The sequence below is a fragment of the Quercus lobata genome, chromosome 2 (genome assembly GCF_001633185.2).
Source record: "Quercus lobata isolate SW786 chromosome 2, ValleyOak3.0 Primary Assembly, whole genome shotgun sequence".
Taxonomy (NCBI): Eukaryota; Viridiplantae; Streptophyta; class Magnoliopsida; order Fagales; family Fagaceae; genus Quercus; species Quercus lobata.
Genome location: NC_044905.1, coordinates 90,391,796 through 90,463,884, shown reverse-complemented (window position 1 = coordinate 90,463,884; position 72,089 = coordinate 90,391,796). Strand labels below are relative to the sequence as shown.

General features: G+C 34.9%; 5 protein-coding genes across 5 annotated transcripts; 4 read left to right on the top strand and 1 right to left on the bottom strand.

The window, feature by feature from the left end:
• The first annotated feature begins 613 nt into the window (after nucleotides 1-613).
• Nucleotides 614-5,095, top strand: LOC115957226 (protein SRG1-like). The gene is made up of 4 exons (XM_031075427.1): nucleotides 614-1,004; nucleotides 2,940-3,184; nucleotides 4,033-4,360; nucleotides 4,666-5,095. The coding sequence occupies exons 1-4, from the start codon at nucleotides 765-767 to the stop codon at nucleotides 4,900-4,902; spliced, it is 1,050 nt and encodes a 349-aa protein (XP_030931287.1). The 5' UTR covers nucleotides 614-764; the 3' UTR covers nucleotides 4,903-5,095.
• Nucleotides 5,096-8,705: 3,610 nt separating this feature from the next.
• LOC115977134 (protein SRG1-like) lies at nucleotides 8,706-12,461 on the top strand. The gene is made up of 4 exons (XM_031098812.1): nucleotides 8,706-9,058; nucleotides 9,694-9,941; nucleotides 11,630-11,957; nucleotides 12,173-12,461. Exons 1-4 carry the CDS (start codon nucleotides 8,768-8,770, stop codon nucleotides 12,407-12,409), a joined length of 1,104 nt encoding a protein of 367 aa, XP_030954672.1. The 5' UTR covers nucleotides 8,706-8,767; the 3' UTR covers nucleotides 12,410-12,461.
• Nucleotides 12,462-23,483: 11,022 nt separating this feature from the next.
• Nucleotides 23,484-26,352, top strand: LOC115957216 (protein SRG1-like). The gene is made up of 4 exons (XM_031075418.1): nucleotides 23,484-23,808; nucleotides 24,443-24,690; nucleotides 25,531-25,858; nucleotides 26,102-26,352. Exons 1-4 carry the CDS (start codon nucleotides 23,518-23,520, stop codon nucleotides 26,336-26,338), a joined length of 1,104 nt encoding a protein of 367 aa, XP_030931278.1. The 5' UTR covers nucleotides 23,484-23,517; the 3' UTR covers nucleotides 26,339-26,352.
• Nucleotides 26,353-35,503: 9,151 nt separating this feature from the next.
• Nucleotides 35,504-38,535, top strand: LOC115957208 (protein SRG1-like). Its single transcript, XM_031075411.1, has 4 exons — nucleotides 35,504-35,798; nucleotides 36,355-36,599; nucleotides 37,467-37,794; nucleotides 38,100-38,535. Exons 1-4 carry the CDS (start codon nucleotides 35,559-35,561, stop codon nucleotides 38,334-38,336), a joined length of 1,050 nt encoding a protein of 349 aa, XP_030931271.1. The 5' UTR covers nucleotides 35,504-35,558; the 3' UTR covers nucleotides 38,337-38,535.
• A 1,080-nt stretch (nucleotides 38,536-39,615) lies between these two features.
• LOC115973796 (pyrophosphate-energized vacuolar membrane proton pump-like) lies at nucleotides 39,616-53,833 on the bottom strand. The gene is made up of 11 exons (XM_031094035.1): nucleotides 53,455-53,833; nucleotides 51,142-51,716; nucleotides 50,670-51,049; nucleotides 49,646-49,732; nucleotides 49,220-49,550; nucleotides 48,256-48,666; nucleotides 47,920-47,979; nucleotides 47,612-47,815; nucleotides 46,649-46,707; nucleotides 41,576-42,772; nucleotides 39,616-40,964 (listed from the first exon to the last, which is right to left on the bottom strand). Exons 1-11 carry the CDS (start codon nucleotides 53,708-53,710, stop codon nucleotides 39,992-39,994), a joined length of 4,533 nt encoding a protein of 1,510 aa, XP_030949895.1. The 5' UTR covers nucleotides 53,711-53,833; the 3' UTR covers nucleotides 39,616-39,991.
• Between the last annotated feature and the right edge of the window lie 18,256 nt (nucleotides 53,834-72,089).

Here is a 72,089-nt window from a genome sequence, read left to right as displayed (position 1 = left end):
GTCAACAATTGTGACTGTGGGTTTCTCTTTTTTCTTTCTTTTGTTAGGGTCACGTGGGAAAAGGTAGTGAAAAAGGTAGCGAAAGAGTTTGAAACACAGGCAATAAGTTATATATCACAAGAAACTCAAGTTCCATAAACTCGAGTTCCAAGTGAACTTTTTTAAGGAACTTGATTTTCGTAAAGTCGAGTTCCATGTCAAACTTAAGTTTTAAAAACTCGAATTTCAAACAAGTGATACATTCCTAAATATTTCTCAACAAAATGATAAAACACTAAGGGTCTGTTTTAATAGAACTTATTTTGCTGAAACTGAAAACTGAAAATACTGTAGCAAAATAATTTTTAAATATGTAAATAGTACCGTGGAACTCATTTTTAATGAAAAAGTTGATAAAAAGTGAAGTTTGTGGGATCCATGAACAGTGCATTTATGCACTGTTCACAAAAGACCGGTCAACAGTTGCGGCTGAAAAAAAAAAAAAAAAAAAAATGCAGAAGCAACGCTTAAATGTGCTATCCAAACATACACTAACAATGGTAAAACACTAATAATTTTGAAAAATAGTGGTATTTGGCCATTTTTGCCCCATTTGATGAGTACAAGAACCTCATCCATTTATAAGATCGACCCAAGTTACCCAACTACCAAAAATAAAGCCTTTAGCGCTTTGGAGTTTGAAATACATACAGTAGTCTATACTCCAACCCACACTGAACATAACCTCAATATTGAATAGACAGCATCTGCTTTACTCTTTTAACATGGCCGAATCTGCTCCTGCTTTCAAGACACAGATGGTATGGAAAAGTGTCCAAGAACTGGTCCTCAATGGCGATGAACTTCCAGAAAACTATATTCATAAGGATAGGGATGGTGGAGACTTGGATGTTCCATTGGTGGAGATTCCAGTTGTCAATCTTGGTCAGCTTAAATCTTTGTCAACCAGCAAAGAAGAGCTGCAGAAACTTCGATCAGCTCTAAGCACATGGGGCTGCTTTCAGGTCTTAATCCCAACACTCAATATTACTTCTATACTATCCAATTCAAGCCATCATATTGACATCCACTAAATTTTACTATCTGGGTCTATCATAGTTCACAAAAGCAGAGTTCTAAAGCTGGTTAAGTCAACTCCAAACAAATCAATAAATGAATATAAACAAAACTCAGTTCTATAGCTAGCTCAAGAAACTTCTAGTAATTTGCAAATACCTGTACTATTTTGATATACTTATAGACAATGATTAAAAGCTACATTGCAATTAGTTTGTTTGTTTAAATCTGTTGAAAATCAAAACCCAGTTTCTTTTTTTTTTCTTTTCTTTTTTTAAGATGTTTTTCAACAAACACAAAATTCCTTTCACCGTAAATCACAACAATAAATTAAAGAAAATCTGCTTTAAGATTTTGTAGGTTTGTCGTGCAATATCTTCTTGTTTTTTCTATAAAGTTAATGGTCGTTGTCTTTTTCTACTATTTGGTATCGGTTTGATCGACTTTTGATATTGTTTCGTGGATTTTTTGTGTTCCATGGGTTGAATTTAGATATTTGTAAAGAATCATGTAATACTAACTTATAACTCGTGCATATGCATGATACACTTAAAAATATACAATAAGATAACCCAATGTATATGCATAATACACTTAAAGATATACAATAAGATGCATGATATAATTCCTATATATATAATTTAAATACTATTGATAGCCATTTTTATATTTTATTAACTCTTTAAAAATTTTGTAAGGATATTATTAGGTATAAAATGTATATATTAAGAGGATTCAGAAAGTTAATTATTGTTTTTTTTCTTATCAAAAATACTCCTAAATTAATTAACCAACAACTTAAAAATGGGGTTAAAATAGTAAATTAGAAAAAGAAAGTTAGTTATTACATTTTTTACTGTAAAAAATACCCCTACCTAAAACTTAAAAATGAGGTTAAAATAGTAAATTGACAAAAATAATAAATTTCTACTTTTACGTTGAAATATCTTTTTACTTCTAATAAACTCCTACTTTTATGTTGATTTAAATTCCTACTTCTACATACTAACTTCCTACAAAATATGATTACTCTTTTGTTAGTTTTAAAACTCCTTCAATCTACAAAACTCATCCCATGTATTCATTTTTTTTTTTTTAACTTTATCACGATGTATTTGTTTCTTCTGTCCTCCTTTTTTTTCAATTTTTTTAAAAAACATTTCATTACACCCTTAGGTTTTTTTTTTTTTTTTGTGATTGAAAAAAGTAGAAATCTCAAATTATAATAAATGCAAATTATTAATTTTTATTCTAGACCCTTTGGTTTTTGTACTTAATAACTCACTTGGATAAATATTTATGATGTAGTCCTACATTTGATTCTAAAATTAAGAAACAAAACTCTTTAAAAATAAATAATTTAGGACACATGGTGCAAAATTGAAACTCTAATTTGAAATTCTAATTTGAGTTTCTCTTCGCTTCACTTATTATTATTATTATTATATATATATATATATATATATATATAGATTAGGCTATTTTTGTCTCTTTCAGATTTTTGCTTGGCTAGGCATTATTTAGTTTCATTTGTTTAGTGTGTTCGATTTGCCTGTTCTAACATTTGATTTACAAATAGTTGTTTTGACTTTCCTTTTGCTTTATCACAAAAGTAAATTGTTGAAATATATCCAACAAAATCTATCCATGATATTATTGAGTTCTTAACGTTTCCTCCATTTTGCATCAATACTTGATTCAAAAACAGTATCTTGAACTAAATGGGTATTGATTTTGAATTGCCAAAATAATTGGAAATGAATCCTTATTTTCCTATGATTTACCAATAGGTTATATCTTAGATTATGCTTATTTTGTATGCCATTTATTTTTTGTTCCAATCATGTCCATACATGCTCAAATGGTTGTTTAATGTACTTCAGGTAATAAACCATGGTATGACACCATCATTTCTAGATGAAGTTCGTGAAGTTACGAAGCAATTTTTTGCACTTCCAATGGAAGAGAAGCGAAAATACTCCAGAGAAGCCGATGGCATAGAAGGTTATGGAAATGACAAGATCCTTTCAGAGAAACAAATACTCAATTGGTCCGACCGATTGTATATTACTTTAAATCCAGAACAGCGAAAGCTCAAGTTTTGGCCTGAAAATCCCAAAGTTTTTAGGTAACCATATTAAGTATTTGCAAGCAAAGTACATTTAGGAAATTGTCAGTTTTACCAACTGAATTATTTTTTTCCTTGGTGATCATTCATCTATTCACAATATAAACAGTGAATGCTTGTTTCTAACAGAATACTTATGAGAAAAAGTATAAAATGCCTTCAGACATTCAAGTTCTGCATAAACTCTAATGAAAAGTACATTTAAAAGCATAAAGTGATTAAAAATGTTAAAATCACTGAAGGTACTTACCCTATGTTGTAAATTTCATCTACTTGGTCTCTCAATTAGACCTCTCAACCTTCAAAGAGCAAGTTCTTTTCCTATTCCTGTTGTTGCTCTCAGTCCTACCTACTGCTATTACAGCTAATGCTCCTCTGCCTGCTTTGCCTTCAATCCTAAAGATTTGGAAATGATAATCTCTTGCAATAACAAAAGAAAAAAACTCAAATGAAATTTTGTAACCACAATGACGTAGTGCATCATTTACATCCTTGGTAGGTTTTATTTTGTATTGTAATTTTCAGAATTTTCTAGAATAGGTTATAATCATTGTTTTGGAGAGTTATGGTGAGTATTTTAGTTAATTTGAGTCCATATATGATGGGATGTTAATTAGGATGTTTTTAAGAATATTTTTGTTTAAAGATAAGTTTCTTGGAGCCTTTAGATATGCCTTAAGTTGTAAAATGAAAATTGAAGATTCAGTATCAATAAATCTTTTGTTGTCTATCTTTTCTAGTGGATTTCAAATCTTATATGCATTAACCCTTCTCTCGCTATCAAGCTGCTTCACACACCTAGAAAGGATATTTGAGTACTCTAATGAAATTGCTCATGAACGCTGCAGGGATATTCTAAATGATTATACTATCAAGTTGAGCATTGTGACTGCAGTCATCCTTACGGCCATGGCAAGGTCACTGGACTTGGAGGATAACTGCTTTTTGGACCAATATGGAAAAGAAGCAACAATGAGAGCAGGATTCAACTACTATCCAAAATGTCCAAGGCCGGATCTTGTAATTGGGCTCGAAGAGCATGCAGATGCATCAGCAATCACTTTTCTCTTGCAAGACAACGAAGTGGAAGGTCTTCAATTCCAGAAAGACAATCAGTGGTTTAAAGTTCCAATCATTCCCGAGGCTCTTCTCATTATTGTTGGTGATCAAACAGAGGTAACCATGACTGAGATTGCATCATAATTACCATGTTCCAGAGTCGTTTCATGCACTCACATTTTAGGTATGCCATTAAGCCTAATGCAAATTAGATAGCTTCCAGGTTTGTGATGTGCACCCTTGACATCAAATGCAACAGTAACACAATATTCACTTTAATGACTTATTGTTCAAATTACAATTTTAACTAGAGGTTCTGCCTCAAAGAATAAGTTTTTGTTATAAAAACTAACGATATAGACCTATAAAAGCAGATTAATAAAATGAATTACTCATATTAATTGGTTCCGTATGGTACGCAGATAATGAGCAACGGAATTTTCAAGAGCCCAGTACACAAAGTGGTGACAAACTCAGAAAGGGAGAGGATTTCTTTGTCTGTGTTCTGCCTTCCTGGATTAAATGAAGAGATTGGACCAATTGATAGGTTGGTTGATGAATCAAGGCCAAGATTATACAAAAAGGTGAAAAACTACGTGGGTATTTATTTCGAGTACTACCAGCAAGGAAAGAGAGCAATTGAAGCAGTGAAAATTTAATTTTTGGTATCATTCTTTCTTGTGGTGTGCATCAGTGCATTTGAAAATGATTGCATCAGATTCAATAGACACAATGTTACCAGGTTGAAAGCAGTTTTTCTGAAGCAATGTAATAAATCCTTGAGCATCTGTGCAAGAAGTCAAGGAAGATTCATATAATCATTCTGATTTCATAAGTGGATAGCATTGGACAGTTTTCCGTTGTCTTTTTTGTTTCTTTTTTCCTTGGATACATGTTACTTCTTGTATTTCCAAAATTTGAGTACCACATATTTTTAAGGAGACATGAGAACGGGTTTGACCTGTGCAGCTAAAGTTCCAACCTGATAGCAGAGATGAATACAGTTGCATCTTATGCTGGTTAATTTGATGCTTCTCAAAGAAAGAAAACCTTCATTTTAAGTGAGATCCTTTTGCCGCAGTCTCGGTGATCCACAGTATCATAAGTCCTTCCCCAATAGCTAAGACCCAACCCCTCAACCTCACAATGTTTTACAGCCATAAGCTAACACTAGCCGTGAACCAGCGTGATAATTTTTTAAGAGTGGTCTCATTAAATTTGTTTTTTACAAATTGGACTAATTTAATAAAAACTAATGTATTTTATTATCGTATTTTTATTTATTTTAGGAATAATCATAAATATAATAGAGAAACAACCATAAATCATAAATATAAATTTGAACAATCATATTTTTATTTATTGTAGGAACAATCATAAATCATAAATTTAAATTTTGTAGTATTAAAATGAAAACAATACAATTGTTCTTAGAAATTCAAAAGGGAAATTAATGAAAATATTCATTTTTTAATAAAAGTTATTTATAACATTTTGTAAATCATTAAAAGGAATATAAAATTTGAAAATTATTCTTTTAGTTTTAAACAAACTTTCTCAAACCCTATTTTTTTTCCTAAACGTAACTAAAAAATTAATAAAACTTAACAATGATTAATTGGATCAATTAGGAAAACAATTTGTTGTTAATATTCTATTAAGGTATTTTCTTTGTGGAAATTACAATTTCATCCTCCCAAAACATATTATCAAAAAAAAAAATTATTAGCAAAAACTAAGAACTAAATTTCTATATATGCAATATTATAAAATAATAGTAATTATTAAAATACAATTGCAAAAGCTAAAATATGTTCCCCATCTGATTATTTTCATTTGACTAACCTTTACTTTTCTCTAAATAAATGGCATTATGGAGTACTTCTAATACAACTATTAAGAATACTTTGTTCACCCCCTAAGGATTAAAAAATAAACAAAAATTAATAAAGTCTCATAGTTTAACATTTAAATGATCATTGTAAAAAATCAAATTCTAACTTGCAAAGCAACTAATTAATAACCCAAATCAAATCAAACTGATGGGATAAAGAAAAAGAACTTGTGATCGAAAATTGGAATACCAAACTACCTAAATATACATAAAAGTCAATAAAAATTTACCAAATAGATAAACAAATGTGATGTGACAAGTAAATCAACAATAACAAAAAGAATCAGCAACCCTCCTTACAGAACATAGTTGCGTTGATTCCATATCAGCCAACATTGCACCCAAAAAACTCCAGTTCTTCAGTTGAAAGCCTGTCCACCAAATGCTCCATCAGTTGCATGACATCTATGAAACCTAAGACTCCATTCTGCAATTTTGGAATGCTCCTTGCCTAGACATCTTGCACCGTAGCATAGCCCTATAAAACATGGACTGCTAATTCCACCTCCCTGGTACAAATTTGGCATTTGTCTTCATTAATAATTCTTCTCTTTACTAGATTGCACTTTGTAGGTAAAATGTCATTGCATGCCCTCCACCCAAAAATTTTAATTTTGTTTGGTATACAAAGCTTCCACAAAACCGACCAGATGAGTTTCCCAACACAGCCCCCTGAAGATTTAGCCTGATTCCCATTACCTCGCAATCTTCTTGCTACCTTATATGCAGACTTGACAGAAAACTTCCCATGTTTGTTGTGCAGCCAAATGATTGAGTCTGAAACAACCCTTCTTGGTAATTACATCAACATCTTCTCTATGGAACAATGTCACGATCATATCACCTCTCCAAACATGCAACTCCGAATCAATTAATTATGAAATAGCCATCTCATCAACCAGCTCATGAATTGGATGAAGAACCTTGTTTGTGGGATAATTGGGGATTCATTTATCCCCTAACACACTTATTGAAGACCCATTACCAACCCTCCAACAATAACCCGATCTAAGAATAGGAAGTGCAACCATCAAACTTCTCCACACATAAGAACATCCAGGAGATTCTTTAGCCTAATTAAGAAAAGAGGACCTAGGAAAATACCTTGCTTTGAAACAATTGGATAACAATGAATCATTGCCTTGGATCATTCTCCAACCTTGTTTAGTCAACATTGCTAAATTAAATCTCTCAAATCCCGAAATCCCATACCACCCTCCATCTTTGAAGTTGAAAGCTTATCCCAATTCTTTCAATGAATTTTTCTTTCAATGAATTTTCCTTTCATTGCCTACTTGACCCCACCAAAATTTTGCACATAAATTATCCAGTTCATCACATAATTTCATAGGAAGTTGGAAAACACTCGTGGTATATGTCGTTATGGATTGAGCAACTGCCTTAATGAGAATTTCTTTCCCAGCTCTACATAATAGCATTTCTTTCCATCCTTGCAACTTCTTCCATATTTTGTCTTTTAAATAAGAAAAGGTGTGGTACCTAGCCCTTCCAATCAAGGTTGGCAGCCCTAGGTAAGAGTCAAATTTCATCACTTCCTTGACACCCAAAATGTGCAACATCTGCTGCCTCTAAGCTCCTGTTGTGTTAATGCTAAAAATAAACAGAAGACTTCTTCAAATTTATATTTTGACTTGAAGCCTTTGCATATGTTTGGAGAATCTCCATAATGGCCTCCCCTTCATTCTGTATAGCCTGACAAAACAACAGAGAATTATCTGCAAACAATAAGTTAGTAACTCTGGGTGCTCCTCTACAAATAGAAACTCCTTTTATCCTCCCTTCCAGTTCTACTTTTGCCAACAAAGTCGTAAAGTCTTCTGCACATAACAGGAAAAGATACAATGACAATGGATCTCCCTAGCGTATTCCTCGTGAAGGATGTACCATACCATAGGGTTTGCCATTCACCAAAATAGAGAAGGATGGAGTGGTAACACAACTCATCACCCTCTCTGTCCATACTACTGGAAAACCCATTTTCTCCATAATCCTTCATTCCACACGGTCATAGGCCCTACTGATATCTAACTTCAATGCCATGGTCCCTTTCTTGCCCTTCTTCCTAGCATGCATTGTATGTAGTGTCTCATAGGCCACCAAAACATTGTCTATAATCAATCTTCCCGGTAAAAAAGCACTTTGTGTGGGCGAGATAATATGTGGAAGTACCTGTTTCAATCTGTTGGCCAAAACTTTGGATTGTAAATTACATTACATAAACTTATTGGCCTAAAATCAGACATTTTTTCTAAAACTTTCACTTTAGGAATAAGAACAATATTTGCGTGATTGATCTCAAGTAACATATTACCATTATTTAAAAAATCCAACAAAGCAAAAACAACATCATCACCCACTATGTGCCAAAAAATTTGATAGAAAAGAATATTCATACCATCGGGTCCAGGGGCTTAAATGACATTTCGATGTTGCTTGTAACTTCTACAATGACTTCAATACCATTTGTTCTTATTTTATGCATTATTACATGTACCGTCAACTGCCACATTTGTATCCTAGTGTCCTATAAGTATCAATGTTGCGTCATGAGCATATCCCTAGACAACATCAATCAAGACTCTTTTAAGTGTTAATTAATTGTATGTACAATGTATATTATGGCTGCTTCCAGCAGAGATATGGCTGAATCTCCGCCCCCTCCTAATAAAGCTACCAAGGTAGAGTTACTGTCAAAGAGTGTCCAAGAACTGGTCATCAATGGTGGACAGCCACCAGATAATTATGTTTATAAAAACAGTACAGGAGGAGTGCCTGATGTTCATACTCCTTTGAATGAAATTCCAGTCATAGACCTTGGTAACCTCAAATCTTCGGCAACCACAGTAGAAGAAGAGCTAGAGAAGCTTCGGTCTGCTCTCAGTTCATGGGGTTGCTTTCAGGTTTGATTTCATAGCACTTGCTGATTAACAGCAACCTATATATTGTTCTATAGAGTTATCAGGTTCACATAGTTATATTTGGACATGGAGACTCAAATCCAAATGACAATTTTAGGTTCTCTGACTAAGCTACAATTACTTCTTTGTTAGTACTGCTAGTTTTATTTTATTTTATTTACATATATTGATTATTTATTTTATATATTTAATAATAAAGTCTTATCTATTAAATATTTATTATATTAAAAAACCAACAATAAAATGGTTCCTACTAAAAACCAGCCTTCCTCTCAGTTGATGTTCATGTTGGATGCCGATTAATGAATATTATGAATTTTGCACTCTAAATCATCTAAAAAATAATTAAATATACATCCGAATGGAAGGAAATTAGTTCAAAGCTTAAAATTGACAATTATGATACTCCTATGCTCCCTTAATTTAAGTAATAAGTTATGGATTATCAAAAAAAAAAAAAAAGTAATAAGTTATGGATTCTATTCTTTCCACGTTTCATACTTCTAACTTTTGAAATGGTCTAATCTCAACCATTGACATCTTTCAGTCAAAAATAAAAATATAGATTTTTCATCACTCTTATATAACATACTCAAGAGTTGGTTTTGGAGTTTCAGGCAATAAATCATGGAATAACAAGTTCATTTCTAGACAAAGTCCATGAAGTTACCAAGCACTTCTTTTCACTTCCAATGGACGAGAAGCGTAAATACTCCAGAGAAGCCAACAACATTGAAGGTTATGGAAATGATATTATCTTTTCAGACCATCAAATACTTGATTGGACTGACCGATTGTATCTCATGGTAAACCCAGAAGACCAGCGAAAGTTCACATTTTGTCCTGATAATCCAACAGATTTCAGGTAAGCAAATCATGTTATGTTTCCTTCTGAATAAAGAATACAACAGGAATTAATGGTCATTCATTACAAATTTGAAGAGCATAAACTTTTGACACTTACAAAGTTTTAAATTATTTTCATTTTGATTTCTTAAGTTTGAAATTTTGCATTTTAATTAGTCCACCAAATTTGACTTTGTATTCAAAATGATTCTTCTATCTCCTGATTGACTAATATGGCTGTTAAGAGAGGAGGAAAAAAAAATTTTAAAACATCGTTTTGTTGACAGTTAACGCTCAAATGAGTTATTAGGATGGATGAAATGAAAATTGTGAAAATAGAATTAAACTTAGTGGACTAAAATAAAAAATCTCAAACTAAAGGGAAAAGTATAATTTTTTTTTTTTTTTTTTTTACTCCATAAAGTTTTCACTAGTAATTATTTCCCTACTTGTCTCAAAATTGATTTTAACACCTTTAGATCTCTAAGGTGTTAAATGATGTTAAATGGAAAATTTGGCATATCTTCTGGCACCAGGGCCAAATTTGTCATTTAACATCATTTTAGAAACTATTTAGTTAGTTAGCATGTTTTCTAAACAATTTAGCAAACTAGCATCTCAAGTCTTAGAAACTCGAGTTGAAAGAAGGAACTTGAGTTTCTAAGACTCAAGTTTCAAGTGGTGGCAATTTAAAATGGAAAAAAAGTACACATGGAACTCAAGTTTTAGAGACTCGAGTTCCACAAAACAAAACCAAAAGAAAAAAGCACAAAACACAAAGAGAAAAGCATCAATTTTGAGCTCGTTCCTTCATTTCTCAAACATTTCTTTTTTCCTCCACTGCCACAGAGAGAGAGAGAGAGAGAGAGAGAGAGAAAGGCAACTCACTTGATCGCCGGCCGAAGAACAAAAAACAATCTTGCTAAAAGAGGTGGCTCTCTTGATCAGAAACGGTCCTTTCTATTATGTTGACGTCGCCAAACAATCCGCTACTTTCTGCCTCATGAATCAAATGATACTCTCTTCTTCTCTGCCTCTAAACCTCTCTTCTTCTCTCTAGCCTATTCTCTAGATCAAGCCCAAATTAGACCTCCAAGGCCGAAGCTCACCACTGAGGTTCTCTCTCAATCTCGTTTCCTATCTCTCTTGAAATTTTCTCCCTCTCTTTATAGGTTTCGATTGGGATGAGGTGGTGCGTTTGGTGGGTGAAGATCTAAAGGTGTTTGTGAATCTGGTGGTGCGTTTGTTGGGTGAGGAGCTAAAGGTGTTTGTAAATCTCGTGTTTTAGGTTTTTTTTTTTTTTTTTGTTGAACTCAAGTTCCACATGTTTCCACGTGTACTATTTTTACACGTCAGACTGCCACCACTTGGAACTCAACTTGGAACTTGAGTCTTAGAAATTCAAGTTTCCTTTTTTGAACTCAAGTCTCTGAGACTCGAGATACTAGTTTGCTAAAATATTTAGGAAGCATGCTAACTAACTAAATAGTTCCTAAAATTATGTTAAATAGAAAATTTGGCACTAGACACAATCACTTTCCCCCTACCTTGATTTTGTGTTCCATAGCATCCAAAAAACACTTCAATCGTCCATAATTACATATGGTGGTGGCAGCAGTGAATGGCTGGCTCTCCATCCATAGAAAATACAGGTTGACTAGTCAAACTGATCAGTTATACATAATAAAAATAAATAAATAACTGCAGGGATATTTTACTCAAGTATTCCATGGAGTTGAGCCTCATAACTGAAGTCATCCTCAAAGCCATGGCAAAGTCACTAAATTTGGAGGATAACTGCTTTTTGGAGCAGATGGGAGAACGATCAACAATGTTTGCAAGATTTAACTTATATCCTCCATGTCCAAGGCCTGATCTTGTTCTTGGCCTTAAACCACATGCAGATGGATCAGCAATCACATTTGTTTTGCAAGACAAAGAGGTGGAAGGCCTCCAATTCCTGAAAGACAACCAGTGGATCAGAGTTCCAGTCATTCCTCAGGCTCTTCTTATAAATATAGGTGATCAAGCAGAGGTAATAGCTACGTACTGAGATTTTCACATGTTCAACATAACCCCCCAGTGTCTAGCAACTATATATTCGAAGCTATTCAAAAGTAATCAACATCTACACTCACACCAAGTACACATTTGATGACCCAAGTTGTATAATTTAATTGATTACAACTAGAAACTATGCCTTTGAGAATTTGTAAATTTGTTTTAGAATTGGTTTCATATGATACACAGATAATGAGTAATGGAATATTCAAGAGCCCAGTGCACAGAGTGGTGACAAATTCAGAAAGGGAGAGGATTTCTGTGGCAGTGTTCTGTTCTCCAGACTCTGATAAAGAGATTGAACCAATAGGCAGGCTGGTCAATGACTCAAGGCCGAGACTATACAAAAAGGTGAAGAATTATGTTGATACTTATTTCCAGTACTACCAGCAGGGAAAGAGACCAATTGATGCAGTGAGATACTAGTTTTTGTACCTTTGTCTCTTGTGGATTCAATTAATAAAGATCTGTTCGTCCATTTAAATATTAATGATTAAATAAATGGATATATTTCTAATTATTGTATATTATTAATTTGGATTAAATGGTATGAAAAATGAAAACATGAGTGAATTTCAATTTGTTGGTGGAGGGTTAGTAGTTTGTGCTCTAAATAGGGCCAAAATGGTCAAGTACCACTATTTGCTAAAATATGGAGTGTTTTATCATTGTTTGAGAAATATTTAACAATCTAGCACATTTTTGAAACTCGAGTTTGTGAAACTCGAGTTCCATAAAAATAGCCACCGTGGCACTCACTGAGGTGGATTTTTTTTTTTTTAAAGCTTTAAGCCCCGTTTGGTAACGGTGTTTAAACAACAAAAATTGTTGTTTAAACACCATAATACGTATTTCCATATACTTTTTCACCCACAAGTATTTCCACAAAACTTAAACAGCGTTACTAGAAATCTCTTACCAAACGGGCCTTTAATGTCAACAAAGCCTAAATATCAAACATAGGAAAAAGTGAGAACCTAGTGCTATAAGGGAGTGAGTGTAAAAGTCTAACTTTGCCATGTGAGTGTAAAAGGCTACCTACTTCTTCTTTTTTTGGTTGAAAAGAAAGATTTTATTGAAAGCATAAACAAGGCTACAAACAAAAGGCTACCTACTTGTCTTAGTAGCGTAGGAGCACTTAGGTTCAGTTTGGTTAGAGATTTTTAATACCTTGGTTTAAGTGTTGTGGAAATACGTATTTCAATATTTAAACACTGCAAACTGTTGTTTAAACACCCCTACCAGACACCCCCTTAGATTTCCATAAACAAAAGTGTTGTACCTTTGGTGAATTATTTTTCTGTCAATAAAAGTGTCTTTGATCACATGTTCTAGTCAACAGTTAAAGCATAGTAAGAGACAAAACATATTTATCTGGAGCGTGTTGTATTTTCCTATAAAAATGTTTGTATCAAATTTTAAAAGAACTCTTGAAGCTCGAGTTTCATACTATAGAGAACTCAAGCTTCCAAAACTTGAGTTTTGCGTCACATTTTTTAATTAAAATAGTCCACGTCAGCGGCATTTTTTATGGAACTCGAGTTTCACAAACTCGAATTTCAAAAAGGTTGTAAATTGCTAAATATTTCTCAAACAATGGTAAAACACTACATATTTTAGCAAACAGTGGTATTTGGCTATTTTGGCCCTCTAAATAGTCCTCTTTAAGTATGAATCAATAGCCATGTAATTCAACTGATTGGCACTTATCTAGGACATCAAGGGTTCTTATCCCCCTCGTCTGTTGTAACTATCAACAAACAAGGGGACAAAAGTGAGGAGGAGAACTAAAGAGTATTGACCTTTTTGTCATGGACAACTTGGAAGGAATAGGGGAGAGAGGTTGAAATGAAGTAAGAAGAAATTTATATAAAAATTAAGATGGAAGAAGAAGGGTGGAAGTAAATGAAATGTTAAACAACGTGAAATTGTAGAATTTAAGAAGATATAAAAGAATAAATTTAAAAATCTAAAGGGAATCAAATGAAAATTTAAAAGAAAAACTTATTGGAGGGGATAAAAGATTGAAATAAAAAGACAATGGTTGAAGAAGAAGAAAAGTTGAACAAAGTAAGAATTACCACCAAAAAAAAAAAAAAAAAAAAAAAAAGATGAGAAAGATATAGTACATAAAGAACTTTATAAAATTTATTACAAAACTTCCATTATTACATATGGTATAGATTTTTTTTTTTTTTGTTGGTTTTTGATTCTTCATCGATTTCATTATTTAGTTATAAGTATCTAAATTAAAGTAGGTGAATATGTAATGGCAAAATTATATGTAATGTCAAAACCACCAAATATGAATGTGTAAAATCAATAATTTATTTATATTTTTTTGTAAAAAAAAGGAATAAAAAATAAATTTTAAATTAAAAATTAAAGTAGATGAATATGTAACTGCAAAATTATATGTAATGTTGAAACCACTCAATATGAATTTGTAAAGCCTATTATCTATTTTATATTTTTTGTAAAAAATAGGAATAAAAAATAAATAAGAAAAATAACAATTATGTGACCAATGACGTGGTAATGAGGTAGCGCAATAGGAGTTTAGTAGTAATAAATACCATGCTATAGCTTATATATAAATATATATAAATATATATATATATATATATATTATGTTATCACTCTAAACTATACCCCAAATTACACTTTGCACCTTGTGAGAGTGTATTCTTTTGTGACACTCAGGCCCAAGGATCCCGGGCCTAAATAAGAGGTTTGGTGAACTGGGCCTTAACTCACCGCAGCTAAAAGGCTGTTTAAGAGTCAAGTAATATACAGGGGATGCTCCTGACAATACAAGAAAAATGACAAGCAAGGATATTCGTATTGAAAAAATGCCAAAAACAACAAGGTAAATTCAAAAGGAAAGAAGCAGGATTAGCAAAGTGGTACAAAATTAACGTTAAAGGGATCCTAGAATTACTGAGATGTATTTCATTAATGTTTTCTCTGTTATAGTTACAAGAAGCTCACTAGGACATGATACAAGGTTCAATCAAGCTCAAAAGTTGCAGTCTTGAATGGCTATTTCAGCCTTCAAAACTTGCAAAGTTTGATTCTCTTTGAATCCAAGTATGTGCAATAGTGGCTGTTTCTGGGATACCGGGAAGCAATATTCACTTTCCCCTCAATGTTTTCTTTCTCCTCACTACGACTTTACTGATAAGTCTTTTCTCTAATAAAATCTCTTCTTTTTCTCTCTTTTTCGCTGCCCCTTTCTTCGCAACCCACCCCTTCCTTTTATAATGGAGTTCTGGTCTTCACGGGGAACCGTTGGTTCCCTTGTTTTGCCTTCTTGTGAACAGAGCCTGTTCCGTTCCTATCACTCGGTAAGTCCCATTTCCCGTTTTTCTCATTCTTTCCTTCTTTCAGCTCTGATTCTTTTGAAAGTCCCTAGTTGGCCACCTTCTTTGGGATGTGCTGAGGTATGCCCTTCTTGACATCACCGTTTGACAATTCCACTTTTCCCTTTTCTTTCCCATTTGGGCGGAATCCTATTCTACTAACTTGAAAGCCGCTTGTTACCATTCTCTTTTTTGTGTTTCTCTGTACTGGTTCCCCGAGCCTCTGTCTGCTTGTGCCATGAGAGGTCGCTGGGTTTTCTTGGCGCTTGTGTTCTTTTGCTTCGTTTCTTATTTTCTTTTTTTCTATCCTTTTTTTTCGAGCTGTCCTAGTCTTTCTTTTGACTGTGTGCCTGGAAGGATCCGCGTCTCTTGATGGTTGCTGAGGATCCTGACTACTTATCTTCTTGTCGTGGATTTCTTTTTCTTCTTGATGCTTCTTCATCTGGGCTTCAAGCCTCCTGGGCTTTGTGGTCCGCTTGCACCTGCTTCCTTGGACTTAGCTTGTTCTTTTCCTTTTGGGCCTGGCTCACTCTTTTTGGGCCTCCCTTACTATGATCCTTTTTAGACCTCAACACACCTTAAACTTTTTTAATGCACGTTTTGTACCCTAAATTATGACCATTGGTACACGTTGCACCCAACGTCAAATTTGATGTTAATCTGGATAAGAATCCAAAGTTTAGAATGCAAAGTGTAACGTTAGAGTGTAAATAGTAATAAAGGTCATAGTTTAAGGAGCAAAATATGCATTGAAAAATTTATGTTGCAAAGTGTAATTTGGAGTATAGTTTAGAGTAATAATTAAAATGTAAATTTCCTGATTTGAACCCAATATTAAAGCTTAATTTTGTCTCTAAACTATTGACAGTGTAAATTTATTCTTTAAAATTTTTTTTAAAAGGTTTCAATGTTACGTTTGCTCTCACTTGCAACCAAAGTTGGCATCCATCATAAACCATTTTGATAATATCGTAAAAGATTGAAGTTTACTACACGTTTAATGAAGTAATTTTATGGAAATCACTCTATTTTCTAGGAGAGAGGTGAGGATAAGGTTAACATATTAACCCCCTTTCAAAACTTCAAGGACTAAATTAACATAATTGTCTGAGATGATTTTAATTTTACTTGTTCTATGTGATTACAAGTTGATCGATATCTTTTGTCAAGCTTCAATTTACTTGTTCTCAAACACTTTGTTAGCTCCACTTACCCACAGCCGGATTTAACCTAAAATCAACTAAACATATTCAAAAAATTTCTCAAATGCTTAACCCTATTTGCCTCTTTCTTCCTCTGTCCCTCTAACTCTATTTTCCCAATATCTCTCTAGAGAAGATATTGGTCAAACCCAGCCGATACACTCTATGATTATGCCGGAGATGCGGAGCCTAGATGGGTGGCCCGTCAGATTCGTGTAGCGGAACAGGGAAATGTCCTCAGAAACCATCACCGGCGGCAACAACAACAACGATCCTATCTCCCTGCTGCTGCTTCTTTTGCCTCTTCCTCTAACCACACGTGTCCCGGCATACACTATATAGATCATGGAGGATATATCTAAAGAAATCTCGTCTGTAGAACATCAGATTTTAGAACTTAAAGAGGTAGTTAACAAGATAAAAGAAACCTCAGATAGCCCTAAACTATATAGATCTAAAATTGAAAACAATAGAAGATATAATAAAAGAAGAGATAACTCAAATTCACATGCTTTAGAAATAAGTCTTAAGAACTTTAAGACAGCTATAGTTAACAGATTTCAGATTTGATTGATAACAACAAAGATTCAAGACCACAACTGGCACCCTTAGTTTCTGCAGACCAGTAAGGATAGCGTGATCACCTCCCACAACTGGCACCCTTAGTTTCTGCAGACCAGCAAGGATAGGCGTGATTGAAAAAGGAAGAAGGAAATCTCTCTATCTCACCAGTGATTGATACAAAATGTTGCTAATTTTGTATCACTCCGTCTCTCTTCCACAAACTTCCTTCTTTGGAAAACACAAATGCTAAACATCCTTAAGAGTTATGATCTTCAAGGATTTATTACAGGTGAAACTAAACCACCATCACAGTTTATCATGGACACTGAGTCCAATCCACATCCAAACCTTGCATTTGTGAGGTGGCGAAAATCTGACCGTCTGGTCAAAGGATGGCTGACAGCCACTCTACCTGAAGAAGTCCTTGGCATTGTTGTCGGTCTCAACACTTCAGTTGAGGTCTGGAATGCACTTGTACATGCCTTTGCACGAGTTTCATCTGATCGTAGCCTTGCACTAAAGCAGCGGCTCACTTCTATGACTCGGGGTACTGACACTTTGGCTGTGTATTTATGCCGATTCAAAGCTGTCTGTGATGATCTTGCTGCCATTGGCAAACCAGTTACAGATCAAAAAAAGTCATGGTGGCTTCTAAATGGACTTGACAAGGAATATGCAATGTTCACCACCACTATGCTTCGCCCTCCCGTTCTACCATATTCAGAAATAGTTACTCTCCTAGAGAGTTATGCTGAACAGCATAATCTTGATGCACAACCAGCTCCTCAAATGGTCTTCTATGGCCAACATAGCAACAAGAACAGAAAAAATAATGGAGGGCAAATATCATTCAATTCCAAAGGACGTGGCTTTGCTCAAGGTCACCAAACTACTCCTAAGACTTTTAATTCCTCACAGTCCCGTAACTAGCCAGTTGGTAGTAAGGATGAGGTTCCTATTTGTCAGATCTGTAACAAACGGAATCATATAGCTCTTAAGTGCTTTAATCGATTCAACCATTCATTCTTTTCAAATAATATCCCAAAAGCACTTGCAGCTATAAAGATTGTTGATAGTCAAGATTCTGAATGGTTCCCAGATACTGGAGCAACAGATCATATCACAGACGATCCAGGTAATCTTGATTCTTTAACTCCCTATCATGGATCTGATGGTGTAATGGTTTGGAATGGATAAACTTTGCCCATTACTCATATTGGTCAAGCAACTATTGGTACTGGTGTTTCTTCTATCAAATTAAATGATGTTTTGTTGGTCCCTGATAAAAAGAAAAATCTACTCTCTGTTAGCAAGCTTACAACTGATTTTCCTTTCACTTTTGAATTTGATGGTCTTGGTTTTGTGATAAAGGACATGACAACCAACCAAATAGTAGCGAAAGGGTGTAAACGAGATGGACTGTATGCTCTTGATGGAGGTGGACCATTTGCTGTTGAAGGAGATCCAAAGGCCTTTTTCTCTTACAGATTTCGGCAGGCTAATAATGATTGTTGGCATCACCGACTTGGCCATCCACACCAACAAGTTATAGATCATTTACATTTAAGCAATCTTATTTCTTTTAATTCAAAGTCCAAGTCTTTCAAAGTTTGCACTAGCTGTCAGATGGGAAAATCTTATAGGCTGCCTTTCTTGCATGTTGAAAATGAAATAAAGATTCCATTCTTCAAAATTCATTGTGATTTATGGGGACCAGCCCCAGTAAAATCAAGGGAACATTTTTGTTTTTATGCAATCTTTGTTGATGATTATACACACTTCACATGGTTTTTTCCTATACACAAGAAGTCAGATTTATTTGCTTCTTTTGAACAATTTTATAGATATGTAAAATGTCAGTTTGATGCTAAAATTTGTGTTTTCCAAAGTGATGAAAGGGGAGAATTTGCATCCAATGAGTTTAGGCAGAATTTAATCAACTTAGGCATTCACCATCAATCTGCCTATCCCAAAACACCAGAACAAAATGGGAAAGCTGAGCGAAAGCATCGTAATATCACAGAATTGGGCCTAACCATGATGTTTCATGCTCGGCTTCCACCTCGATTTTGGGTGGATTGCTTTTCAACAGCTGTTTTTCTAATTAATCGGTTGCCATCTCAACACCTTGGAATGCAATCTCCATTCTTTCGACTTTATGGAAAGCATCCTGATTACTCTACTTTCCGTGTGTTGGGTTCCAAATGTTTTCCTTATCTTGGTGATTATCGGACTAACAAATTGCAGCCAAAATCTCTTCCTTGTGTGTTTATTGGTTACAGCACAAAGCATAAAGGCTATAAATGTCTATATCCACCAACTGGACGTGTGTATATCTCTCGACATGTTGTGTTTGATGAAGCAGTCCTGCCTTATAGTGAGCCCACTAAACTCTATGACAAAGATTCAATTGAAGGGGAGATGTGCACCTTTTCAGATTGGGAGCTAAATACCCCTATTGCATCTTCAAATAGCAATTCTCCAGCCAGCAGATCTACATTACCATCTTTGTTTGCACTAGCACCGCCAACTCTCTCAAAGCCTTCAGATTCAAATTCCATCATAGAGCCCACACTTGAGTCATTTGCCTCACCTTTCTCATCTGGGGCTAACTCTTCTCCAAGCTTATCTAATGTTGCTCAAGTCTCCAACCCATCAGATGTTATTATGGAGTCCACTTCTCAAGATGTGCCCCTTCCTTCTGCTTCATCACCTACCCCTATTGCATCAAACAACCATACTATGGTCACTCGATCAAAGGCTGGAATCATTCAGCCTAATCCAAAATATCATGGTTTTCATGTTGCATGGGCTTCACTTGACATCCCACAAGAACCACGATCCATCACAGCTGCAAAACGCCATCCCGGTTGGGCTACTGCCATGGATGAGGAACTTGCTGCCCTTGCAACCAACCACACTTGGACTCTTGTTCCTTATCGACCTGATATGAACGTGGTGGGTTGCAAGTGGGTTTACAAAGCTAAGCTTAATCCTGATGGCTCTCTTGAACGTCTCAAGGCTCGTTTAGTAGCCAAGGGCTTCAACCAAGTAGATGGTATTGATTTTTCAGAAACCTTCTCCCCAGTTGTCAAACCTACAAGTATTCGACTCACTCTTACAATTTCTGTTGTGAAAGGCTGTGAAATACGTCAACTTGATGTCAAGAATGCATTTCTTCATTGGCATCTCTCTCAACCTGTGTATATGCAACAACCACCTGGATATGTTGATCTGAAGCTTCCAACATATGTCTACCAACTAAGTCGTGCTTTATATGGTCTTAAACAAGCTCCTAGAGCTTGGTTTGATAGACTTAGTGAATTTCGTCTTGCTCTTAGGTTCTATTGCAGCACAACCGACCCAAGCTTGTTCATTTGTCACTCCCAAGGTGGTATCCTTATTTTACTTCTCTACGTAGATGACATGGTGGTCACTGGTGATGATCCATCTCGAATCACATGGCTTATCTCTCAACTAGCACGTGAGTTCTCCATTAAAGACCTTGGCTTTCTTCATCATTTTCTTGGAATTGAAGTCCATCGAATCCCCATAGGTCGTTTTCTCTCTCAACACCGCTATGCACTAGATCTCTTAGAGCGTGCCTCAATGAGTTCTTGTAAACCAATCTCCACACCCATGCCATCCAAAGGTCGACATTTTCCAAAGTATAATGAATTGTACTCTGATCCTACTCATTATAGGAGCATTGTTGGTGGTCTTCAGTATCTCACATTCACAAGACCTGACATTTCCTATAGTGTTAACTTTGTATGTCAATTCATGCATGCTCCTACCTTGGCCCATTACAAGCTTGTTAAACGTATCTTGCGCTATGTTTGTGGTACTACTTACCTTGGTATGCACATTTTAGCCTCTAGCACCCTTGATCTTTATGCATTTTCCGATGCAAATTGGGCAGGTTGCCCTACTAGTTGTCGCTCTACAACTGGTTTTTGCACTTTCCTTGGTGGTAACTGTATATCTTGGAGTGCTTAGAAACAATCAACAGTTGCTAGGTCCAGTGCTAAAGCCGAGTACCGCTCCATGGCATCTACTGCAGCTGAACTCACATGGCTTTCCTTTCTCTTGCGAGACCTTGGCATACCTCTCTCTTGCCCTCCAATTTTGCACTGTGATAACCTAAGTGCCTTGCACATGACAGTCAATCTAGTCTTTCATGGTCGTACCAAACATATTGAATTGGACTATCACTATATTCGTGAAAAGGTTGCTCTTGGCTCTCTTGAAACACGCTTTGTATCCTCTACTAATCAGCTCGCTGACATTTTCACAAAGCCACTATCCAAGCTTCCATTCTTGGCATTACGGAGCAAACTTGGCCTCTGTCCTGATCCACAGCCTAGTTTGAGGGGGAGTGATAACAACAAAGATTCAAGACCACAGCTGGCACCCTTAGTTTCTGCAGACCAGCAAGGATAGGCGTGATCTCCTCCATATTTTCTTTATTCTTTCCTAATATATCTCTTATTACATTTACATCAGTTATGTTGTACAGATCCCACCTTGTAACACTTTACCTATATAAGTAAATACAAGAAATCTCTCTATCTCAACTGTGAGACAGAGTTCTCAAAATTCTTTATTGATCAGTCTAAAAACAGATCTAAGATTATAGAAAACCTTCAAGGATTGATAGATTTCCTAGTTAAACAACAAAAGTATGAAGGAAGAATCCAAGATTACAAACTAGAAGACAGATTCTCACCAGTAGAAATTAAAGAACTCGAATAATGTCTCTATAAGCTACACTAGATATGATCATAGATTTGAAAAAGCAACTTGAGGAATGAATAGAGATCTTAGAACTAAAATTAGAGTTACTAGGAGTAAAAAATAAAAATAAAAATAAAAATAAAATAAATACTGAAGAAAAGATTCCCAAGAAGAGAAAATCTATTTAGAATTTAAATAGATAAAATTCTAATATAATTTTACAAATCTTTTTACTGTATAATGGTAAGTAGTTTGTTTCAAATCTAGTATTAGGTATTTTAAACCTAATCTTTCTTGGTTTTCAGAAATTGGGTGAGAAGTGGCTAATTGATTTTGGGTTCACACAGTTTGATTTTGGCTAATTGATTTTGGGTTTCCGGCTGTGGGTAAGTGGAGTTGAGTTTTAACTTTAGTTTGGTTTTGCTAACAATAGTTAAGTTAATGGAAAGTGATGATATGGAGCTGAGTTTTAAAAAATGACCACGTGGCATTTTCTTAATGGGTGTTGGGACCTGGGAGGACCACATCCTCTAGGAGGTCCCATTAATTTCTCGTAGATCTCTCTCTCTCTGACACTGTCTTTGTCTTTGTTTATGTTTTAGTTGGGGGGAGTGGGATGTATCATGTATGTTAAAGTTAATAACCGTGTATATCTAAAATAATATTTGATAAATGTGCATTGATTTGTGTTTTACAGTTGGCTTGCACTTGTAATGTTTAAATAATATTAAATATAATTTTTTGTGTTTTGTTTGTTTTCTTTTTTCTTTTTTTTTTGCTTGGCGTGTAGCTGTAGATCTCTAGATTGTTTAATACGTTTGCAAATTGAATTCATTCGTGAGTTACAACTAAGGGTCCGTTTGGATATAATTTATTTTGTTGAAAACTAAAAACTGAAAATACTGTAGTAAAATAATTTTTAAATTTATGAATAGTACAGTGAGACCCATTTTTAATGAAAAAGTTGCTAAAAAACGAGGTTTGTGGGTCCCGTAAACAGTGCACGAAACTCACTGGTGTGTACTCTGCTACTTATTTTGCTGTGAACAGTGCACGGGTTGAAAAGTGAACAATGAACAAGTCGAAAAGTCAAAAACAACGGCAAAAAAAAAAATAAAAAAAATGCAAAAACGCAAACGCAGGAATTATAATTCCTATCCAAACACTCACTAAATTTTAAGATTTCATTAATTTATTTTATTTATTTTTTTTGATTGATAAGCATACAATTTATTATTTATATGTTTTTTAAAAAAATATATATAACTAGTGCAGAAAATTTAATTATTTGATAAGCATACAGTTTATTATTATTTATATATTTATGTTTCATTTAATATCTTTTTTTTTTTTTTTTGAAGCCTCATTTAATATCTTATGACTTCTCAAAAACATTTCTGACTCCGCCCCTGGTTCCTTTTACGTGTCTCTCTTTTTGGGCTTAATGATATTTTTAACGATGCTTGTAACTTCTACTACGACTTCAATGCCATTTGTTCTTATTTTATGCACTATTAACATGGACCGTTGACTTCCACATTTGTATCCTAGTGTTTTATGAGTACCAATGCTGCGTCATGAGCATATCCCTAGAGACAACATCAATCAAGACTCTCTTTTTTTTTTGAGAAGAAATCAAGACTCTTTTTAGTGTTCCTTAATTAGTTGTATGTATATGGCTGCTTCCAGCAGAGATATGGCTGAATCTCCGCCCCCTCCTAATAAGGCTACCGAGGAAGAGTTACGGTCAAAGAGTATCCAAGAACTGGTCATCAATGGTGGACAGCCACCAGATAATTATGTTTACAAAAACAGTACAGGAGGAGTGCCTGATGTTCATACTCCTAATTTGAATGAAATTCCAGTCATAGACCTTGGTAACCTCAAATCTTCGGCAACCACAGTAGAAGAAGAGCTAGAGAAGCTTCGGTCTGCTCTCAGTTCATGGGGTTGCTTTCAGGTTTGATTTCATAGCACTTGCTGATTAACAGCAACCTATATATTGTTCTATAGAGTTACCAGGTTCACATAGTTATATTTGGACATGGAGACTCAAATTTAAATGACAATTTTAGGCTCTCTATAAGCTACAATTACTATTCTTTGTTTAGTACTGCTAGTTTTTTTTTTTTTTTTTTTTTTTACATTTATTGATTATTTATTTTATATATTTAATAATAAAGTATTATCTATTAAATATTTATTATATTAAAAAACCAACAATAAAATTGATCCTACTAAAAACCAACCTTCCTCTAAGTTGATGTTCATGTTTGATGCCGATTAATGAATATTATGAATTTTGACACTCTAAATCATCTAGAAAATAATTAAATATATATCCGAATGGAAGGAAATTAGTTCAAAGCTTAAAATTGACAATTATGATACTGCTATGCTATCTTAATTTAAGTAATAAGTTATGGATTATCAAAAAAAAAAAGTAATAAGTTATTGATTCTATTCTTTCCACGTTTCATACTTCTAACTTTTGAAATGGTCGACTCTCAACCATTGACATCTTTCAGCCAAAAAATAATATAGACCTTTCATCATTCTTATAACATACTCATGAGTTGGTTTTGGATTTTCAGGCAATAAATCATGGAATGACAAGTTCATTTCTAGACAAAGTCCATGAAGTTACCAAGCAATTCTTTTCACTTCCAATGGATGAGAAGCGTAAATACTCCAGAGAAGCCAACAACATCGAAGGTTATGGAAATGATATCATCTTTTCAGACCATCAAATACTTGATTGGACTGACCGACTGATTCTCATGGTAAGCCCAGAAGACCAGCGAAAGTTCACATTTTGGCCTAATAATCCCACAGATTTCAGGTAATCAAATCATGTAATGTTTCCTTCTGAATAAAGAATACAACAGCAATTAATGGTCATTCCTTACAAATTTCAACAGCATAAACTTTTGACACTTAACAAATTTTAAATTAGAGTAACACTACAGGCACAAATTATTTTATAACATTTTTACAAAATGTTGATATGGCCAACTTTTTATTGGTTTTCATCTAACTACACCATTAACATTACCTTTTTATACTAATAATCGCCTACCACATCAGCAGTTTGTAAAACTTTTTGTAAAAAAATTTGTATATCTAGCATTATTCTTTAAAGTATTTTCATTTGGATTTCTTAAGTTTGAAATTTTGACCAAATTTGATTTCTCCTGAGTGACTAATATAACCATTAAGAGGGAGGAGAAAAAATTTAAAAACAAAAAATAAATAAAAAATAAAAACATCGTTTTTTTGACACTTAATGCTCAGATAAGCTATCAAGATGGATGAAAGGAAAATTGTGAAAACGGAATCAAACTTAATAGACTAAAATAAAAAATCTCAAATTAAATGGACGAAATTGAAAATACCCAAAATTTCATGGTGAAAAGTATAATTTAATCTTTCTGTTTTATTTTAACAATACCACCATAGAGTTTTCACTAGTAATGATTTCCCTACTTGTCTCAAAAATGATTTTAGCACCTTTAAATCTTTAACCACAATGACTTTCCCTTCCCTTGATTTTGTGTTCCATAACATCCATTAATTATAACATATGGTGGTGGCAGTAGTGAATGGCTGGCTCTCCAACAATAGAAAGGTAAAACTATAAGTCAAACTAATTAGTTACCAAAAAAATAAATAAAAACTGCAGGGATATTTTACTCAAGTATACAATGGTGTTGAGCCTCATAACTGAAGTCATCCTCAAAGCCATGGCAAAGTCACTAAATTTGGAGGATAACTGCTTTTTGGAGCAGATGGGAGAACGATCAACAATGTTTACAAGATTTAACTTATATCCTCCATGTCCAAGGCCTGATCTTGTTCTTGGCCTTAAACCACATGCAGATGGATCAGCAATCACCTTTGTTTTGCAAGACAAAGAGGTGGAAGGTCTCCAATTCCTGAAAGACAACCAGTGGATCAGAGTTCCAGTCATTCCTCAGGCTCTTCTTATAAATATAGGTGATCAAGCAGAGGTAATAGCTACGTACTGAGATTTTCACATGTTCAACATAACCCCCCAGTGTCTAGCAACTAGTGCCTACATATATTCTAAGCTATTCAAAAGTAATCAACATCTACACTCACACCAAGTTCACTTTTGATGACCCAAGTTGTACAATTTAGTTAATTACAACTAGAAACTATGCCTTTGAGAATATGTAAATTTGTTTTAGAATTGGTTTCGTATGATACAATTGGTTTCATATGATGCACAGATAATGAGTAATGGAATATTCAAGAGCCCAGTGCACAGAGTAGTGACAAATTCAGAAAGGGAGCGGATATCTGTGGCAGTGTTCTGTTCTCCAGACTCTGATATAGAGATTGAACCAATAGGCAGGTTGGTCAATGACTCCAGGCCGATACTATACAAAAAGGTGAAGAATTATGCTGATACTTATTTCCAGTACTACCAGCAGGGAAAGAGAGCAATTGATGCAGTGAGATACTAGTTTTTGTACCTTTTTTCTCTTGTGGTTTGTATTAATAAAGATCTGTTGGTCCATTTAAATATTAATGAATAAATAAATGGATATATTTCTAATTATTATATATTATTTATTTAGATTAAAATGGGTTGATAAATGAAAACAGGAGTGAGTTTCAATTTGTTAGTGGAGAGTTAGTAGCTTGTGCTCTAAATAGACCTCTTAAGTATGGGACAAAATGTCAATAACTTTATAACTCAACTAGTTAGCATTTTTGTATATCAAAATTATAAGGTAAATGAGTACGACTAGGCACAAGTAGAGGTAGGACCCACATGCTTTCTCTTATTTTTTTTCTAAATATATAAAACATTGATTGATTGCTTAATTGAGTAACAAATAAAATATATAAATAAAAATAAAAAAGTAATAAAACTATTAAATATCCTTATTAGTTTTTTTTTTTTTTTTAGAAATAATTACAACATACTACTAACCCTGCAGCTCGAACCATTTCCTCCCTAAACCCCCAAGCACTTTATACATGAGGAGGTGTCAATTCAGCTATAAGGCCTTTGGATAAATATCCTTATTAGTAAGTGGTCTATATTAGTATAATTCACGATCATTCAAGTCAAATAAGTTTAGTAGGATCCAACTAGTTTAACTGGTAAAATTTCTGATGGTTTAATAAAAGATTTATAGTTCAATCTCAACCTACACCAAAAACCTATTGGTGTCTTGGTTTAGTGATAAAGAATTATCATTATGGACGAACGTCATAGGTTGAAACTCTTTAAAAAAAAATTCAAATAAGTTTAATAAAGAACGGCTGAAATGAGAAAAAATATACACAATCATAGTTGTGAAAGTGAAAATTGTATCACGAATTTTTTTTTTTTTTTTTTTTGGGAAAATGCCAAAGGTAATACAAGTTTTACTACATGAAACTAACAAACTAATGTGACAATAAATACAATTGATAGATTTCAACCACCTCATCAGTTTGTAAGACCAATTTAATAAAACTTGTAGTACCTATAACACTACTCATTTTTATTTAAATATGACTTATAAATGATAATCAAATATATGACTTATGAATAATGAACACTTTATGAAAAGTATAAATATATCAAAGGAATATTTGTTACAAACTTGTGGGTCCGGGAAGTTTACAATCCGGCCCAAACTCTATCTGGGCCCAAGGCCCGTGCCGAGGAGGTCTTTTGCCGAGGACGAATGATCGATGGCCGGGGTGTCAAGAGGAACGGCTGAGAAACTACCCTATCCTCGGCACTCCAGAACTTCAATGGGAAGATCAACGTCTTGGTGAAGGCTACCCCCAAACAGCCCCCTGAAAGGGATGTGAGTGGAATGGGGCCCACAGGGGAGTAGGGTGTAAAATTGGATCAAGGAAAATGCGTCCCCTCCGCATTAAATGCACCTGCCAACGTCCAGATCCGGTTAATGAGAAAAGACGTTTGGACGGTGTAGCTTCGATCTTCGCAACTAGTAGAAAGTAAGAGGAGACGGTTGATGGGATGGATACAGAAATAAGCACCTGCCTGACCAACAAGTGGAGGGCTAGGATCAACCAAGAAGGACTATATAATGAAAAGGTAGGTGCACCAAACAAGGGGCTGGGAAAAATGGCCAAAAACCAGAGCCTCTCAGCCCGCCTCCTGGAGAAAGACTCCTAGGGCGAAAATAACTTAGCTATGTATGAACATCACTAAAAGACTCACCGCCTGGTGACTAAGGCCTAACCTTTCAAACCCACGCTCTACAAATGATATTGTTTGGGCCTTTTTACGTGTGAACCCAACACTGTTGTGGTTCGATACGAATCGTGTCCTTACAATTGGCGCCGTCTGTGGGAAAGGCTTGTGTGTTGGCATAGGCAGTGGGTCGAGAGAGTTCCTTTGCCATTTCTAACTGTTGACTATAGAGTTCTAATGTAAAGTTCCGCTAGGGGCTATGATTATTGACTAGGGGCTATGTTTGCTAGCGTCAGTCGCTTAGATGGCTCTAGGGGCTTGGCCGAGGATCTAATTCCCCTAAAGCCAAGGTCCCACGCCAAAAACTGAGTTTTGGACAAAACCAAGGTATTGTATGGTCCTCGGACTCAAACCTATGGGGAAACCAACTACTTGGATGAGAAAAACTGAGTTTTGGACAGAACCAAGGTATTGTATGGTCCTCGGACTCAAACCTATGGGAAAACCAACTACTTGGATGAGAAAAACTGAGTTTTGGACAGAACCAAGGTATTGTATGGTCCTCAGACTCAAACCTATGGGGAAACCAACTACTTGGATGAGAAAAACTGAGTTTTGGACAGAATCAAGGTATTGTATGGTCCTCGGACTCAAACCTATGGGAAAACCAACTACTTGGATGAGAAAAACTGAGTTTTGGACAGAACCAAGGTATTGTATGGTCCTCGGACTCAAACCTATGGAAAAACCAACTACTTGGATGAGAAAGGGAAAACCAACTACTTGGATGAGAAAACTGAGTTTTGGACAGAATCAAGGTATTGTATGGTCCTCGGACTCAAACCTATAGGAAAACCAACTACTTGGATGAGAAAACTGAGTTTTGGACAGAACCAAGGTATTGTATGGTCCTCGGACTCAAACCTATGGGAAAACCAACTACTTGGATGAGAAAACTGAGTTTTGGACAAAAACAAGGTATTGTATAGTCCTCGGACTCAAACCTATGGGAAAACCAACTACTTGGATGAGAAAACTGAGTTTTGGACAGAATCAAGGTATTGTATGGTCCTCGGATTCAAACCTATGGGAAAACCAACTACTTGGATGAGAAAACTGAGTTTTGGACAGAACCAAGGTATTGTATGATCCTCGGACTCAAACCTATGGGGAAACCAACTATTTGGATGAGAAAAACTGAGTTTTGGACAGAACCAAGGTATTGTATGGTCCTCGGACTCAAACCTATGGGGAAACCAACTGCTTGGATGAGGAAAACTGAGTTTTGGACAGAACCAAGGTATTGTATGGTCCTCGGACTCAAACCTATCGGAAAACCAACTGCTTGGATAAGGAAAACTGAATTTTGGACAGAACCAAGGTATTGTATGGTCCTCGGACTCAAACCTATGGGAAAACCAACTACTTGGATGAGAAAACTGAGTTTTGGACAAAACCAAGGTATTGTATGGTCCTCAGACTCAATCCTATGGGGAAACCAACCACTTTCATGAAACCTAGGCACTAAGCAGGACGTGGCAGTTACACGTGATATCTAAAATGATGCCTATATCTTAGTTGAATGGGGGTTAGAAATGAGTCTAAAGGCTCTGCGGGTGCAAGTAAGCTAGGGTTTTGAAACATGATGTTAAATGTATTGCATGCATAAATATTCGTACATGTTAAGATGAATCAGTGTAGAATTCATAAACAATATTACGTATCAACGAGGACAGCTAACAAGTAACCAGGAGGAAAAAGGAAAAACAAGATTTCATATATACATGTTCAAACACTTTCAAATTATTAACATATTAGAAAGTTTTTGAAATAAAAAGAAACAGGTTAATCGTTAAACTAAAAACGAATACAAAAGCCTAGCCAGGATTTCTACTTTTTTAGTTTTACGTCAGTCATGTCCTGGGAGGAAGGAACGGGATCAGCTTCAACGCCCTGGAGGATAGTCCCTTCTGGGGAAGGCTGAGCAGGGTCAGCATTGGTACTCTGGGGGACCACAGCAAGGGGAATTGCCTATGACGGCTGGGCAAGTGTGGTTGGCTCCTCAACACTAGGCATCTGAGAGCCAACCACCGGCTCAGTAGTCTCTTTAGGTGCCTCAGGATCCGTATGCTGAGATATTTCTATCACATCCTGAGATTCTCCCTCTTTAAGCATTTTGCCAGGAGAGCCGCTGACCTGTAAGTCTTCCGACTGAGTGACCCCTTCCTCGGGTTGGTCACCCGTAGCCACAGTGCTAGAGGAAGTGGCCTCGCGGATGGCTGTAGGGTAGAACACGTTCTCCGCCTTCCACAGATCAGATGAAGCATCCACCCCAGCTAGCTTCAATGCCTCTTCCCAAACCTGAGAGCAATAAAACCTGCATACTCCAGGAATCTGGGCCTTAAGGGTGGCTTGGGTTTCAGCCACTCCCATATTATAACCGTCATCCTCGGCCGTTTCCTTAGCAGCCTCTGCGTCATTCCTGGCAAACTCGGCCTCCTGCTTGGCCCTTAGGGCTTCCTCACGGGCGTATTCTGCCACCCCTTTGTCATGCATAGCCGCGGCCAGCTGCTTATTTAAACCCTCGATCAGGTCTTTGGCTATTCGCAACTGGTCCTCGGCTTCAAGTACGTGCTTTCTTTGGTCCTCGGCCTGTTTTTGGGCGCTACCTAGGCCCGCCGAGACGTTATCCCTCTCACGGATAGTTATTGTTAAGTCAGCCTTGACTTTGGCAAGTTCATCCTCAGAGGCTTCGAGAGTCTTCGAGGCCGTTATGCGCCTCTTGCGTTCGTTCTCGGCCACCTTACTCCTGTTATTCACCTCTTCCTCCATCCTATAGGTTGCCTGAAGAGCCTGGCAAGGGAGATGAGCGTGTAGTTAGTGGCAAACCAATGGCAAGAGTTAATAAGGCTTTAGGTTTCAAGAAATCTTACCATGCCCAAGTACCTCTTAGTACTGAGGAAGACCTCCTGCATCCTCATTTTCCTCAGTTCATCCATGTCATTAGGGAGCAACATGGTTCTCCCTAATGCGTCTGCCACGTAGCCACCCTCGCCATCTCCAAGGTCCCTCAGGGATGCCGTTTCCAGTAATGGACCCCCGTGAAGCATTGGGGCAGGAAGCCAGGCACTCGGTAAGGACTGGGCCTCAATCCCCTTTCCCTTGCCTTGAGAAGTTTGGACTTCAGTCTCTTTGCCCTTGCCCTGGTGTCCAATCTTCAGTTGTTTTGTGCGCGGAGCCTCATCCTTCTCCTTAGAAGGTTGGAATTTTCCCTCGTCCGTGACTTCCTTGCCCTTGGGGCTCCTCTTTCTCTTTGAATCAACGCCTTCAGGTCGAGGAGGCTGAGCTGGTTGGGAGGAGGCAGGAAGTTCGGGGCGGAGGGATTGTTGCCGTGACTTGGTGGAAGATGACCTGGTCTGGATAGTAGGGGGCCGAGGTGGTGGAGGAGGAGCATCGGGTTGTGGCATTTCCTGCGTATCCTTCCCAGGTTGGCCCTCGAGGAGTTGGAGAAGGGGGGTCAAGAGTTTTCTCTTGAGTCCCATTTCGGCTTGAGAAGAGGTGCCTATTGACGACAATTCCGGCTCGGACAAGGCTAGGTCACCTATATCACCAGAAGGATCCTCGGATTGATAAACTAGGTCAAATACCCCAAAACCTTCCTCGGACCGATCTGGCTTGCCTTCGTCCTCTGCTACTTGATGAGACGAGGAGGGGCCCACCTATGGGATGTTCTCGGGGACAGCTGGCTCCTGGGAGATTAAAAATCCCATTTCGACCACGGTAATTTTTGGAAGCCAAGGACGGCGGGCGTTGATCACGTGCCTTGCGTCCGCAAATGAATCTGAACAGGAGGGTACCCTAGTATTTTGTGAGCTGCTCGGACTTAACCATCTCTATCATTCACAAAAACTGCCGCTTGTAAAACGGTCTCCAAGTCCGCCCGGTTGACTAAGTGAAAATGCCATGTGTAGGCGTGTAGATCTACAAAAAGACAAACACATATGCATGGTTAGTTACCGAACAACATTAGATTAGAATAGCGTAAAGGGTTATCCCCCTTCCATTCCCAGTACCCCACCTAGTTCTCCTTCTACTATGGGGCACGGATCGCCATCGTGCCATTCCCCAGAGACGATAAGGAAATCCTTGTTCAGTCCCTTGTTGGAGTCAGGGAGGCACTGGATTAACCGAACCCTTTCGTCCCTCGACCTCATGTAGTAGGTTTTCCCCTTCAATGTTTGGAGGTTATAGCACCAGTTCACGTCATGATGGGTCAGTCTTAACCCCATCTTCTCATTTAAAGCGTCCACGCAACCCAGAATCCTAAAAATGTTGTCGGTGCACTGGGTGGGGGCTAAACGGAAGTGTCTGAGGTAACCCCTCGTCACTGGCCCCATAGGAATTCTCATACCTCCCTCTACAAAGGCAAGGACGGGAATTACTACCACGCCCGTTTCCCTCTTATAGTGCCATTCCCCCATCTTACAGTGCTTCAGACTTACGTTTGGGGGAATCCTATAATCAACGATGAACTTATTCATCGTCTCTTCAGTATCGACTAATTTCCTCAGTCTCAATTTAGTCATCTTTGTGATTTATTAAACAAACCCGACCCGCGACGGGAAAGGAAAGGGAGCCAAAGAGAAATAAACCCAGAAAAGAAAAAGCACGAGTTAATGGAGGTAGGGAACTTACATAAGAGAAGAATTACGCTTCGGACAGGCTTTATGTGCTTGAGATAGACTTGAATTTGGGCGGAAGTTCAGATGAACCCAGAATACACGCACTAAAACTCTTAAGTGCAGAACTGAAGAGACGGATCCATCCCCAAAAAATCTTTTATACTTTCTAGGGTAACTGTACACCTTTTCCCGCCCAAAGAGACCAGGAGATCACCACCGTTCGATTTCCATCATACCGTAGAACGTGGGAAGCATAAAGCCGCCCGTATTTAATGAGGCCACGTTTTGCCTTCCAAGGGCTCTAGGAACGTGCCTTGGGCAGGTGAAAAGCCTCGGGAACCGATAGGTGACAAGGATTAACAAGCATTGGCAGATCTCTGATGTCATCAAAACCCTCATATCCATCCGAAGAGACGGATAGCAGGATTTTGAGGGGCTATTGTGGGTCTGGGAAGTTTACAATCCGGCCCAAACTCTATCTGGGCCCAAGGCCCGTGCCGAGGAGGTCTTTTGCCGAGGACGAATGATCGATGGCCGAGGTGTCAAGGGGAACGGCTGAGAAACTACCCTGTCCTCGGCACTCCAGAACTTCAATGGGAAGATCAACGTCTTGGTGAAGGCTACCCCCAAACAGCCCCCTGAAAGGGATGTGAGTGGAATGGGGCCCACAGGGGAGTAGTATGTAAAATTGGATCAAGGAAAATGCGTCCCTTCCGTATTAAATGCACCTGGCAACGTCCAGATCCGGTTAATGAGAAAAGACGTTTGGACGGTGTAGCTTCGATCTTCGCAACTAGTAGAAAGTAAGAGGAGACGGTTGATGGGATGGATACAGAAATAAGCACCTGCCTGACCAACAAGTGAAGGGCTAGGATCAACCAAGAAGGACTATATAATGAAAAGGTAGGTGCACCAAACAAGGGGCTGGGAAAAATGGCCAAAAACCAGAGCCTCCCAGCCCGCCTCTTGGAGAAAGACTCCTAGGGCAAAAATAACTTAGCTATGTATGAACATCACTAAAAGACTCACCGCCTGGTGACTAAGGCCTAACCTTTCAAACCCACGCTCTACAAATGATATTGTTTGGACCTTTTTACGTGCGAACCCAACACTGTTGTGGTTCGATACGAATCGTGTCCTTACAAAACTTATGATCTATTTAATAATTTATTTTGTCATCACTTTTGCAACAACAAGAAGCAAAATTTAGTTTCAAATTTGAGTTCAATTATGAATCCTCAACAAATTAATTAAGAACGGTCATATGTTTTTTTCTTTTTTTACTATTCTATTATGTCTAAAGTCATACTCTATTATTTTCCTTAAAAAAAAAAAGTTATTTTTTACTACGTACAATTGTTATTTTTAGATCTCTCTACTATTTTTTGTTCACGCAACTTGAATCAACCTCCTTTTTTCTTTCATCAGAGAATTAATAATTTAACCCAAAGCTTCACAATTTTTTTTGTACGAAAACACCCAAAAAAAAAATCCATGTTATTGACCCGTACAACCCAATATTTTATCCTATATATTTTAAGGGAGTACTAGTATTGATTCAATAGCCATTATGGTATATAATGCTAGGAGAATGCAACATTCGCTGCAAAACCTGGAGCACAAGTTTGGGTAGAATAACCATTGATGCAGATCTTGTTAGTAGTAGCAAATATTCAAGTGAGACCTTTGAAATTCTAGGAGGGGAAAGGCTCTATGTTTCAAGTAAGGGTCATGGGAATAATAATCCATTTTAGTCTAATAAGTTTCTTATTGGGTTTGGTGGAGCCTAATTATGTTTGATCCGAATCATGACTCGTCCAATATAAAAGTACTACTAGTTTTGTATTTACTCTAGGTGGTACAGCTATATCTTTGGCTTCAAATCTACAAAAGATTGTTGTTCTGTCTAGTACATAAGCTAAAAGAGATGATTTGGCTACACAGTTCTTGGATGAATTGGGAAAGAAACAAGAAATGGGCATTCTACACAGTAACAATCAGAGCGCAATTTTTATTGCTAAAAATTCTTCTTTTCATTTGAAGTCGAAGCATATACAAATGAGATATCACTTTATTCGTTATCTTGTTGAAGATGGACTGCTGATACTTGAGAAGATTTGTAAATCTAAGAATCCGACAGATATGTTGACTAAGAATGTCACCATTGAGAAGTTGAAGTTGTGTGCAGCTTCAATTGGTCTTCTAGCTTGAGGACAAGAGGATGAGTTGCAGTGATGAGAGATTGTGTTTGGAGGCATGCTGCTGATATTGGTGATTGAACTAGTCTCCAAGTGGGAGATTTGTTGGGTTTTATGGAGCCTAGTTGTGTTTGATCCGAATTATAACCCGACCCAATATAAAAGTGCTACAATTTTAGTGAGTGTTTTTTTTTAGGCTTAGCCCATGGAACAGAGGCTTGGGCTGATAGTTAAAAAGCCAAAGCGCTCATTTGTAGCCCATTGAGAATCTTATGCACAAGATAGAAAAATTGTTGTTTAGGAAATTAGGCTTCTGTGATTTGTTTTGAGAGAGAAAATAGTATTACCGCATCTTGTATTTTTCACTGTGAATAGTGAAATATCTACAACCTGCAAATTGTCAAACCATGTAAATATTGTCTTGTGTGATTGTTTTCTTTGGCACATTTTTTTTTTTTCTATTTTTGCATCTCACAAGAACCTCATCCATTTATAAGATCGACGGTATGTCGGCCCAACGACCAAAAATAAAGCCTTTAAGCGCTTTGGAGTTTGAAATGCATATAATAGTCTACACTCCAACCACCCTGAACATAACCTCAATATTGAACATACAGCATCTGCTTTCTTTCATACTCTTAACATGGCCGACTCTGCTCCTGCTTTCAAGACACCGATGGTGCAGAAAAGTGTCCAAGAATTAGACCTCAATGGCGATGAACTTCCAGAAAAATATATTCGTAAGGATAGGGATGGTGGAGACTTGGATGTTCCATTGGTGGAGATTCCAGTTGTCAATCTTGGTCTGCTCTCATCTTTGTCAACCAGCAAAGAAGAGCTGCAGAAACTTCGATCAGCTCTAAGCACATGGGGCTGCTTTCAGGTCGTCTCTTAACCCCAACACTCAATATTACTTCTATACTATCCAATACAAGCCATCATATTGACATCCACTAAATTTTACTATCTGGGTCTATCATAGATCACAAAAGCAGTGTTCTAAAGCTCGTTAAGTCAACTCCAAACAAATCAATAAATGAATATAAACAAAACTCAGTTCTATAGCTAGCCCAAGAAACTTCTAGTAATTTGCAAATATCTGTACTATTTTGTTATACTTATAAACAATGATTAAAAGTTACATTGCAATTAGTTTGTTTGTTTAAATACTTGATTCAAAAACAATATCTTGCATCAATACTTGATTCAAGGGATCTACCAATAGGTTTTCTCTATTTTGCATCAATACTTGATTCAAAAACAATATCTTGAACTAAATGGGTATTGGTTTTCATTGGCCAAAATAATTGAAAATGAATCCTTATTTTCCAGGGTTTCACCAATAGGTTATATCTTAGATTATGCTTATTTTGTGTACTATTTCTTTTTTGTTCCAGTCATGTCCATACATGCTCAAAAGGTTGTTTGAGGTGTTTCAGGTAATCAACCATGGTATGACACCATCATTTCTAGATGAAGTTCGTGATGTTACGAAGCAATTTTTTGCACTTCCAATGGAAGAGAAGCGAAAATACTCCAGAGAAGCTGATGGCATAGAAGGCTATGGAAATGACATGATCCTTTCAGAGGAACAAATACTTGATTGGACCGACCGATTGTATATTACGTTAAATCCAGAACAGCGAAGGCTCAAGTTTTGGCCTGAAAATCCCAAAGCTTTTAGGTAACCATATTAAGTATTTGCAAGCAAAGTACATTTAGGAAATTGGCAGTTATACCAAATGAATTATTTTTTTTCCATGGTGATTATTCATCTATTTACAATATAAACAGTGAATGCTTGTTTCTAACAGCGTACTTATTGAGATAAGTATAAAATGCCTTCAGACATTAAAGTTCTGCATAAACAGAAGTGCTGAAACTTCTAATGAAAAGTACATTACAAAGCATAAAGTGATTAAAAATGTTAAAATCACTGAAGGTACTTAGCCTATGTTGTAAATTTCATCTACTTAGTTTTTCAATTAGACCTTTCAACCTTCAAAGAGTAAGTTCTTTTCCTATTCCTGTTGTTGCTTCCTGTCCTACCTACTGCTATTATTGCTAATGCTCCTCTGCGTGCTTTTCCTTCAGTTCTAAAAATTTGAGAATGATCCTCTTTTGCAATAACAAAAGAAAAAAACTCAAAGGACACTTTCCAACCACAATGACGTAGGGCATCATATACATCATTAGAGGGTTTTACTTTGTATTGTTGTAATTATCAGAATTTTCTAGAAAAGGTTTTAATCATTGTTTTGGAGAGTTATGAGGAGTATTTTAGTTAAATTGAGTCCTTATATGATGGGATGTTAATTAGAATGTTTTTAAGAATATTTTTGTTTAAAGAAAAGTTTTTTGGAGCCTTTAGATAGGCCTTAAGTTGTAAAATGAAAATTGAAGGTTCAGTACCAATAAATCTTTTGTTATCTATCTTTTCTAGTGGATTTCAAATCCTACATGCATTAACCCTTCTCTCGCTATCACGCTGCTTCACACACCTAGAAAGCATATTTGAGCAATCTAATGCAATTGCTCATGAACACTGCAGGGATATTCTAAATGATTATACTATCAAGTTGAGCATGGTGACTGAACTCATCCTTACGGCCATGGCAAGGTCACTGGACTTGGAGGATAACTGCTTTTTGGACCAATATGGAAAAGAAGCAACAATGACTGCAAGATTCAACTACTATCCAAAATGTCCAAGGCCGGATCTTGTACTAGGGGTCAAAGAGCATGCAGATGCATCAGCAATCACTTTTCTCTTGCAAGACAATGAAGTGGAAGGTCTTCAATTCCAGAAAGACAATCAGTGGTTTAAAGTTCCAATCATTCCTGAGGCTCTTCTCATTAATGTTGGTGATCAAGCAGAGGTAACCATTACTGAGATTGCATCATATTTACCATGTTCTAGAGTCGTTTAACGCACTCACATTTTAGGTATTCCATTAAGCCAAATGCAAATTAGATAGCTTCCAGGTTTGTGATGTGCGCCCTTGACATCAAATGCAGCCGTAACACAATGTTCACTTTAATGACTTATTGTTCAAATTACAATTTTAACTAGAGGTTCTGCCTCAAAGAATAAGTTTTTGTTATAAAAGCTAACGATATAGACCTATAAAAGCAGATTAATAAAATGAACTACTTATATTAATTGGTTCTGTATGGTACGCAGATAATGAGCAACGGAATTTTCAAGAGCCCAGTACACAAAGTGGTGACAAACTCAGAAAGGGAGAGGATTTCTTTGGCTGTGTTCTGCCTTCCTGGATTAAATGAAGAGATTGGACCAATTGATAGGTTGGTTGATGAATCAAGGCCAAGATTATACAAAAAGGTGAAAAACTACGTGGGTATTTATTTCGAGTACTACCAGCAAGGAAAGAGACCAATTGAAACAGTGAAAATTTAATTTTTGGTATCATTCTTTCTTGTGGTGTGCATCAGTGCATTTGAAAATGATTGCATCAGATTCAACAGACACAATGTTAAGAGGTTGAAAGCAGTTTTTCTGAAGCAATGTAATAAATCCTTGAGCATCTGTGCAAGAAGTCAAGGAAGACTCATATAATCAGTCTGATTTCATAAGTCGATAGCATTGGACAGTTTTCCATTGTCTTTTTTGTTTCTTTTTTCCTTGGATACATGTTATTCTTGTTTTCCAAAATTTAGAGTACTAACCACATATTTTTAAGGAGATATGAGAACAGGTATGACCTGTGTAGCCAAGGTTCCAGCAGAGATGAATACAGTTGCATCTTATGCTGGTTTGATGTTTCTCAAAGAAAGAAAACCTTCTTTTTAAGTGAGATCCTTTTGTCTCAGTCTTGGTGATCCACAGTAGCATAAGTCCTTCCCCAATAGCTAAAACCTAACCCCTCAACCTGACACTGTTTTACAGCCATAAGCTAACATTAGAACTTTGTAGGCACAAAAATGCACAAAGCAGTAAAGCACACCCTAATGACTTCAGGGCCAAATGACATCTCCTTCCCCCAAACACAGGGGGAGTGCAGTGAGATTAGTGGGGCAATCCTGTTTGGGTTTGTGAGTTATGAGTTATATATTTATATTTACCTAGTAAAGAAAAGTAGAAAAGAGCATAAACCACAGGTTTTTTGACAAGCACTGGACTTGATTGATCCTTAATTGTAATTACAACATGTGGCAAAAACGATGATGTACCAGGATTGATTTCACTGCAGAAAAATGGAAACAGCATCCTTATTTGGTATCAGCAACAAATGAAGCCTAAATGGGAGTACTCACTTAGTGTTGACATCGCGTTCAACATTGTCTCATTCATTAAAGAAAATAAAACAAGTGCATTTTTGACACACTGTACTAAACATATCTGGTGAGACTTCAAGCTGGCCTAAACTTCATTTAGCTAAGCGAGGTACAAATCATTCTCTTGCATCTAAAACACTACACTGAAGCAAGTCAAGAGCCTCCTTTTCCAAGCAGGCTTTATTTATCTGTATGTTTGCCTAGCATCTTGATATCCTTGTTTTGGTACAAAGAGATGCTATGAACAGGAAAACTCCACATTAAAACCTTTGGCATATAAGAGGACTGCGAAAGACACTAGGATGCTTAAAGGAAGTTGAGACTCTATTCATCCACAAACTCTTTATTTATTATTATCATTTTCTGATAATTCAATAATTACAACAATAGGGAAAGGGGACTTCAACTCAGACATCTCTGTTGGAAATAAAATTATTGAACTAACCAGGACAAAGAATAAGAATTTCTTCACAGTCAAGAGCTCACAAAATGGGAACAAGAAACGTGTTGAAGGATCACTCCACTTTTCTAAATTACCCATTATAATTACTCTAATAAATGATACAACAAACAGCAATTAGTTGGAACCTAAATGGAGGAGTCGCCAAAAAATCCTCCTGTGAACCAACTAATCAAGACTTGGGGCAAAAATGCGATAACTAACTCAACTAATCAAAACATGGATAAACCAATAGGTTTTTGCCATTCTGCTCCCTCAAGGGCCATGTCTTCCTTGACTTTACAGCCTTATAGGCCACTAAGGCTGGAACATTGAACTTAGTTGTTTTGGACATGAAGAGTATCTGAAGAAGATGGCAGTGCAGCACTGCTTTGAGAAAGCTTTGGCAACATGGGTTTTTCCCTTGAAACTTGGAACTTCTCTGCAGTCCCAAAAAGCTGCTTCCGAAGAACCCCATGCAAACGCCCAAATAGCTGCTTCTTCAATGATTCAAAAGAATGATCCAACCGCTCTAGTTGCTCCATAGCATTTGCATTGTACATGAACAAGCCATAGTAAAGATCAAAGCTATCCCCAGCAGTATTCTCCACCAAATTCAACAAAGTCTCATAGCCTCTTGTGTTAATTGGCGTAGACTCCAACCCCAACTTTTCCAAAACCCTTCCCATCGTGTGGGTAATGAACTGTGACCCTGCTGCATGCCAATCATGTTCTGCACAAGACATTTCCACCATCCGGCACCCTTCTCGTGCAAAAATATCAAGAAACCCGTCACACCGTGACACTCTTGATTCATCACTTCCAACCCTAACCTTATCGTAAACAAAAGGAAGACCATTCCATCCATTTTTACCACTCTCGGGTCCAAACATTGGATGCGTGCAGAGAACATCAAAATATGATGGCAGATATTGAAGAAACAAACTTCTTGGAAATTCTTTCACAGAAAGTACATCAACAAACAAAGTACTTCTCTTCAATCTCTGAAGTGGCAATGACTTGAGAACTTGCTCTGTCGAAAGAATGGAAGTACAAACGAGAATCACTTCAGGATGTTCTTCACAAAGATCGTCTGCATCAGAGAAGTAAGAAACACCTAATTCTTGAGCCGCATTAGAGTAGTTTGATCTAGAATAAGCCAAAACTGTGTGTCCTTGGCGTACAATCGTCTTCGCAAGGAACTGTCCGAAGTTTCCAAATCCAACTATTGCAACTTTTAGCTTTGAGCTATCATCAATAGGTTGGGAGATCTGACCTTTGTACTCATAGGGTTGAGTGACATCCTGAGACCTGAAAGTTTGAATCAAAACATGTGAATAAATTTTTTTTTTGAATAAATTATTATAAATATGGTTTATGCAGCATGACTTCAATCCAAAAGACATCTATTCCAATTATTTATCCATGTTGACTAATCAATTGATGATGTGATCCCACCAAAATCACAGATTTTAGCAGCCATATGAGGGGAAAAATCATTTTTACCACCATGATATTGGTAAGTATCTCTTCTAGCAATAAAAGGTTGGAACCAATGCACAGACTCCCACTTTAGCAGGGTGTAGGAGGCATGATTGGTAGGCAACCTTAAACCCCCCCCCCCCCCCAAAACACCCCCTTTTTTTAATTTTTAGGAGGCTTATATCCAATTCTTCCAATAATGAACACCAAAATTAATTAAATAGAAGTAGCTAAATCTTAATCATCAAGCATAAATAACGATGATCAAAATCTCTCCACACTCTGGTTAATAATCCTCTTGTTGTTTCAATTAAGATAGCTTCCTAATGCTTAAATTAAAGGAATCAACCAATGATATATCGGAAAAACAAATCAAACCCACAATTAATTCAGAAAAACAAAATCAAAACAAACCCAGATACCAAAATTTGAGAGTTTACCTCGTAGCCAATGAAGTAGATTGCAATGCAGCACCATTCTGAGTCCAGTTGTGCCCCGCGCCATTGCCATTAAACAAGGAACTCTTCGCCTTCTGTGCCTTATCAAACAACTGGTTCCTGACCACACCATGCAACCGACCAAAAAGCTCACTCCTCAAAGCCTCGAAAGCCAAATCCAACCTCTCCAACATCTCCATGGCACTCTTATTGTACATAAACAAGCCGTAGTACAAATCAAAGCTATCCTCAGCCGTGATCTCCACCAAATTCAACAAAGTCTCATACCCTTTTGTGTTAATCGGCGTAGACTCCAAGTTCAACATCTCCAACACCCTCCCAACCGTGTGAGTAATAAACTGCGAACCAGCCGCGTACTTATCATGCTCTGCACAGCTCATCTCCACCATTTCACACCCTTCTCTCGCAAAAACATTGAGAAACTTATCACACCGTGAAATCCTCGAATCCTCATTGGTAATCCGAGCTTTCTCGTACACAAAGAAAAGACCATCCCATGTCCGCTTAGCACTTTGGGGACCGAACATGGGGTGGCAACAAATGACATCGAAATAAGGAGGTAAGATATCCAGAAGAAGACTCTTTGGGAACTCTTTGACAGAGAGAACATCGACGAACAGAGTGCTGCGTTTGAGTCTTTGAAGAGGGAGAGAAGCGAGGACGCGCTCGGTGGAGATTATGGAAGTGCAGAGGAGAATGACTTCTGGGTGCTCCTCACAGAGGTCATTTGGGTCGGAGAAGAAGGAAACGCCGAGAGATTTGGCGGCGTGGGAGTGGTCAGAGCGAGAGTGAGCGAGGACGGTGTGGCCTTGGGAGACGAGGGTTTTGGCTAGGAACTGGCCGAAGTTGCCGAAGCCAATGATTCCGATTTTGAGGTGGTGGGTGGTGTGGAAATGGGTTGTGGCGAGCTTTGTTTCGTAGTCGTAGGGCTGCGCCGCGTCTAAGGCTCGGATCCGGAGAGGTTTGCGGCGGAGATGGAGGGTTTTGGGGGTTATGGCGGTGGCGGCGGCGGCGGCGGTGGTGGGTTTGAGAGAAGGTGAAGAAGAGAGAGAAAGTGAGGAGGAGGAGGAGAGCGAAGGGTTGTTGAGTTGTGGTGGTGAAGAGTTGGGGTGGAGAGAGGAGAGAGAGAGCATGGTGGTGAGAGATGGGTTTGAGTTTTGAGGTTCTGAGATTTCTATTTAAGAAAACTATTAGTTAGAAGTACTCGTGTTGGGTTCTATGTTTGAGTTTGAGACCGGTTTGGTTCTTAAGATGAAGTTATAAAATCTGGACCCAGCTTGTATATTTGCTGGATGGAACGTGTTTATTAATTTATCTTCGCTTATTATAAATATTAAATAGTAAATATAGACTACAGAGGATATAGTCACATGTGTTTGTTGATTTGTTGCACATGTAGGTTTGACAATTGGGACAAATGCACTAAGATACGAAATCAATATTTGAATTCCTGCTGCTCTAATCACATGCTTCATGTAAATTGTTTTTGTGTTTTGAGTTGTCTTCTATGTTATAGTTTATTTGCAAATTATTTGGATTCAATGTTTAGGCTCTCATTGTTTAAGGTATTGATTTCAAATATAATCACGTGCTTCACGTAAATTGTGTTTGAGTTTGCTTATATATTACCAGCCTCATCACACCGCTTCGCTTATGCGATGAGACTTTTTTTTTTTTTTTGTGGTCCTATTTTATAGAGAAAAAAAAAAACTGTGTTTTATTTTGTATATATAATTTTTATTTTGAGAATCTAATTTATATTTAGATAAAGCAATTTGAAAATTGACAAGAGAGTAGTCCTACTTTTTATGCAATATTTTAGTGGAAGTTAGAATTGTATTTTTATCAAATTGTCATTTAGTTTTGTCTCTACTTAAATATAGGGATGTCGAGATATTTTTTTAACCAAAAATATGAGGTCCCAAACAAGAAAAGCCCCTTAAATAGTAGTAGTATAGATACTTTCTTTACAAACTACTTTGTTACAATGTTTTAGGCTCTAATTAAGGTATTGATTACAAATATAACAATTTAATAATTTTAAAAAGTGTAACTTATTTCTCCTATTTTACTAAAAATTTATTACAATTACACATATTATTACAATTCTTATATGTGATTAATTTGTTCAAAATTAGTTCACTTTATTGAGGTTTTAATACGCCCTATTTGTGACAAGGAAAAATCTATTGATTATTGTGTATGTATGAGCAACGACCACTATAAATTTAATTTAATTTTATGCAGAAATGAGTTCGCAAAATACAGCAATGGTGAATACCAATGACATAGAACGTCGTCGAGAATGATGGAGATATTATGCTCACTTGAGAAGACAATAAAAGCAAAAATATTTGATTGGCAAGATGTCATGCTAATTACTCAAGACAAAGACAACAAACTTTGAGTGGTGATCACATTTTAGTGGGAGGCCCAGCAAATTTAAATGAAGAAGATGTTGTACATTTTAATTCAACATCAACAAACCTATCACGAGTACCACCTAATCACGAGGTTGGACGAAGTCATCAGCTTACACATATCTGTAACTTGGCACGCAATATGCCAGTTAAGCATAGGGCTATGCAAGAAGTCAATGGTGAGAACGTCGTTGAGAACGATAGAGATATTATGCTCGCTTGAGAAGACAACGAGAAGACAATGAAAGCAAAAATATTCAATTGGCAAGACGTCATGCTAATTACTCAAGACAAAGACAACAAACTTTGGGTGGTGATCACATTTTAGTGGGAGGCCCAGCAAATTTAAATGAAGAAGATGTTGTACATTCAAATTCAACATCAACAAACCTATCACTAATACCACCTAATCATAAGGCTAGACGAAATCGTCGGCTTACACATATCCGTAACTTGGCACGCAATATGCCAATTGAGCATAGGCTATGCAAGAAGTCAGTGGTGAGAAGGAGCTTCAGCTTATAGATGGAACGTGTTTATTATTTTATCTTGTCTTATTATAAATATTAAATAGTAAATATAGACTACAGAGGATATAGTCACATGTATGTATGTTTGTTGAGTTGTTGCACAGGTTTGACGATTGGGACAAATGCACTAAGATACGAAATCAATATTTGAATTTCTGCTGCTCTAATCACATGCTTCATGTAAATTGCTTTTGTGTTTTGAGTTGTCTTCTATATTTTAGTTTATTTGCAAATTATTTGGATTCAATGTTTAGGCTCTCATTGATTAAGGTATTGATTTCAAATATAATTACATGCTTCACATAAATTGTGTTTGAGTTGGCTTATATATTATACTTTCTTTACAAACTACTTGGTTACAATGTTTTAGGCTCTCACTAATTAAGGTATTGATTACAAATATAATCACATGCTTCACACAAATTGTGATTGAGTTGGCTTATATTTATTACTAATTACTTGTGTAGGAACCTGGTTTTATGGGGCCCAAACCCAAATAATATTGGGCCATAAGCAAAAATAAGCTAATTACAAGCCACCCTGCTTTAAGACTAGGCCTCCCTAAAAGAACCAAACCTTGGACCACAAACTAGATAGAGTGCCACCTTGGATTCAAGGATGAACTTACCGAGGAGGCGAGGACTACATCCGAAATCAAGATCCATGCCGAGTTGATAGAGACAAAACACCTTCCGCGCTTTCAAGGGAGAATTCTAGAAGGTGTGAGATTGTCCAAGGAAGCTTGCTGAAACTTCTTGATGAATCTACAGTCACCTCCACGTTAATAATGGTCAACTACTTGGCACAGTCGCATTTAATGTTAAATGATCGACTTGAACAGTACAAGAAGCCCCAAAAGTCTCCATTCATGATGAACATAAGGAAGGAAGAGCCCAATGGGACACAAATATCTCCAGCTATACAAGGACAACACATCATTGGACTGAAAGTAGAGCAAATATAAGGAAAAGAAGAAAGAAGAAGAGGGACACAGAAGATGTACATAGGCTCTCACTTAGATTAAGTTATGATTAAATTTGTAATTAAACTATTATTATAAAAATAAAATTAATTTTTATATAAAAAAAATGTAACCCACACATAATGTGATTTTGTTGATTTTAGGCCCCTAGCCAGCCATTAATTAACCATGACTGGTCGAAACTATCATCGCCCATATGGCCAAATACTCTAGTTTAGTTCTTTCGTGGTAGTTTCAAAAAAAAAAAAAATGTAATTGCACTTCCCTCCCTTGCAAATTGAGAAACCCCAAACATGAAGAGAAAAATACTCTCCCCTTAAAGTTTAAAGAAAATAAACACTTCCCCCCTTTCGAAATATTCCAAAATTTTAAAAGAATCTATTTATCAAAGTTTAATCTTAATTAGCAAAAAGAGCATATTATAAACTCAATTCTATTTGGGGTGTCTTATTTTTTTCAGTAACAATTAGGCTTAAATTGAAGACTAAGCTACATATACAACTAATATTATTCTAATTTGAATTGTCAAATATAGGTGCTTACTATTTCAATATGCTAATGTTTGGTTTCTTATTAACCTTACTTAGTAAAACGTTGTTCTTTTCATAAATATATATGTATATATATATATATATATAAATATAAATTTTAGCAAAAAAAAAAATATATATATATATATATATATTGCTTAGTAAATCTATCTTTAACAACCCCTGCTCCCCAAAACACGAATTGCAATTTATAAAATAAAAATTAAAAAAAGAGGTGATGAGTTTTGATTTTTCAGTCATATCTCACCAAAGGCAACGGGCAAGTAAGTTTTAGAAATTTTAACTCCGAAAGGAACAATAAGAACAATAATTTTGGAAGCCTACCCTTAGCCAAACGGTCAATTAATACACAACATTCTTTAATATCAATTTAATATAATTTGGTTATTCGGCAAAAAAAAAACATAATTTGGTTAAATAGATGTCAAGAGAGTAATTTTCTTTCCTTTCAAATTTGGGGTGAAGGACATTACATTATTGACTTTCAAATTTGGGGTGAAGGACATTACATTATTGACCTTTCATTACATTATTTGAACATTATTGACCTTTCATTATTGAACATTATTGACCTTTCGTACTGATGTGCCAAAGCATCAGTAACGGACAAACAGCACTTTAATGTAAATCTCTGCATCCACCAACACCAACACCAACACCAACTATGAAACAAATCATTGGCATCAAACCTAGAGATTTGCAAAGATCTCCACCAACACGATCCCATATCTATTGCTCCTTTTTTTCACATTGGACTTTAATTTTACACTCATATCTGCCAACTTAATAAAGTACAAAATCTATAATGTTAGGCCAGGGGAATCATTGTATGCAAAAAATAGAAACCTTCATATACCCAAAATCTTAAAAGAAGTTAACAAGACAAAAAGAACCTAACTATTTGCACTTTCAAGGACTGAGGTATTGAAAGATTTAAAGTTCATTTTAATCTAAAACCCTTCAGTCAAAATCTTTTTACCTTGCTAATTCTTCACTCACACCGGATCCAAATCTTGGCCCATACCAACCCTAATTTAGCAGCAGGATTGCATACATATGTGACAAAACACTATAAATCTGTCAGAGTTTAACGTGCCAGCTGACCTTAAAAATGAGTACCTTCACAGACATCATAAACTTTACATTTAAACTCAAAAAGTTGATAGAGGAAACATCAAAAGAAAGTATAACAGAAAATGGACAATTATCTGTCTTTACTAGATAATGAACAACAAAGCAGTCCCAGCTTTCCACAGATCCACCACTACTACAATTATCATCATCATCACCATCAACAGCATCATCATCATCAACATCAACCCCTAAAAACGACATATTTCTCCCTACCAGTTCAACTATAAGAGATATAATTTCTAAAGCCTAACACCCTCTAGAAACTATTTCATAAGAGGAGGAGAAGAAGAAGAAGAAGAATCGACAGAGAAAGAGCCCATGTGAATTTAGGAGAGATTGAAGACGGGAGGTCGTAACAGGGGAAAACCAGCCCCCATTGTTTTCTTCATCGTTGTGTTTTAGAGGAACTTGAAGAGCAGGCCACCATGTGTAGCAAAGAAGGGAGCAAACACAAGTGACTCAACGGCCATTAGCTTGATAAGAATGTTAAGTGATGGTCCAGATGTATCTTTGAGTGGATCCCCGATGGTGTCACCAATAACAGCTGCCTTGTGTGGATCAGATCCTTTTGGACCAAGGGACTTCGCATGCTCTGAAACACCAGCCTATCATCCCAGAATGGAATTCAGAACATGAGTTTTACCATAAAACAATAGGTTTTTATAGCTGGTCAAGAAAAAGAATTCCTAAAAACCAATTAATTGTGTACCTCAATATACTTCTTGGCATTATCCCAAGCACCACCAGTGTTGGACGCAGAGATTGCTATCTGCAAGTGTAGACAGACGAGGAACTTTTGTTTAGAGCACTCTTATCATTTAAAAATAAATAAATAAATGCCTAAAGCAATGCTTTAATTAACTCTTTTTAATAAATCTTGACTAAATTGTCATGAATTATAAAACATGCATACCATATCAAATGACTACTAGACTGTTGTGACCAAAAAATAACACCTTCTATCATTATATTGTTTAGGAAATATGCTACTCAAGAGTGCAACAAAAATGGAAATCTTATCAAAGCAATGAGGTTAAATTGTTACCTGTACACCAGAAACAAGGGCTCCAGCAAGTACACCAGAGAGAGTTTCCACACCAAAAAAGATACCAACAATAAGTGGTGTGAGCATGACAAGGGCACCGGGTGGGATCATCTCTTTAATTGAAGCATCAGTGGAGATTTTAACACAGGTAGCATAGTCAGGCTTGGCAGTGCCCTCCATGAGACCTGGGATGGTGTTGAACTGTCTGCGGACTTCCTCAACCATCTTAAGAGCTGCACTTCCCACACTCTTCATTGTCATGGCAGAGAACCAGTAAGGAAGCATCGCTCCCACAATCAGTCCAATAAACACTTTTGGAGTCAAGACATCAACTGTTGAGATTCCTGCACGGCTCACAAATGCACCAAAGAGCGCCAGGGACACAAGGGCAGCAGAACCAATTGCAAAACCCTAGAGCAGAAGCATAAACATTAATTAAGGGTTTGCATTTAGATTGTTTGGATTCCAGTTTATTGTAGTTACTCAGACACATGTATTTAACTATTTACAATAAAATGATTTCCCTTTTTCCCCTAGGTAATTATTCAAAACCCCACCCTCATCCACCACCCCATACTCATAATAAAATGAACTTGAAACTCTATTATAGAGCAAGGAAATACATAATTTTCTTAAGCAACAAAACAGGACAAAGTAAAAGCTATCACTCAAGAAGGCTGCCCATTTCTCTAGTCAACTGAGCCACTTGGGTGTTGTAAATCCACACAAAAAAAAGTCAAATATCAACACATCAACATCCCACGGGATGCAGTGAGGTAGATATTACCTTTTTATTTTATAGGTCAGTGACCTGTATTGTACATTACCATGCATCTATGATAATACCCCCCCCCCCCCCCCCCCCAATATATATATATATATATATATATTTTACAACACCAGTAACAGATACCAACAAATTAAAAGGGATACAGATAAGGTTTGAAAGAAGAAATTCTCAAACCTTTCCAATAGCAGCAGTGGTGTTTCCAGCAGCATCAAGAGCATCAGTTCTCTCTCGGATTCTGTGGCTCATGCCAGCCATCTCAGCAATGCCTCCAGCATTGTCACTGATGGGACCATAAGCATCAATTGCCAATCCAGTAGCTATTGTGCTCAGCATTCCAAGAGCAGACATTGCAATACCATACATAGCAGCAAAGCTGAAACTAACAAAAATACTAATAGCAATGGCAAAGATAGGAATAATGACTGATTTGTAGCCCAATGCAAGGCCAAAAATGACATTAGTAGCAGCTCCAGTACGGCAAGAGTCAGCGACGTCTTGTACAGGGCTGCAAGGAATAATGCAAAGCAACATTTAGGTTATAATATCACTGAACAACAAAGAAGGAGAAACATAAATGTTGCCAGAAACCAGAACTAGTACCTGTATGCATTGCTAGTATAATACTCAGTTACAAATCCAATAATAAGCCCAGCCCACAAACCAACAGCAACACATAAGAACAGCTGCCTGCACACACAAAACAAAGCCAACATGCTTGGATAATTAGCTATTTAAGCAGATATTCTGAAGGGCACACACAACCAAAACAATTCCATTCTTTTATTTTGGGGTAAGTTATACACACAAAGATTCAAATTGAAACTTTGTCCTCAGAGCATACTTCAAATTATGTTACATTTATTTTGCAAATACCTAATTTTAACTTATCAAAATACAAAATCTTCCGCATTTTCTGCTGTTCATTCCATCCCCAATTTATTTTTGTATTTACTAAAATCCATTGTTCTGTAATGTAAGGTAATCGTATTGGCCAAAATATGGAAGAAAGAGGTGTTTCCACGACTTTACCAAGTAACAAACTAACTTCCATCTATACCAGTCTGACAAACCTTTTGAGTCTACCCACTCCCAGTGTAAATGCTTGAGTAAGCTATCATAAAGTTGCACCCTATAGCCATATCCCATCCAAATATAGATCTATAATTACCAACAACCCAAAAAATAAGAACCCTCTACAGTTGGAGAACTCCAGACTCCTTTAACTTATAGATACAATTATGAACATCCAACAACAAATATTTGCTTCATACAGAACATGTTTGCAACCTTTCATAAAATCAGCAAAAAATAAATACCATCTTACAGCCTTCAAAATAAAAACAGGTGTTATTCAAGGCACTCTAAATAAGCCTAACAAACAGTATCATTTACCGGTGAAACTAGCATTCAATGGGCTCATCAGATTTCACTGAATAGTGTCCCACTACTAGAAAATATTCCTATAGAAGATTCTATATAGGATACTCTCTGGAAACAATAGTGGTCTTTAAAAGAACTGAACACATTTTAACAGTTCCAAGGAACGGCAAAATGCCTCCTCATTTGAGGCAACAAATGGCATCAAAACAAGCAATAGAAGAACTAATGAGCCAAAAGAGCTTACCAATTATGGACAACTTTCTGAGTTCCAAAGTTGAAGATAGTGAAGGAGGATGGGAGAGCAACCCAACTAATAACTGCAACTCCAACAGTCATCAGAATGGTTGAAATGATGAGTTGCCTCTTCAATGCTGGCTCAATTTCTTTCACAGCCTTGATTTCAAAGAAATCAGTTGCAAATAAGGTGGTAATCAAACAAACAATGATACCCACAGAACTGACAATAAGAGGATATAACATCGGAGTGAACTCATGATTGATCCCAAAGGAGGAGATGGAAGCTACAACAAGGGCAGCACAGGAAGACTCAGCATATGAGCCAAATAGATCAGATCCCATGCCAGCTATATCCCCAACATTATCACCAACATTATCAGCTATGACCTGAAAACATGGAAGTTATTTAAATATAAAAACAAGAAGAAATAAAATCCATTTCAGAAACTAAAAATTTTCTGAGGTGTGAAGATCATTACAGCTGGATTTCTTGGATCATCCTCTGGAATGTCCCTTTCAATCTTGCCAACAAGATCAGCACCAACATCAGCAGCTTTAGTATAGATACCTCCACCAACTCTTCCAAAGAGAGCCATGGAAGATCCACCAAGACCATAACCAGTGATAGACTCAAAAAGACCTCCCCAATCATCACCATAATACATCTTAAAGAGATTGATGGCAATAAAAAGCACCAAGAGACCATTCGCAGCAAGGAGAAAGCCCATGACTGCACCAGATCTAAATGCAGTGATAAATGCCTTCCCAACACCCTTTCTTGCCTCCAATGTGGTTCTGGCATTTGCATAGGTAGCAATTTTCATTCCAAGGAAGCCAGAAACAACTGAAGTGACAGCACCAAGCACAAATGATATGGTACTGAAGAGAGCAGTTGCAAGAGCAGGCTTGCAAGTCTTGGTTTCGTCATATGTGCAAGGCTGATTTTTGGTGCTGAAACCCTCCACAGAGCCAAGGAAGAGGAATATTAATACAGCAAAAGCCGCCATAAAAACACCAACGTACTGATATTCGGTAAATAGAAAGGAGGTTGCTCCTGTAATATTCAGAGAAACAAAATCAGTGAAACATAAAGCACTCTTAAAAAATTGAAGACAGGGTTCAGAACTAAGGAAAATGCAAAAATTGCCAAGCTATAGTGGTAAACCATAATTGATATCATTACTTTTATTACCACATCAAGTTGAAATGAAAAGACAACAACAGATTGTTAAACTTATTTACCGCATCAATATCTCTATACAATAGAATATAAAAGTCCCTCAAATCAGATTGTTGAACTTCATCCAGTACAAACAATGCCTGAAAAAATGGTCCCTGAAAGAAATACCTCCAGGGCAGGGTCCATTACCAATATAAATGCAACATTTTGTTTTACATTGATTGAGAAGCCATCTTTAGATATGTGACCAAGATAAATGGGACTCCTGAAAAACCTTCGATTGGTAGCATTATTCTCTTCCGTGGTCCACATAATATGCTCATCTCAAACTAATTAACAATAACTAAAAGATTTTTTTTTTCAGTGAAATTTGGGGATATAATCAAATTAAACAACCATTTACACCCTTGGATCAATTGTTGTATTCAATTCAAAGGAATCTGTAGTTAAAAGTTCAGATCAAGTAAGTCTTATAGCACAGATGGCTCGGTAAATACATCCAACCACTACTAGTATCAGACTTTTTCGAAATCTAGCATAATTTCACTGATGCTGTCAAAAGTGGCTAATCAGCACAAACATCCTGCAGACGGAAAGTTCTGTGTTCATCATATGGGAAGATAAATTATTCAGTGCTGGTCCCACTATAATACTCCTTCCTCTTAGGAGTGTTGTGACCCCACCTATTACACCTATTGCTATTTGAGAGTTTGTGGACTCCACCTATGCAACCCAAGAAAGGAGTACCACACACACGGAGCATACTGAATAATCTCTCATATTGAGAGAGAGGGAATTGACATAAGATTGAGATAGATATGTATGAGTTTTATTATTTTTAAAAGGCACTGATTACTGCACGCACGGAGTGCACATTAACGAGTGTAAGTATCTCTTCCCTTTGAAGAATCACAAAATATCTCCAAAAAAAAACAAAAAACATGAATATTTAATAAGTCTAATTATGACAAGGAGTCCAAAATCTCGTGTGGTTTGGCATCCAGAGTACCCATTTGGTAGATTTAATATATGTTTGTCTGCGAGTCTGTGTGCATAAACACAGGCTCACTCACGCACATAGATACATACATATAAAACACACACATACACAATCATATATAAAGAACAAATATTGGGATCTAGTTGGAAATTTCCAACGTACAAACAACAAGATATAATACAAATGAGAATCAAAGTTGGTCACAATATATAAGATAAAATATGTCCCAGTGGTTCATCAAAAAAAATGTCCCAGTGGGCCCAGATTCCAGAACCAGCCACCACTACCAATATCACACATATCTAAACCATATATAATAATGGTAAAAAAAAATCTTAAACATGCTCAGATTATTCCCACCTTAATCAAAACCCACCTAAATTATACCAACACAACCAAAATTAAATCTTTAAAAATCAAAACACTTTCCAAAACCAAAACCCATTAAAAATAAATTTTAATTTTTTTTTAAAAAAAAACACTGTTTTCTTATCATCACCATAAAAGAGCTAAACCACAATAAAGAAGAAGAAGCAGATCTATCAGGAAAAAAAAAACATGAAAGAGACGTAAAGTTTGGAAATTTAGAAAGAGAAAGAGAACGGAAAAGACCTTCAGAGATAGCGGTTTGGATTTCGGCGCACTTGAGAACGATGCTGTGGTCGTTGAGTCCTTCCTCTTCTTCGATGAGGTGGTCGGCGAAGCCATTCTTTCCGGCGCCGTTGTTGGCAGAAGCGCGCTCCGACGAGGGAGTGACCTTGACTTTCGAGACGATCAGCCACTGGATGAGCGAGAAAGCGATTCCGACGACCGCGCAGGCCGGAATCAGAATCTCGGTGCCGAGATCTGGTAGGAGCGTCACACCCATATCCGAAACTCAGAACAACCAAACAAAAGAGAATGAGATAAGAAAGAGAGAGAGAGAGTTTTCACAGTGGTTTTGTGTGTATTCGGTGATGAATGAGAATGCAGAGAGTGGGGTTTGTGCTATATATATATATATAGGAGGAGAGAGAAAGAGAAGCGTGTGCTTGTGGTGGAAAGTGGTACAAAATATATATAATTGGAGGTGGAGGTTACCAAAATTGATTGCTACTGCCAGATCTGTTTGGTCCTTTTTTTGTATGTCCTAAATCCTAAAAAATACTTGTACATCTGGAAGAGGTTAATTTTAGTATTTGGATTTGACTCGTACAGCTCAATTTAACTGGGTATCTATCTCCTTTTTACTATATTTGTGTGGTAAGGTAAATGTTAACAGAATTCGGTTAATATGTGTCCTTAGCGTATACATTAAACTATTTATTTTTAGAAATATTTTTTCAAAAATTAAAAAAAGTCAATATTTTTTCAATTTTCGAAAAAATATTTCTAAAAATTCATGTTAATAATGTAATATTCCTTTTTTTTTTTCTAAAAAAAAATAGTAGCAATATTTCCTATATATAAAGTCTTTCAAAGAAAAAAACCCCATAGACACAATTATGATGGACACAATTTTTGAAGTGACTCATGTTAAAGTGATTATCCACTGCTCAAAGTTAATACGTTATAACAAAAAATTGTGGTAATATAGGAAAGATTTAGATGGGGGCATTCCGTGCAAATGTAATTATCCACTTCCCAATCATAAAATATTTTTTTATCTTTTAGCTTTATCTTCTTTATTTTTTTATTCAATAGTGGATTGAAATTAAAAATTACTTCTTCTTCTTTTTTTTTAACTTTCAATTTCATTCATGGAGAGCTATTGGGTATTGCACTGATTTCAATCCGTATATGAATGGAAACCTGTTTGCTTTTGTCAGAAATGAAGTTCATATTTTACATCTGGGTTGATGTGTTGTGGTGGTTCTAAAACTGGGTTACGATGAAGACAGGTGACCTATAGATCACAGAGTTTGCATATACAGAGTTAAACTTTGAAATGACCAAAGTAAAATTAACACTTGTTAAAATAGTTTGGTTCATTCCAGAACTTGATTTGATCATAGAAGAATAGAAAAGCTGGAGTTTATCTCTTTGTATATCTTTTAAACTTGAGTTGGGTTTGGCCTTTTTATCTTTGTATATCTTTATGAATTACACAGGCAATGACGTTTTTAACCTCAACTCTTTTTGATTTTTCACCATTCTCACCATTTTTTTATTCTTAAATTATCTTTTTGTTTAAGGAATAATAAAAAGATAGTGGCGTACCAAATATGAAACCAAATTCCCACCTTCCAATCTATGATTAAAACACAAAAACATCCACATCAACAACAGCAATATTTTCCTTCTCAAAATAATAATAAAAAACAAAAAATATCTTCTCCCTAAAAAAATATATCTTCAACTGAGGTGGCCCCTCTATTTCAATGCTAATTGGATGCCAACATAATTCTCTTGCTTAATTATCAAACTTATTATTGTACTTAAAAGTTTTACCAAAAACAAGTCACCAAGAAACTATTTTTTTTTCAACAAAAGATTACCAAAAAAAAAAAAAACAATGATTACAGTCGATATTATAGGAATTTATTTTAATAATTTTTGTTTTGGGTAAATACGATATTACAGGATTTGATATTTTCCATTGTTGCTGTGGGTATGAGAGATAATGTGGATTATTGGATAGGACCAGGGAGTGTGAAAATGACGTGTTGTATTGAGTAACAAATCTTATCAACACAACTTGGTCTAGGATGAAGAATGTCTCGTCACTGTGTTTGTTATGTTGTGCCCTTGAGAATTTTAAGTATTTGTTGTCTTCTTATGATGTAAGTCTGAGGTGGCTTTTTATTCTGGATAACTTTTAACACAGTGCGTATTTTACACGCATTTCCTGCCCAAACCGAATCCACTATTATTGTTATTCCCTAATTTTATTTTTTTTATTTTGTTTTATCTCTTTTACTTTTACCTTTTTTTTTCTTCTCAGAAAAAAAAAAACTTTACCTTTTTATATTTTTTTTTTACTTTTCAAAATTTGACTTGATTTCGTGATTGATGGAATTTCACCATCATTAGTTACCTAAAATGAATAAACTAAATAAATTTCGCCATCATTCGCTGCATGGTGCACCAAATCAGGGCCTTTAATGGTGGCCCACCAATTATATTCTTTCTTTCTTTTTTTATATTTTTTGGATGTGACCAATTTTGTTTTTTTAGAAAGATGTGAGAATTATTCAAAAATAGAATAATATCAGTATGTTGAACTTCAATTGAACGGTAGTGCCATTTTACTATTTTTAGCACCTATATTGAGAGAAAGGGTGAATATAAAAAAACAAAATGGGTAAAAATAATATGTAAAATACATTTTGAATGGGAATTATTGTTACAACAATATAGTCTTAGTGTCAAAAATTTTTAAGTTAACTATTAATCTTCAACAAGATTAGTTAGAGTCAGTTACATGTATTCTTTTTCTCTGTTTGTTTTATTATATTCGAAGTTATAGTCTTAGGTACTCTCTTACTTGATATTTTCTTTTTGATAAATTACAAATTACACCCCTAAAGTTTGAGGTTGAATGAATTTTACACCCCAAAGTTCTGAAAATTTTGATTTTATACTCTGAAGTTTGGTTCTATTAGCAATTCACCACACACGGTTAATTTCTGCCATTAAATGACACATCATTATGCTCATATGTTTTATTTTTGACAAATCAACCTTAAAAGTACGTCGTTTTAGCAATGACCAAGCAAAAAGCTGGCATGCATCAAAACTACGTACTTTCAAAGCTAAACTTAAAACAAAAACCTACCCCTAAATGGCACAATTTTAGCCAAAATCCTAAAATCTAAAAACAAAAACTCACCACAAAATACTAAGTTCCCACAAATGTTCAACCACTTCAAAATGGGAACTACAAGTCTAGACATTTGGCTTTATCCCGCAGGGAACTATGAAAACTGTTCCAACCACCTGGGATTAGCCTTGTTTTGGGGAAAAATTACAAGAAATACAACCTAAATTTCCCCAACACACAATTTCCATGAAAAGAATGAATTCAAAATTTTCTTCAGTGTCGTCTTTAACTGCCAAAGTAACAATTACCCTTCTACAACAAGATGTGGAGTACAGCAAGACCAACTGCAGATATTGAGACAAGGGTACCTGTGCAATATTTGATCACATCATACTTTACAGCTTCTAATTGGGCTTTTAATGAATGAATTTTTCCTATTGACAAGATTCAAAGAAACATACTTTGTGGGAACTGAGTTTTTTGCTGTGAGTTTTTGTTTTTAGATTTTAGGATTTTGGTTGAAACTGTGCCGTTTAGGGGGAGGCTTTTGTTTTAAGTTTTTAGCTTTAAAACTATGTAGTTTTGATGCATGCCAACTCTTTGCTTAGTCATCACTAAAATGATGTAGTTTTAAGGTCGATTTGTCAAAAATAAAACACATCAGCATAATGATGTGTCACTTAACAGCAAAAATTAACCAAGAAGTGAATTGCTAACAAATTCAAATTTTAGGGTGTAAAATCAAGTTTTCAAAACTTTGGGGTGTAAAATCCAGTCAACCCCAAGTTTTCTTTTTAGCTAATTTTATTAATACTATTTCATCAAAAAAAAAAAAACAAAAACAAAAACAAAAACAAACAAACAAACAAACAAAAAAATCTATTAATACTATACCCTCAAAAAAAAAAATCTATTAATACTATACCCTCAAAAAAAAAAAATCTATTAATACTATTTTTGTCATTCCCCTACCTTTGTTTGTTTCCTATACTTGAATCAACTAGTAAGAAATACAAATTTCTAAAATTATCGTAAAAGGTTATTAAATTATAATCAACTAGTAAGTAGCTCTTGTAATGGACGGAAAGTTCAACAAAAAATAATATTTTCTTTATTTAATCTTTTTCCTAATTAAATATTACTTAAAAAAGTTTCTAAATATAAATTTGATATCTATGGTAGTTATAATTATTTATTATAATTGTGTTTCTAAAAATATATTTATTAGACTATTTAAAGAAAAAATGATATAACAAGATTTTAATAAAGTGTATAAATCCTTATATAATATAAACTCAAGCAAAATTTTCAAAATTAATCGCCTTAATATTTTTATTATTGATTGGTTTGAATGGTTTAGACTTATAAAAATGTTTACAAATTTATACAATCTAATCTATTTTAAATGAACAATATGGTAAAAAAATCAATTTAAAAAAAAAAAAAAAAAGAACTCGTGCACTTAAGGTTGATATATCGTATAGTTCTAATATAGTATAATATATTTTTTTTTTTGAAAAGTAATATAGTATAATATATACATATGCAAAATGTTCCAGTTAATTACATTTGTTATTTGTCCAATCAAAGTTGCTAAAGATATATATTTCTCAACCCAAAAAAAAAGTTGCTAAAGATACCATACCTCTTTTTGGTTAAATTCACTCCCATTAATTTTTAATGTAGTCATTTCTTTCATACCAATAAATCCATTTCGTTTTGGAAAGTGGAAACTAAAATTAGCAGCAAGATTGGACAGAACTAGACATAAAGGAGAAAAAAAGTGAATAATTGAATATATGTTAAAGTTTTTTTTTTTTTTAATAAAAAAAAATATGCTAGAGTTAAAGGGTGTAGTTTGTAATTTAGTATTAATTTTTTAATATAATGCTGAAATTTTATTATAATTTAGGCCATTAAACAAGGTACGCATCTTTTATATGTTACATAAATTATTGAAAATTATAATATTTAATATTGTTTTTATTAAAAAAATAAAAATGGTGTTCTGGCTCATAGATTTTTTTAAATAGTTTATTCTTGCAAATAATGCGATTACTATACATATAAAAAGGGTGTGATCCCATCAAGTTGATGGACTAATTATTATTATTATTAATTATTTTGCTAGTTGACAGTTTGCTGGAAGATTGTTATATACGTATTTTCCACATAAAAATATGTGAGATATTTTCATTTTTTTTCTTATAATAAGTATTTAAGACTTTAAATTAATACAAAATATATAACGTACCACGCCATACATGCTAGTCAGACATATACATTAATATATTTAAATATATATATATATAGAATAATGATGGCTTATAAATTTATAAATTACAAGTAGTATTTATCCAGCAGTTTTTTTATTTTTTTTTGGGGGAAAGTATCCAGCAGTTTTTTTTTTTTTTTTAGAAACTATCCAGCAGTTTTAAGTGGGGTCAATTTGGAAAGGCTTTGAATATTAAAAGCTGTAAGTTTTATTTATGAGAAGCTTTTTTAAACTTTAGATTAATACAAAATATATAACGTACCACGCCATACATGCTAGTCAGACATATACATTAATATATTTAAATATATATAGAATAATGATGGCTTATAAATTTATAAATTACAAGTAGTATTTATCCAGCAGTTTTTTTTTTTGTTTTGGGGGGGGGGGGGGGGGGGGGTGGAAAGTATCCAGCAGTTTTAAGTGGGGTCAATTTGGAAAGGCTTTGAATTTTAAAAGCTGTAAGTTTTATTTATGAGAAGCTTTTGTTTTAAGAAGTAGATCTCTTTTGACTCTTAAACCAAAAGTAACTCACCATCGGATTACTGAACAGTCTACCAGCAACTTATTGCTTTTTATTTCAAGCACCCTAAACTTATTGCTTTTTATATGGCATTGCATGCAGAGTAAAACAAATTCGTATAAAATTTTATTTTATTTTGAAGAAAACAAATTCATATAATTGATAAATGTAAATTGTAGAATGTTTTTCACTTCATGGCATGGCCATTGACATACCATGTCTATGTAATGTAAACATTATCATCATTCATCATAACAAGAAATTCTTTTTTATCATACACATAACAATATGACAAAATTATGTATAATGTCTTAATGTAGTGTGATTCTCCACAGCATGTAAAACTCTTGCTATTCTATATAAGTTGATACAATTGATCCCACAAGATACTTTTTTTATATAAAAAAATTTTAAACGCCTATTACATTCTTCATAGTTCATATATACAACTGCTAATTGTGTCAATCAACTACATGCATGCCAGCTAAACAAATCTGATCATGTTATTAAAATCTATTTTTAAAAAATAAAAATTTTGTCGCATGCATTTCATTCATTATTTTCAGAGCCTGGTGCGTTGCAAATTGGATCCTATTAATTGCGAACTTTGTCTCTATAGTCTTGATTCTTGAATTGTAACGATAGGCACAAGACCACAGTTGTGCCAAACGACAACACCTAGTACCAACAGCATATATAATATGCAATATAAAGATGGTACTTTGTAATATGTTAACAAAAAAAAAAAAAAAAAAAAGGAACAACTTTGGTTGGGTGAGTGTGAAACTGAAGGTTTAGACTCTACTTTCATGGCTGGTTAGTGGTCAAGGTGGACCCTATAGACTATAGAGTTTTATGTCTCTTTGCTCAGCTTGACACCATTCCCACTATTTCCTAGATCTCACTTTTCCTTTTTGGCATGACCTTGTGTATATAAAAGTTCTATAAGACTAGGTGATATCTAAAAACAGGTAGGAATTATTAATGTTTTCTTCTGTTTTGTTCTGTGTTTTTTAATTAAAACTTACAGTTTAACGTGGTTTGGTCATTTCCCTTTTTTTTTTCTTAATGATTATGCATTGCTCAAGGGGCCTCCCTATCCATCTCTATCTTCTGATAACAAAAATTACAAAACCCAATCCAGAAAATAGCAGAGGTGACGTTGGGCCCAAAGGGTTCACAACTTCACACAAAATACAAAGTCCCTTATCCCCAAATAAACGGTTCACAACTTCACATACACCATTTCAAAAACAAAACAAAAAAAAAGGGTCCACATACACCAAAAATTAAATGATGACTTCGCCACTCATAAATAAATAGAATATAATAGAACTCATCAGCTTCTCATATAAATCAAATGTTAAAACTACGACAAATTTTACTAAGTTAATAGATGTTTACAAATTGATGTATCAATAGTATAATTGGTGCCACTTTAATTTGTAAATTTTATATTGTAAAATTTTTAGTGTTCCTAACATCGTGAATTAAATTTATAATTAATAACATGTCAGTTTGTGAAGTTTATATAGTAAAATTTGTAATATCTTTGACACTATCCAAAAATTATATATTGACATTAATGAAGATTGAAAAAAGAGTATGCCATTTTTTCCCCAAAGAAATAAAGGAAAAAAAAAAAAGAGAATTTTTTTAGAATGATTTATTTTAGGATATTTTTCCGAAGCAAAAACCTTTATATTTTTTGTAGTACACAGGTTGCAATAAAACATTTATATAATAATAATAAATCAAAAACTTATAACATATTTTATTAAAAAGTTTTTATTTTTTAATTTGTATTTCTACTATGAGTTTTTCTTCTTCAATATTTTTTTTTTTTTTTTTTGTGGAGAAATTCTCTTGTGAGTTATATATACACAAAATCGTGAATATTGAACATGGCAAGTTGAGGGCTATATTGCATTTGGTTAATAGGAAGAGTAAAAAACAACCAAATAAGCTTTACCAGGAAACCTTGATGTTTATGCCAGAAGACCCCTTCAAGTTTATTATTTTGTTGTTGTTGTTAAATTCATTATTTTCAAGAAAATCCTTAACAGAAAAATTACCAACATCAATAAAGTATAACCTACCATAGTCTCTAAAAGGTTGGAGCTTCCCATACTACGATGAATTCTATGTTAGTGTCTTTAATGATTTGACATGCCTAAAGTAAAGGTACTATTTAACCCTGCTGCACTTTTGATTAGATTTGGCTTTTGAGTCTTCAAATAGTTAGATTCCTCACTTGCCGTATCTTATCACAAAAGATGGCTAGTATACTGTTGGAGTACGCAAGAAAAATAACATTACCCAATCATGTATTGGTCTTAAGCTCATTGATGCAAAGTTAGAAAGCTAGGTTGATTTTATGTGGCGGCTAAGAGTAAACAAGAAGTGTCTTTCAATGGAACTCTCCTACTCAAAAATTCTATTACAAATAGAATGTCCCAAGAAATTTATTTATCAGTGCTAATATACTAAATATAATGAAAATTGAATGAAATTTAAAATTAGAACAAAGTCAATTGGAGATAGATAAGAAAAAGTGTATGTATATATATATATATATATATATGTGTGTGTGTGTGTGTGTGTGTGTGTAGGTATGAAGGGCCCAGATATAGATATTGGGCCATGGGCCGCACCCGAGGATAGATTAGGACTAGCAAAGGCAGATAAATTATTGGGTTAGGGAAGAGGTCTGGTCACGTTGAGCAGGAAATATTGTCCGAGAAGTAATCCCTCCTCAGCTGACAGAGTGGAGGCATAATGTCCGACCACACATCAAGAACTAGGTAGCAGGCAACTGTGCTAGGAAGGATAAGCTTCAGAGAGAGATGAGTCAACAGAGAACTGATAAATATCTAAGTAAAAAGCTACTACTACCATATTGAATACTTTGCATCTAACCTCCTGGCCACATTAATGTAGAAGTGATACCTGAACAGTAACTTTCAGCCTTACAGTTATCCACAAAGATTTCAAGAAGGTACTAATGGGACAAGTATCAAGATTAGCAATCTGATCTACACGTGAAGGGTTGAGATGAAATAGAGAAGGAAAATCTAAAGGGGATAAACTCCCTTACAGTAGGGATCATCAGAAAAACCAGAAAAAATCACTATGTAACCAAGAACTGTAATTTTTGTATAAGTCTAAGAGAAATATATAAGAACATACTGTTCTCAGACTTGACCGAGGAGAACTTTTCTTGTTCAAACTGTTTGTTTGTTCATTCCAATAATAACTAGCCTATTGTGATCAGTATCTTCCTAACTCATTGAACGTTCAGTCTCAAGCCCACTCTCTAACAAATTCATTGTTTTGGGCTCATTGGGCCATTGTCCATCCATTTGGGCTGTGAAGCAAAACGTGTCCTTACAATATATATATATATATAACCAATAACATTAAAGCATGGAAATTTCGCAATCTTTAAGGAGATTCAAGCCTTTTGTGATTAGCAAATTCCCCAAACTGGTATGAGCCCTCCAAGATACAATAGCTTGAAAGAATCATCGTGTAACTCATACAAACTTTGCACAAATGGTCGAGCTCAAAGCTCCACCAAAGAAACACCCATATTTACCCAAAAAATAATCTATACAAAAATATCACTTCATACATAATTTTCTCATTTATCATATACGTGTATATACACTAATAAGCCGTTCTACTCCAACACTCATTTAACAAGCTCCATTCTTTAGAGTCTTTCTTACACGCAAGAGGAAAACATTGATTTTTTTGGGTACAACTAGTCTTCAATATGGGTTTTTAAGAATAGTGGCCGCTTTATATGTAATCCAGTGTTCATAGCTTGTAAAAAAAAGAGTTACATATAATTATAAATTAATATGTTTTGTCAATCCTAAATTTTTTATGAACATTTTGACTTGAGAATCCCAAGAATTTTGATTCAACAAAAATAATCTTATCTCCCCAAACATAATCTTGAACCCATTAAACAAAAAATGAAATAAAATAAAGAAAAGAAAATCACAACAACAACAACAAAAATTTAGAGAAATTCTACGAGCACAACAAAATCTCACAACACTTTTATTTTTTATTGTGGTGGGTTCTAGTCTATTATTTAATTATTTAATTTTGAACTATAAGGGGCTGACACCTCAACTGTTGTGAAAATTTTATGACAATTTGTTGTGTCCCTAGCATAACTCTAAAATGAGTCCAAATAAGAGCAAAATAATCCAAACAACAACAAGATTAGGCTAAACAATAGAAAATGAGTGTGCGTTTGCGTAGCAGCAAGTGTGCATTTGCGTGCGTTTGTGTTTTTGGCTAGGTCCCACGGCACTGTTTATGACCCAGCCAAACTCAGCAAAATACAAATTTCTAGGTAAATTTGGGTCCTACAACACTATTCACACATTTAAAAATTATTTTGCTACAATGTTTTCAGTAATAAGTTTTCAGTTTTCAGCAATAAGCGATATCCAAACAGACCCTAAACAAAATACTCAATAAAAAGTTCATCCAATTTTTATTTTTAAAACCCTTAATCATTCAGATTTGTAACTTGTTCAACCCATTTCATTAAATATAATCCCTAATTTTATTTTTCCTAAAAAAAGGTATCAAGATAAATACTATGGTTGTAAGCACTTCTCAACATTGCCAATAGCTCTGCTCTTTTCGGTTTTGGGGTAGCGGCAGCTCTACTCTCTCTCTCTCTCTCATCACTTTATCTCTAACCATTTTTGTTTTTCCATTCTCTTAGTATGAAATTGTAAAATTTCATGTATTTGCACTTTTTTTGTTATGTCGATATATTCAAATTCTCTTTTTATTATATTTTGTATAATTTAAATTTCTTATTGACTAGCTTAAGAAAAATTCCTCGAACTGCCATTGTTTAAGGGCTCAAAATACATATGATTTTTTTTTCCTTGATGAATAAAAAACTTTATTGAAGTAAAGAAAAACTACGCAGAAGGGTCAGCCTCCTTTACATTCGCATTTACAACACTAGGAGGGCAATGACCAGGACCAAAACTTCCAAAATGAGAATGAATACAAGACCATTTGGCTAGTTCATGGGTTGCTAAATTCGCCTAACAATAAACCCAACTAAAGGAAACATAACCAAGATCGACAGACACAGAGTTGACGGCCGATACAAAAATGAATAATCTCGATGGAACTTGATCACTAGGAGCTCTTATAGAATCTATGCATATCTTGGAATCACTTTCAATTATGAAGTGAGAGGCATTCAGCTTAGTGGCAATACTAAGCGCTAAAATAATTGCCTCAACCTCAGCTTGAAGAGAGACGTTGGTATTTATCTTCTTTGAGTAGGCAATTACATATGGTTAACCCTTTCAATATAAACCTTTTTAATCATCTTCAACAATCATTCCACTCAAACCTAACATGGCTTTAATATCGGTTGTGTGTGTGTGAGAGAGAGAGAGAGAGACAGCAAAAAGGATTAACGCATACACACAAACACCAGATTTTACGAGGCTCTACATCCATGAAGTTGCTAAAATTAATATACCATGTTGTTATTTAGGCTACATGTCTACATAAAATTATATTAATTAGTGTATGGCGTCTAACGTATTATTAAATATATATGATAAATACCCCAAAATTGAATGAACGCCAAATTTGTTTGATCCATGGCCTCAAAGGTACCGGCTTCCAGACCCTTGACATAACCACACATCCCATCATGTGCCATCTTAATTGGAATCCAAATTTTCTGTCCCATTTTTCCTGCTCTACTCTATACTCCACCAATAAAAACTTGCCACGTGTTAACATAATTAATAAAATACTATCATTATTGACTTATTAATATTATCATTATTAATTAATGGTAGTATTTAATTAATTAGGTGAATATGTGACAAGTTTTTATTGGTGAAGTATAGAATGGAGCAAGAAAAGTGGGACAAAAGATTTGGACTCTCTTAATTGGCCTTGACAAGAGCAACCTGATTCAAATTATTGAAGAAAAGGATAAAAATTTAGAAAAGATCAACAAATTTTGAAGATGAATGGACAAAAAATCATTTCAGGGAAGGCTAAAAAATGAAATAAAAGATCCAAAGAAATCCTAAGTTGTGCACTTTGAAATAATAAACTTAATTATTAAAGTTTTTAATGGTTGTATTGACCAATACAATATGATCAATGTATCATTTTTTTTTTTTATAAATAAAATTTTAGAAAATCTACAATAATGTTATCATTTTCAATTACAATTGATGAAAATTGAAAAAGGAGAATGCCATTTTTCTCAAAATAAATAAAGGAAAATAATGAGATTTTTTTAAGAATTATTTATTTTAGTATATTTTCTCCAAAACGAAAACCTTCTTTATATTTTTTTGTAGTACACAGGTTTCATTAATAATAATAACTAGTCGTTGACCCATGTAATGCACGGAAAAACTATTGAGTATATGAAATATTATTTAATTTCGGTTTATTGACCACAATCATCATATCATAAATGCATAGTATACTTAGAAACATGAGGTAACATTAATAATATAAAAATTATTTTATATAATTTTATTATATAATTATTCTATAAAATTTTATATAATAAATTAAGTTCTATCTAGCAATATTTTAACTCTTTAAGTACTATTCGGCAAATATTGTAACTTTTTTGGGAATGAACGTTAAGTGAGCACAATTTTTAATTTATTTTTCTAAGATGTAAATGAATGTTTTGCAAACATAACTTTCGTTGATTTTTGTAAGAATATTTAAACAATTAATTTTTTATTCTTCTTTGATTGCAAAGTAGGATTTCAATCTCAAAAATTCCTAACCTCAATATAAAAAATTCAGTTGCTAAATAAAAAATATCAATTAATAAAAATTATGATTCTAGTCCTTAGTATCCTCAATTATCCAATAGATGTTGCATTGTTAAAATAACAATTTTTTTTTCAACAATTATTGTGATTTTGTTGCATGACAAACCTAAACGCAAGGCATTAATGATGGAAGATATGTAGCATGCAAGCTATAGAGATATAAAGATCTATTAGAAAGTCTCTTTAGAAGAAGTTTATGTTTTTATTTTTGATTACTTGCCTTTGATAAAGATAAAAATAAAATCAATCACCCAAAATTTTTTTTTTTAAAAGTGAATAAGAGAGAAATATATAAATACAAATTTTTTAATATAATTACATATTACAAAGTTATAATTTATAATATATATATATATATATATATATATATATAAGCCAAGAAATAGCTAATGAAATAATCTCTGAAATTAATATGAACAAAACTCATCACCATGATCATTTAACAATATGAAAGAAAGAACACAAACAAACACATGGGCTATAAAAGTAAAAATATAAAAGACAAAAGAAAGAAAAGCTACGAAGAGAAATTTACATACCTTGAAGACAAAGAGTTTGTAGAAACAAAAGAAAGGACATAGAGGGTTTTCGTGTGTAAATGAATGTTTTGCAAACATAACTTTCGTTGATTTTTGTAAGAATATTTAAACAATTAATTTTTTCTTCTTCTTTGATTGCAAATTTCTTTTATAATCTTTTTAGTATTATGAGGTTTGAATACTCACTTAAACTTATTTATGTGCCTTGGATAAATTTTTAATAAATATTATGAGTTAAAAATTTATCCAAGGCACATAAATAAGTTTAAGTGAGTATTAAAACCTCATAATACTAAAAAGATTATAAATAATCATATTAACATTACGAAAAAATTTATTTTTATGACAACTTTTGTTTTTATATGTTTTACAATGTAATCAAAAGGAATTAATTGGACTCTAAGACTAAATTGAAGCTTTTTTATTTTAATAAGAAATTCAAGCTATTTTAATGTTTAGATACAAATTGTTCTATGTTTAGAGTAAATATATATTTAATATAATTGATTTTTTTTTACTAACATCATACAAATTACAAAGTTTTACGAACACAATATGGGAGAGGGAGAGAGAGAGTGAGAGAGAGGAAATGATAAAAAGAAAAACACCAAAACCAAAGTGTGGCAGACAATGTACGTGTGGTAAAAATTTATTATTTTATAATATTTTTACCACTCATCAGAGAAAGAGAAAGTGAGAAACCTCTTTGTACAAAAAAAAAAAAAAAAAAAAAACCATTAGAGAAAGAGAAAGTGAGAAACCCATTACAATCGGTGAAGACAACACGGTGTGCATCAATCAGTGAGCTCCAAGTCCAGTTTTTTGTGGCCGCTATCATTGTAGTTGATGCCGACTTAACAAATTTGACTTAAAGACCAAGTGAAGTGTGAAGAAACTTCTTATCATGTTTCCTGAGCCTTTTTTTTTTTTTTTCGCACAATCCTTATGGCTGTCATAGGTAAACAAATCAATATTATATATATAATTTGTTTTTTCCTCATGTTTTCCGCGGGGAAACAATGGAGAGGTTGAGAGAGTGGGACTCGGACTACTTTGCTTTATATGTATAAGAGAGAGTCCTAATGATAATGATAATGATGAGTTTTAGTTTAAGTTGGATTTGTTAGAGAAATAGAGTTTCACCCCTTATTAAGTTTGGTTTTATTTTTTTGTTTTATTATTATTTTTTTAATATTATGCTGACGTGGAAAATTGTGAGAGCTTCAAAAGTTTCAGTTATATATATATATATATATAGATAATAATAAATCAAACACATCAAACACTTATAACATATTTTATTTAAAATTTTTAATTTTTTAATTTGTATATCTACTGTAAGGTTTTTTTTTTTTTTCTTCTTCTTCTTCTTGTTGAGAAATTCTCCTATGAGCTTTTTTTTTGGTCAACAATTCTCCTATGAGTTATATATACACAAAATCGTGAATATTGAACATGACAAGTTGACGACTATATTGCATTTGGTTAATGGGAAGAGTAGCAACAGGCAAGGAAGCTTTATCTGGAAACCTTGATGTTTATGCCAAAATGCCCCTTCAAGTTGTTTTTTATTTTTTATTTTTTTATTATTAGTATTATTCATTGTTTTCAAGAACATCCTTAGCAGAAAAATGACCAACATCAATGAAGTATAACTTACTATAGTCTTAATGAAAGTTATTTGGCATTTATGATGATATTAATAGAACGGATTTTGAAGTATAAAATTAATGCATCAATGAAACTTAAAAAGATTCAGTTTTTATGCATTTGATAAGTACTATAAATTTCCATCCTCTCGCATCCATTAGCCTTAAGCATGCATCCTCCAAAACCACTAATAAACCAATAGTCACACACACTACAGGTTTCATCCACTTTGCAAAGAGTCATGGCAAAAAAATCACCAAAGACTGCTCTCATATTGCTATTTGCATGTTTGGCAGTGTTGGTTCCTATAGGGTTAGCTCAATTGCCACAAACACCTAGATTGACTTAAATACCTGGATTGTCACAAATACCTGAATTGTCACAATTATCTGGATTGTTCCCCAACCTTGGGGCAGGGGAACTTTCAAGGGCAAATGGGCAATGTTAGTCATCTCTTGTAAACATACTAGGGTGTCTAACTCAAGTTTTTGGTTCACTTATCAATGGCCAATTTAGCATTATAGGTTCTTCTTGTTGCAAAGCCATCTTGGAGATTGAGGGAAATTGCTTGTCTAATTTGTTCCCCTCCAATCCTATCTTTGCTCCATTGCTTAATAACTCTTGTAGTCAACCATCTAACGGAAATGGACAAGTATACGAACTCACAGCGAGCAAGGCCGCTTTCTCAAGTCTTTTACCTAGGAATCAAGACACACAACAATGTTGGTCATCTCTTTCAGGTGTACCAGGGTGTCTTACAGATGTTATTAATTCACTTTTTAGTGGTAGAGTTAGCTTCTTTGGCACTACTTGTTTTAAAGACATCACTTTGGTCAATGGTCATTGCTTGCCTAAATTGTTCCTTTTTAACCCAGCTTTTCATTCAACACTTAAAAACATTTGTTTAACTGGCTCTGGGGTTGGAGGAGATGCACCTTCACCTTCTTCACCTCTGGAGCCAATTAGATTGCTATGAGCAAGCTCTCTTTGCCAGTGAAATTACCTTTTCAAAGACTATTAGGAAATTGGAAACAAGATATTGCAAAATGTTGGTCATCACTTTCAAGCATTAATTGGTGTATTGATGAGATTTATGGAACACTTTCCAAGGGCAAATTTGGTGTGGATGGTCGTGCTTGTTGCTTATCCATCGGTGTTGTTAGTAACCGGTGTTGGCCCAAGATGTTCCCATTCAACCCATTGTTCCCTTGATTGCTCAAAAGTAAATGTGGTTTTAAGGCTGCACCAAAACCTAGGAGAATTTGATCATGCCTATGAATTTGGACAAACTCATCATTGGCTGCTATGATATCAAAATGCATTGGCCAGTGATTGAGAGAAAATGTGGTATTTTCTTGACCATCATACTAAGAGTGTGCGGTGGTAAATATATGCTTTCTTAATATGTATTCTATGTGTTTGTGTATGCATAGTTTAACTCATGATAAATTTATTTTTTGGTATTTATATTTTCATTCTAATTTTGGATACAATTTTGGGATCATCCTGACATAGGAAAAATTAATGGCGATCCTAAAATAGTATATTGAAATTAAACCGATATCATAATATTTCATTTCAATTAAAAAAAAATTTGAAATGATCATGATAAAAGAATTGATAACTTTGGTTTTCTCGCGATTGTCAATGGTTAAATTACTAAAGTTAACTACGTACAAAAAGAGAAAAGTAAACAAACAAATCAGGTATAACTGGATGTGAGTTGGGTAACCTAATAATTGAATTTCATACTCGCTGACAATATTACATTATCGAAAACATCTTTAACGGTACGTGTGGGTTATAGAGGGTCATACAATATAAAAATAGTGACTTATATATGGTTCATGCGTTAGTAATTGGTAAAGGATTGAACAAGAAAATTGTGGTTACATTTTACCATGCTAAGAATTAATTTGGTTTTAACTCAATATAGGCAACATCACAAAACAAGTTATGAAAGATTTAAAACACCTTAGATTTTTCTCTTTGCGTGATTGATGACAAATGTGAAGCTTCTTGTCCTCAAAGCTCTAATACTTCTTGGCTTGCTATTAGATATGTACAACAGAAATTGACAACCTCCCACAACACATGCAAGGTCAATAGATTAGCATAATAAATAATTAAAAGGGACAGTTCCTTCTAAATGAGCAAAGGTTGAAGGTTGGTGTTGACAATGAGAACATAGAGTAGGATATGGACAGTTAGGGCCTGTTTGGTTTTAGGCATAATTCATATCTCAGTTTTCTTTGCTCATAATTCAATCTCATGTCTCAATTCTGATTTCCTTTTTTTCTCATAACTCATTCTAGAGCATGTTTGGCACTCTAAACTCACTCTAAAATCTCCTTAGTTTTGGGTTTGAAAATGCATCTTTTATCTCAATTGGTGGAACCAACTAGTCAGAACGGCTATTTGTCATTCACTTATAACTCGCGTAAAGCAACTGTTTTGCCTTTCTCCCCACCCAACCCACTTCTCTAGATCTGACTCTCAAAGAGCAGATATTCAAGATTAGTGCCAACAGTAACAATAGAGGAGGCAGTCTGCATTAGATTGTGCAAAATGGACAATAGAGACATGTTTATCCTTTTCTCTAGCTAGACAAAGTGATTTCCAGTTTTGCATTAGCCACTTTTTGGTGCTAAGAGGCTCGAAGGCCTTATGGGGAATTCTTGGTTTAATTATATATTCTTGCAAGATATCAACACAACATTAATTTCATTTTCCCTGCCTATTTCAATTTAGTCTTCTTAATTTCTTTTTTTGATTTTAACTTATAATGTTTATTCTTTGTTGTTCATAAGGATAATGCTTTGATGCCACAAAAAAGTTGGATATTAATCTTTTCATTTTTGAGTGTTACTTGGATTTAGTTAAGCAACGACACAATATAGACCTCATGTTAGCTCATAAGCAGCTTAACGAACTTTGTGCAAGATAGTGAGTTAAAAGGTCTGAGTTCATATGTGCAGAAGATGAATTTTACACAATCTTCTTGAGGAGGTGGAACAGTTTTGCCATAACACCTTAAAGAGTATAACTTCCATTCATGTTTTCCACATAATGAAATTATCTTTTTAATCTGTATTAACGTATATTTTGAAGGCATGTACATGCTTATATTTAGCAATTTACTATATAAATTTACAAAGTGTTTGATGAAGATTTGAAAGATTAATGAGGGCATCCAAAAATATATATATATATATATATATATATATATATTCTTGGAATCTATGTTGTGGAATTTGTGGCTATCAAATGGTTGCATATTGCAGAAGGTCATGTTCATACTAAAAGAGTTTCTTAGTTTTGAGTGTTAACAGGATTTGATTAAATCATTAAACATTAACGTGGAGAATAGTGGTATTTTTTTTCTTTTATCTTGATTTCTATAATTTCCTAAACATTTTAAATATATTTTTCTCCTTAGCTTTCTACTATTCATGACAAAGCACTATATGATAAAGGATGCCCAATTTTGGAATTAATAAGATGGCTAGAGACAAGGGTTTAGTTTGAAACTTTGCAGATTAACAGTGACTAACAATAATAGTTTTGAAGAACCCATTGGGTATGCAGCAATTGTTGGATTTAGACCTACTGATTGGAAAGAGTGTAGTGATTCTGATTT

Coding starts and splice junctions, on each gene's coding strand:
- LOC115957208 (XM_031075411.1), top strand. CDS start 35,559: ATGGCCGACTCTGCTCCTGCTTTCAAGACACCGATGGTGCAGAAAAGT. Junction 35,799..36,354: donor GCACATGGGGCTGCTTTCAG/GTCGTCTCTTAA, acceptor GAGGTGTTTCAG/GTAATCAACCATGGTATGAC. Junction 36,600..37,466: donor GAAAATCCCAAAGCTTTTAG/GTAACCATATTA, acceptor TGAACACTGCAG/GGATATTCTAAATGATTATA.
- LOC115957226 (XM_031075427.1), top strand. CDS start 765: ATGGCCGAATCTGCTCCTGCTTTCAAGACACAGATGGTATGGAAAAGT. Junction 1,005..2,939: donor GCACATGGGGCTGCTTTCAG/GTCTTAATCCCA, acceptor AATGTACTTCAG/GTAATAAACCATGGTATGAC. Junction 4,361..4,665: donor TTGTTGGTGATCAAACAGAG/GTAACCATGACT, acceptor TATGGTACGCAG/ATAATGAGCAACGGAATTTT.
- LOC115973796 (XM_031094035.1), bottom strand. CDS start 53,710: ATGGGTGTGACGCTCCTACCAGATCTCGGCACCGAGATTCTGATTCCG. Junction 51,717..53,454: donor CCAAACCGCTATCTCTGAAG/GTCTTTTCCGTT, acceptor TGAATATTACAG/GAGCAACCTCCTTTCTATTT. Junction 42,773..46,648: donor TTGGCACATCAGTACGAAAG/GTCAATAATGTT, acceptor ATAGTTTTCTTA/AATAGAAATCTCAGAACCTC.
- LOC115957216 (XM_031075418.1), top strand. CDS start 23,518: ATGTATATGGCTGCTTCCAGCAGAGATATGGCTGAATCTCCGCCCCCT. Junction 24,691..25,530: donor AATAATCCCACAGATTTCAG/GTAATCAAATCA, acceptor TAAAAACTGCAG/GGATATTTTACTCAAGTATA. Junction 25,859..26,101: donor ATATAGGTGATCAAGCAGAG/GTAATAGCTACG, acceptor TATGATGCACAG/ATAATGAGTAATGGAATATT.
- LOC115977134 (XM_031098812.1), top strand. CDS start 8,768: ATGTATATTATGGCTGCTTCCAGCAGAGATATGGCTGAATCTCCGCCC. Junction 9,942..11,629: donor GATAATCCAACAGATTTCAG/GTAAGCAAATCA, acceptor AAATAACTGCAG/GGATATTTTACTCAAGTATT. Junction 11,958..12,172: donor ATATAGGTGATCAAGCAGAG/GTAATAGCTACG, acceptor TATGATACACAG/ATAATGAGTAATGGAATATT.